The sequence below is a fragment of the Homarus americanus genome, unplaced genomic scaffold (genome assembly GCF_018991925.1).
Source record: "Homarus americanus isolate GMGI-L3 unplaced genomic scaffold, GMGI_Hamer_2.0 scaffold27231, whole genome shotgun sequence".
Taxonomy (NCBI): domain Eukaryota; kingdom Metazoa; phylum Arthropoda; class Malacostraca; order Decapoda; family Nephropidae; genus Homarus; species Homarus americanus.
Genome location: NW_024718545.1, coordinates 2,481,071 through 2,551,847, shown reverse-complemented (window position 1 = coordinate 2,551,847; position 70,777 = coordinate 2,481,071). Strand labels below are relative to the sequence as shown.

The 70,777-nt window shown below is 36.7% G+C and overlaps 2 protein-coding genes and 1 long non-coding RNA gene across 4 annotated transcripts in view; 1 reads left to right on the top strand and 2 right to left on the bottom strand.

The window, feature by feature from the left end:
* Positions 1-10,799: 10,799 nt before the first annotated feature.
* On the bottom strand, positions 10,800-39,088 carry LOC121859724 (tripeptidyl-peptidase 2-like). Of its 2 annotated transcripts, none has more exons than XM_042356661.1 (25): positions 38,959-39,088; positions 36,951-37,062; positions 36,000-36,128; positions 35,398-35,565; positions 33,655-33,845; positions 32,698-32,861; positions 32,233-32,337; positions 31,463-31,598; positions 29,749-29,945; positions 29,457-29,592; positions 28,452-28,611; positions 26,010-26,190; positions 25,651-25,760; positions 25,279-25,436; positions 23,640-23,817; positions 21,821-21,979; positions 20,414-20,515; positions 19,778-19,900; positions 18,009-18,254; positions 17,459-17,583; positions 16,385-16,508; positions 14,633-14,795; positions 14,226-14,455; positions 12,613-12,780; positions 10,800-11,426 (listed from the first exon to the last, which is right to left on the bottom strand). In XM_042356661.1, the coding sequence occupies exons 1-25, from the start codon at positions 39,012-39,014 to the stop codon at positions 11,217-11,219; spliced, it is 3,831 nt and encodes a 1,276-aa protein (XP_042212595.1). In that variant the 5' UTR covers positions 39,015-39,088; the 3' UTR covers positions 10,800-11,216. The 2 variants fall into 2 exon arrangements, with proteins under 2 accessions (XP_042212595.1, XP_042212596.1); XM_042356662.1 differs by having other exon boundaries at positions 16,424-16,508.
* A 3,306-nt stretch (positions 39,089-42,394) lies between these two features.
* Positions 42,395-64,951, top strand: LOC121859723 (synembryn-A-like). The gene is made up of 11 exons (XM_042356660.1): positions 42,395-42,598; positions 46,605-46,741; positions 47,084-47,208; positions 48,614-48,812; positions 50,544-50,676; positions 50,923-51,101; positions 53,375-53,651; positions 57,751-57,994; positions 61,618-61,768; positions 62,347-62,466; positions 63,100-64,951. Exons 1-11 carry the CDS (start codon positions 42,518-42,520, stop codon positions 63,227-63,229), a joined length of 1,776 nt encoding a protein of 591 aa, XP_042212594.1. The 5' UTR covers positions 42,395-42,517; the 3' UTR covers positions 63,230-64,951.
* A 5,814-nt stretch (positions 64,952-70,765) lies between these two features.
* The window catches only part of LOC121859721, a 340-nt gene continuing 328 nt past the window's right edge, over positions 70,766-70,777 (bottom strand). The window contains exon 2 of the long non-coding RNA XR_006087704.1: positions 70,766-70,777. This exon is cut by the window's right edge and continues 166 nt beyond it. This is a non-coding gene — a long non-coding RNA (uncharacterized LOC121859721).

Here is a 70,777-nt window from a genome sequence, read left to right as displayed (position 1 = left end):
AAATAACATGTATACAGAGAGCACATTGTGAATTTCCTTTCTCCAACCATCCTGAGTGTGAACCCAAACATAACGTACCCCACAAATGGTGACCCCCGGAGATTCGCACTCACACAGGATGGAGGAGAAACAGATCACGCTCCCAGTCTTCAAGCAACATGGAAGACTGACTTATCCACCCAGAAGCAGCTCTCATCGGCTCTACAGCTACTGTCTCTAAACCACAGGTTAGACACCCTAGAGCAGCACTGCTTCTCTAAGCAGACACCAGCTCCTCTTCCTGCCCCAAGCACCACGTCCTACCGACCCCAGCACACCCCTCCTGCCTCAGACGCCGCCCCCGGCCCAGCAGTACCCCCTGCCGCTCCTCCTGATGCAGGCCCTGCTCCCGACGCGGCTCATGCGCCTGAGTGCGGACCCACACACCCCTCTTTTCTCCCTCAGGTACTCCCTGCTACTGTCCTGCACCCTGCTGCTGTCGTGGACCCAGCTGCTGTCACGAGCCCTCATCCGCCTCTGCTGACGCAACCCCTGCTCCTGACTCAGGCCCACACATCCCAGCAGGCGCATCTGACGACTCTGTACCTGCCGTGAGGGAAGCACAACATTCATCGCCACCACACACCCTTTTTCTCCCTCTCTACTCCCACAGATATTGTGTATCTAGACAGATGTCTCCTCTAGCGGCCGGCTCATCCACGCCATCGCCGTTGTCTCACATGTGGCATGCACCCCTGCAGACAAGTCTCCTACACCCCTTGGAGGGAAGGAGGGAGTATTGTAGTGGTTTTCTCCCCTACAAACGCTGTTTGTCGCCGAGTAGATGTAAAGGCGAAGGCAACGGGAGGTGTCGATTGTTCTTAACCCTTAGGCCCCAGGTGACGTTCCAGAACGTCCGCCTATTCCCGCCAATTTTTTTTTTGGAAAAGTTGATCTTTTCTCAATTTATTCCCGCACGCAGGGTGGGGTTACTGCCAACAGCACCCTAACCCAGGGCTTAAGGTCGTAAGTGCTGGAGAGGGCAATGTCTTTGTGGCACCCAAACTCAACTGATATCATGGTACCATCAGTCAGGTTGGGGAAACAAGTTAAACCATATAATTTTTCCAAGGATAAAATCCCATCATAGGAAATCCTTTCACCAAAAGTTATACAGTACGGTATACCCTGTAAGTATATAGTAAACAAGACCCCATTAACTCAAGTCTTTCCATATCTTAAAAATAACACACAAATGCCCCTTATCTTTCTTGTTTGATTGAAGACAGAGGTAAAGGGTTCTTGGTCCAGCTGAATTGCAGTAGTCAGTAGCATTTTTCAAGGTGTTGTGTTTGGCTTCATTAATTGTTATACTGTACTCTCTAGTCAATGACTACTCAACTGTTCTATTCAATGTATACCTTTTTGCTGATGATAAAGATGTTAAATACTTACATCATATTCAGGCTTACCTGGACTACATGCAGGTTGAGGTGGTCATGCACATGGTTATTACCCAACATTTAGCCATCACAAACTGCACTCGACTTCATTTATTAACCATAATTAGTAGAACTGGGTTAAATACTGTCCAGTACAGTACTATGCTCTGCACATTCTTTGGTTACTGGTTCAGTAAGTACTACTCAGACTTTGGTACTGTAGCTGTATTGTAAAACCTAAACAATTGACACCATTCTTCAGTCTTAACTTTTCTCTAAATTAATTAAATTATTGAAACATGCTTGTTTATTTTCCTTTCATTCTTACTAAGCTGTGATATATCAGTGAACAACAGTTCCGAGAAACATTGATAAGGCGAGTGAATGGCCAGATGTCACAATCCAGTACAATTTTACCTTTATGTTTAACATTTTTCATCTTTGTATGCCTTTCCTCACTCAAGAGGAGAGTGACCATGAAGAAGCGCAACATATTCGCTGTCACTCGTTCTTTCTAGCTGTATATGAGATATACAGTATTTGCTTCGGTGTTCCCCTTTCATGGCAAGTTCAAGATCCCATGTTACATCACACACCAGCAATACCTCAATCCCCAAACCCATTTGACATTATAATTCTTTCTTCATACCATTTTCAGTTCACTTATCTTCAATTTGTCACTCACCATTCTATTTGCCGACGCATCCAATCCCAATAACTCCACTCAAACAAAACACATCTCTTTCTTTGCTTATTTTCATCACTAACTTGTGCCTTCACTCCATTAACTCGTCATTCATACTTCTCTCATCACTCTCGTCTTCATCTGTCATTTATGTGGCATTCATCCTAGTATGGGGTAAACTACAGTGACATGACAGATCCTACTTTCCAACAGGAAAGTTTCTCTTTTCTTAACATGTCATTTCTTTACACCTTTCCCTTTATAAAACATCCCAGGCAGGATAACTCCATCTCTTATATACTGCATTGCACTTCGCAGTTATTTAAAAAATTATTCCGACATTAATTTTTTTTTCTACATTGCTATTTGCATTTTGTTCCGCAGCTTTCTTACATTTTTAATGTAAATAATTAGCCAATAAAATTTTAAAATACTTGCCTCATATTGCTTAAGAATAAATGAGGAGAAATTGGACATATGAGGCAAGTGGTTGAATGACTGTGCTGGGGACGAGTCTACTTGTTTTCAGTGAGTTTGAGGAGTAAGTTATATGGCGATTGTGGGGGAATGATGACACAATGAAACCTTAATTTTAGACTTAATAACATAGGTATTGGAGAATAATGAAATAAGTTAGTGAAGTAAATAAGCATACTGTTAGTAAAAGAAACAGCATTATTATTTATATATATTTTTCTTTTTACGGGGAATAACCCATCCGGGCACAGGTCATCGACCCACAACGGGGCCTGGAGGGCGAAAAAATTAGAGTAAAAGAAATTAAAAATAGAAGAGAAAAAGATTATATTACTGTACTCTACACCACGGAGATGCTGGAAAACCAGCTTTTTGAAGTGACAGATTGTTTGAGCATGGAAACACAAAAGGCAGAGCATTCCACAGTTCAGCTGTGTGAGGAAAGAAGGATGTACAATACTATAATGGGTTATTCTAGTGTGACCAGCATCCACAGAGAAACGGTGGGCACCATGGGCAAGACGAGTGTTACGAGCCCACGGCCTTGCAGGCGGTACACAGGATGCAAAATCCACCGAACAATGCTGGTACAGTATTTTCATTATTACAGTACTGTACTTAAAAAAAGGGGGATAAAATTTGTGACTTCGGATTTTGTTCATAAATCAAATTAGTGGAAAACATTTCTTTGTAACTTAAAAGTTTTCATAAACCAAACCTTACCATATCAGGGAACGTCTGTACTGTACTCAGGGCCGGCCTTAGGAGGTGCGGGGCCCAATTGGGAAATATTTTGGTGGACCCCAGGTTCCCAGCCAAGGTCTGTAGAATCATAGAAATATAAATAAAGTCTATTATAGACTTTATATCTCTATGGTAGAATGGAAAGTAATCAAAATGTGTGCTTAAAAAGTGCATGCGAGTTAATGGACGAAACAGATCTAAGCTACATTTTAATATAAAATTGCATACATGTAAGCCTACAAGTAACAAACAAAATGTGTAGATCACATCTTAAAGGTACATAGTTACAATACCACTTGTTTTAATAACTGTGAAATGATTTATTAAAAATATTAATTTATTTTTTGTTCAGAAAAAAAAATCAGAATTTAAGTGCAGTATAAATAAACACTACCGACTTTGTAAAAATTCATAAAAAATTTTAATTATTGCTGTTCTCTGGAGAACTTGCAATGTGGTGTTACATATATATTGCAATGTGTTGTTGTGTGTACTTGACGAGCAATTGGCTTAAGGCCAGCCCTGCCTGTACTAACGAGAAACCTGATGAGATTGGAAACAAAGTGAATATGAAAAATAAGCCATAACCTATAATAATTAACCTACTAACACACGGACTCCCATACTACGCAGTAATTGGCGATACATTCTCTATGGGGAAAAAATAACCTACAGTATAACCTCCTCTACTCCATATGGGTTATTGTATCATCCTAAATTCTCAATGCTCTGTTTACATGGCCAGAACACTGTGGTCATAGATGCTTGAGGTATGATGCCACCAGTTTAAGTATCAGGCTTCTAGGAGTCTTGGTTCCTTGTTTAATATATATTTTACTTAGCTTTCACAATACAATACCTTCAAACGAACACAGGTGATAAACTTAGTTTAACAATGCTTAGAGGAAATGGAAAAAAAAAAAAAATATATACAGTATACTGTACATATACAGGTATATATATTTTCTTTAATAAAATTATAATTTTGTGAAAATTGACAAAGAGGGGTCAATGAGGTACTAAAATCTCCACAGCACTGTGATTTCACTGTGGACCAACTTTAAAGGTTAAAAAAGCAATCAAATAAGCCATTGGGGAACAAAATTTCAGCATAGAGAGGGGCACAAGATGTTCATGCCCCAATTGACCCACCCACCACCAGCCAGGCATATGATTCATTTCAACTGATGCCCCACTTGTTGCCAGCATTCTTCATGCCTCCAAACCTTTTTTCATTCTCAAATTCCAAACTTTCTCTTCCAACTTTACATCTTTATTGTACACAATTAGCATATGAAATTTATGAATACAGGAGGTCCCCGGATTATGTACGTCCGACTTATGAACATCTGCTGATACAAACTATGTCCTATGAAGTTACTTTTTTTCCCCTTGGATTAGCCCACCCAGGCACATTATGCTTCCAATATCTTCCCAGACAGTAGTACTTCCATGTTTGACAGCTGCCTACTACCTTTAATTTTTACTGTAATTTACTATACAGTACAGTGGTCCCTCGGTTAATGAACACAATTCGTTCCAGAAAGTCGTTCGTTAACCGTATCCATTGTTTCAATGGGATATTGGGTAATTGGTTCCAGCTCACCGAAAAGTACACACAAAGTAATAAAAAAAAAATAAATAAATAAAAAAATAAATAAAAAAAATGCAGTAAAGTACACTTACTTTGAGGTGTGTATGTAGAAGGTTCCTGGTTGATGGTGATGATGGGAATTAGAAGTGGGGGTGGAGGAGAAGGGAGAAGAGAAGGAAGTGGGAATGGAGGAAAAATCACCTTTCAGGGGACCCAAGCTTGATGCAGTAATTTCACCAATAAAATTTTAAGTTCACTAGGTGTAATTCAAGATTATTTTCTTTAAATCAACACTGCACTGCACTATATATTATCAATACAGTTAACTAAAGTTCAGAATGACCAATAATCTCAATGAAAAATGCAAAAAATATTCAAGACACCAACAAAATAGATGCTCTCTCCACTGATTTCAAAGCCCAACTGACGCCTTGTGACCAACTCACGCATCTGATGGGCACACAACAAACTAGTTCCCTGTACTGCATATAAAATCAATGTTAAATAAATGTTAAAATGGCTAATAATTTTAATATAAAACATGCAAAAATATTAAAGAGCACAATTTTCTTGATATTTACTCCACTGGAAACAAATGTAAACATAGAACAGATTACTGAATTGGCAGACTAGCCCAACAGCTGATCAGCTGATGCTCACAACAAAACGTGATTTTCGTAAGGATTTCGTTAATCGAATTTTTGTTCGTTAACCGAATTGAAGATTCTTATGGAAGGTAATTCGTTAACCAAGGGACCACTGTATTTTGTCATTCTATTTCGTTTTTTCTCTCTTAAATTAAGTGATTAGAGATGTATTTAAGGACTCAGGCTACGATATAGTGGAATTTTAAACATTGCTCTGTCAGTACAGTATGTATAAAGGGTATGTTTCAACTTAAGTAGATTTTTTGACTTGAGAATGTCCGTATGAATGGAACTCATACGTAACCTGGGGACTGTCTGTACAGAATAAAGTTATTTAATTGAATTTCCACATACATGTATAACATGAGAGTAATGAGGAGAAATGTGGAAAAAAAAGGCAACTGGCTGAGTGAGTGTGTGATGGTGGAGGCAGACCTACTTGTCTTCAGTTGGTTTGAGGAGTAAGTAAAATGGAGATTTTAGGAGAACGATGATACATTGTAAGCTTATTTATAGACTTAATATTATTGCGAGTGTTAGATAAAATGAGATTAGTCAGTGAAAAAAGTACCGTATACTGGTAGTAAAGAAATTGCATTATATTAGCATATTTTCATTATTTCTAGCAAGTACTGTACTAAGAAAATAATTATGAAAATAGTGAAAAAAATCTTAACTTAAAGGTTTTCATTTGTAAATCAAAGCAGTGGACAAATTTTTTTTTTGAACTTTAGAATTTTCATAAACTGATGCTTTATAAATCAAGGACTGCCATGGCGGTACACATGAATGGGTAAATTTTGGGGCTGCATAGAATTATGGTTTTGGTGGTGTGCAGTTGAATTAATTCATGTAAACACTGTACCCTGCTGTGTAACATATTAAGTTTGGAATTGCCTTCCTCATACAATATTATTACAGGTTTTACTATTTTCAAGACTTTCATGAAATTTCATAGATAATTAAAAAAGATCAAAGATAAAAGAATATTTTTGACAAGTTATACCATACCTCCACATCCTTCATTATGAAATAAAGTATCTTTCTATAAGTTAGTTTATCTTTGAACAAGCAAAATACTACATTTCACCTTGCAAAAGTCTGTCAAGCACACTCAAACTCACAACAACGTAAGCAAAATTTTGAGTCTGGACATATGATGCTGTACAGTCTTACACCTGTACTACAGATTCAAGAAAATCAAATAGAAAAATTCCAGTGTATTTACATTTAGCCATTACAGTACAAGAAATGCAAATATTGTACTGTATTGATTACCTGAAGAGTAGCATATTTCACCTGAGGATTAAACACCTGAATGCTGCATAGAGGTTAGTTTTGGTTGGTGTTAAGGTGTTTAATCAAGAGATGAAGTAAGCTGGGGTGCCTAACCTTTAGGTGATCTTATTAATTTAAAGACAAATAGTTTACACATTCACAACTCTCGGTACATTTAAGAGAGCTCCCAAGATTCCATCTTTATTCCAAAAACTTTTCAAGAGGGCCTTTGTTCCAAGATGAATTGAAGAAGAAAGTTTAGGAGCTTCCTATTGTCATCTTCCTGCAAGATGTGAAGATGCTAAGTTAATACCAATATGAAATTTGGGTAACAGTTTCTATTTATAAAAATCAAGGAAAAAAGTGTTTAGACAAGTTTTGTCCACAAAAAATATCACATATTGCAGTTTATTCTCTCATAAATTACAATATATTATTTTCATCACGACTATCATAAAAATTTATGCCAATGAAAGAAGTCTTACCAATTAAAGCACATTTCCATATATTTTTTTGTTAATAAGTAGCAATTATTCCAATACACAAGTACTTATGGGGTAATAACTTGGGGCTCACAGTTTGCATGACAATTTTGAAACATTTGTACTATATATATAAAGACTTTAGTAGTGTCTCTGAGCTGAAAATTGATGTCATGCTAACAATAAAAGCCTGAACTTTAACATGTACATTTATTGAAGAATTAATTCTTCTCAACATATCTGAATTTTTGTGCATGTATATAAGTTCTGGGATTAAAAAATAGCAAGATGTTGATATTCTGGCCCATAGACATGCTATACAGTAATGATCTTTAAACAGGCACATTCCCAAAACACTATCATGCCAACAATGAACCCCTGATAAAGACCCTTAAATGTTTCACCACAAAGAAATGTGAATCAGGCTCAAGACTACTTGTCTGTGCTAGGCCAACTACATTAAGAATAAATAAGCAAATGAAGTCATTATGTCTCAAAAGAAACTCCCTTATTTCCCAACATAAATCCTCTTCAACTACAACAAAATGGTTCCAAAAGACTGAAGAAATCAACAAGCTGCAAACTGTTGTACAAACATTATCTATGATCCCCTCTGTGGAAAAAAAAATATATATATATATACTGTATAAACAAAATAAAATCAACAAATAAATAAAATTAAAGCACAGACCCTTGCTGTCTTAGTACTGTAAGCACACAAAAATAGCACAGGTCCTTGTTTTCTCAGTATTGCAAGCTCAAAAAATTATAACCACGTTTAGTTTTGTCACAAAACAAATAGTAGTCCAACCTCAGCACAACAAACAAAAGATAAATTTTATTTTGTCCCCATTTGTAAAGAAGTTGTAGACATAAAGCATTTTTTCTATTTTAAGAATCCGTGAACCAAAGATAAATGTATTTTTCTATTTTTATTTTATTTTACAATTATGAAGTTATGAAATATTTTTTTAAGATAAGAATTAGAAGATGAATATATGTACGTATTAATGAATGATTGGACTGTTGGTGATATTCAACAACTCAAAAAATCCCAAAGCATCAAAATACAGGGTATTCCAAAATTGTATAAAGAACACGCTTGTTATAAAATCCAGTGCCATTTCGCAAGAGTAAGTCGGTATAATTGTCTTAAAATCATATGTAAAATTAATGCACTTGCATGTAAATTGAACATTAACAGTACTCTCAAACCTCCAAATTCTTTATCCATATATCCTATTATTCATTATAAAAAGGGGGCAGTTCTTGGTGGTCACAGAATATTAACAGGTGTACAGACACATCTCAGGAGTTCCCATTTACACGTGCTTTAAAGAATTCATAAGTTCTCTACATAAATATCTGATGAGTTCATAGGTAAATGCTTCTTCCACAGTTACCATTTAGGTGTTTATTTGTAATAAAAATAACCCATCCTCATTTAAAACAAAAGTAAAACAAAACTTCAAACTCAATACTATTTTTCGTGTTTTACATCCTTATACATATGCCATTAAATAAAAATAGTGAATAAAAGCATTACTATCCTTTAAAATAAAAAGGCTTCAATGAGCTACAAAAACATTTGAACAAGGCCTACAGTAATGTAAATAATAAAATTATTTCAACAATAAATAAACAGTTTAGAAGTTTGTGTTAATTAAAAAGTTCACACAAGCTCCTTCACTGTTACATACATAATGCTTCATTCTAAATAAGAATGAGCATGTAGAAACAAGAACTGCAATACATAGTATTAGAGATGTATCTCCTTCAGAGTCAACTACAACAACATCAAGTCTCCAACTCCTGTAAAGTTAATTGCAATGATATATTTCATGTTGTACTGCCATAGACACCAAGTCTACACATCATGAAGTAAACTGCAATGATGTACTGTAATATCAATTGTAACTTCAGTGATACCTAGTCTACAACTTCTGAACAGTTGGTTGAAACATTGATGTATTTCCAGTTGTAACTCCAAAGACTATAGTGCTCACGATATATTTAATACACAAGATATTGCATGAACACCAGCAGAGTTTTCATCAGTCCTCAGGATGGACTAAAACTTTCCCATTAACCCCCCACACACCTCGAAGATACTGGTGACACAGTAGAATTGTAGCAGTGGCACAATGGATATGGGTGGTACAATGATTTTCCTATAAAACTTATTACTGTACTGTATTTCAAATGAACTCTTTTTAATATTATATTCAAATACAAATCACGTTTGCAAGCAAATTCATGCCTTACCCAAACTTAAGCAAAAAAGTGATTTTCACACATTTTTAATAAAGTATTGTACATTAAAGGGCATATGGCAAAACAATTTACTCTCTCCACATCGCTACAAAAGCAGAAAAAATTAAAAAAATTGGTTAAATAGCTTCAGAGATATGCTCTGGAGAGAGGGAAAGAAATACCTGTGTATAAACAGTACTCTACACAGCAGAAAGTCTGAGAAAGATTGAACTTTTATTTACTTTTGCTATCAAGTCAATTTTTATATAAATATCAAATGATAAGGGAGAAAGCCTGATCACCCAGGAGAAAACCTGATCACCCAGGCATTAACTGGCACTTTTAAAAAAGCAAAATATTCATCAAATTCAAACAAATACGTTGTCATTAAACTTTTCTCTACAACAGCCTAATATTAACTTGCCATTGCTAAGTTGAGATAGATTATGCTAGCAATACTGACTACAGGGGGGGCCCCCCCAAAATTCGCGGATTTTAATTTCGCGGTTCTCTATTATTCGCGGATGACACCCTGGATGTACCCAAGAATGTCTGCAGGTAATTTTGAAGTTACCGCCATTTTCACGGCTGGGACAAGGAGCCATTCGCTCTAGAGACAGTAATTTCCTTTACCTGTATTGTAAATGTGTGTGTGTGCACGTGTGTAGACACACACACATATATTTACATTACAGGTAAAATAAATAATTGTCCTAAGGGCAAACACATAAAGGGCATATACATTTCTTTGTACACAAGAAAAAATGTACCCCCCCCCCTGGTCAGCAAATGTTATTTGTGGATTTGGCGATTCGCGGCCACTTTGAGAACCTAATCCCCGCGAATTTGGAGGGCCTACTGTATTAATTTTCGTGAAATTTCAAATATGTGTAATCATAAATTTTAAAATTAAATGTGGTCACTACTCATAATTATGTGCGTATTTGCTCTGCATAATGTTACCAATATGTACTAATCTTACCATATTCCACCCCACTTCAGAGACAATGGTCCCTTAAGCACTGCAAGCACTAAAAAAAAAAAAAAAAAATATATATATATATATATATATATATATATATATATATATATATATATATATATATATATATATATATATATATATATATATATATATATATATATATATATATATATATATATATATATATATATATATATATATATATATATATATATATATATATAATAATAACTCTCAAAGATGTTACTAACCAGAAATTGGCTGGCTGGCTGCAATTCATTCATGAAATATGGTGGGAGGAGTTATTTTGTGGTGATCCTGCCTGACATCTCTTTAGAAAAAATCGCCATTCTGAGATGCATCCGAAGAGCTCCTCTTATAAGAGGAGGGACACTAAAGTATGCAGAGACATCACAAAACGACAATTGGTGCTATAATTAGACCTTCACAGGCGTGTGGGCATATGCCAGCAGAGTCTAAGGGGTTAATGTATAAAGTTCCATATACCATTGGTGGTATAGACTTCAGATAATTCAAAGAACAGTGGATGCAAAATAATCGATTTATAAAAGCTTTCATGTATCAACCTTATGGCAGCAGAGTAATCAAAGTAGCTAAAGATATATTCTCTGAAAACTTGCTTTATACACTTAGAAAGGTGTATAGCTGGTGGGAAACCGGAGTGGATGGGAACTAGCAATAATTGTAGAAATGTGGGTCCAGCCCAGTCGATTGTAAGCATCTGTTAACTTTGCATCATTCTCCCTAGTCCATTTTTCATCACACTGGCGGGTAATTAACCGCACGGCAAGTCCATCAAATCCACGAACTTGGTAGTAACTGGCAAAGAAGGCATTCACCTGTAAACAAGAGATGTGTCATTCTCTAAATTTTTATTCTATATAGTTACAATCATCAACTACAGCTTCTATTTACTAAGTTAGCCTGTAAAACACTTTAACCACCTAGCGAGCACATGAAAATACTTAAAACCAAAACTAAGTGATTGCATTTCAGCACCTAAGCAAAAATAGTGAATAAAATGTAACACCTGAGCAAACAATGAATATATTTTCAACAGATTTAGAGCAATAAACTTTTGGACACACAGTAAGTCCTCACTTAACGTCAGGGTTACGTTCCTAAAAATGCGACGTTATATGAAACAACGTTAAGCGGATCAATTTTCCCCATAAGAAATAGATAAAATACGGGAGTTACGTTCCTGAGCCATCCTTTGCCCCATGAAATACATTACACATACAGAAAATCATTGCCATTTCTATAAAAAATAATGCATACATATACAACTACAGTACTAAGTTTGTATTGGCACTCACCGATGGGCGGAGGTGGTAAAGTGAGTGTGTGGTGGGTAGTTTAGCAGAGGAGAAGGATGGCGGGAGGGGAGGAGTATGGCGAGAGCGGAGGAGAGCGGAAGAGAGTGGCAGAGGAGGAGGTTGGCGAGTCACCGAGACTCTGCGCCGAGCCGAGAGAGAATAGCGCGGCCAGACGAGAGAGGGTGATGCACCGTAAAATGTAGTCTGTGAAGACGCAAAATGACGTAGTATCAGATCACCGGGACGTTAATCGAATTTTTGGTCTCTAAAGTTTAGCGACATAGTACCAAAACAGCGTTAAGCGGGACGACGTTAAGCACGGACTTACTGTACTGTATTTAAATTTTTAATTTGCTCTTTCTTTTCTTCTTTGCGCACTCTGAAAATTCCTACAGGAAGTAAAGGCTATTACAGGTATATATAACCTGCATACTAAAACCAGAAATATTCTTTAACTCAACATGATTGACTTTTTTCATGTTTTGGCTACTCTAAGAAGGCCAAATAACGTCCCTGCACCAAGAACATTCCTACCAAGGTTTGTCCAAAATAAATATAAACCAGAATTGTTTTTGTTCTTACAAAACCTGGTAACAGGCACAGATTCACAGACATCAGGATAAAACCACACAGTCTCAAATATTTATTTTGTATTCATGTTTAGACAAACCAAATGACCCATAAATATCAGCATTACAAAACTTACCTTTGAATCTGATGGTTCTACAAACTTCATAATGTCAACAGCAAGGTTGTCCACCTGTTCTATGGCTTCTGGGGTACGCTCCGTTGCTGGTAGAGCAAGAATGTCCGCACAAAGGGCTGATCCTTGCCGGGAGAAAGCTTCAAGCAGAGTATTACGCTGTTTGTCCATCTGAAATAAATATCATGTTACTTTATCTACACTCACAACACATAAAAAGAAATCAGGTTATTGATAAAAATTTGAGCGACAGTTTTTCAAATAAAGTAATAGTATAGCAGCCAAGCTGTACACCAAATTATGGTCAGAACCAAACAAGCTGCTGCATTTTTTCATGACATTATTCAGACCAGAAATTGAAATTCAATGGTCCTAGGACACTCAATCCCTTCTCTACTGAAAAATCATGTCATAATATTACCACTAAGTTGGGTGTGGTATGTACATAAGAGTACCATGGTTCTGGTTTGTTGTATTGTGCAGAAGGGGTTATGAACACAGTTACTGGAGACACTTTCAAATAAGGAGCTAAACTCCTACACATATTTTTTTTATTAATAATATTTATGATCAATGCAAAGAAACAGGTTTGTGTAAAACCACATTATTAAGCTTGAAGGTGATACCGGGATAATTATATTTGTACATACAGAGACATACAGTTCTGTACTGTAATAACAAAATATGTTCCACGAAGTGATAACCATGGTAACATTCTCATATGTTCTTACTATCACCATGTTATGTGTACTATTCCAGATGATACTAAATGTTACATAATACTGTACTTCCTTGAGATAAGTGTACAGTATATATCAGGTGCCACTCAAAGAGCTCAGACTCTCAATTGGCTCAGCCATGTCAATATTTTTTATTATTATCCACTTGGTATCTTTATTTTTCTGGCTAAATAAACTGTTTCAATATCAATAAGAACAAGCTGTGGCTGTACAAAAAGATTAAATCCTGTACAGTTACATTTCAATTTGAATTATGATTTTTACTTAGCTCTTACTCTTATAATGAACCTACCAGTCATGTTCACCTTGTAAAAAAGTATCGCGCAGGGGGGAGGGGGGTCTGCTGAATTCCGCAATGATTCATACATCATCTGATGTGCCGGGAGGGTTGGTATGCGTACCTGTATGGCAAAGGTTTCCACCTACCTATGGTAGCAACAGATATGTGAGGACACCCTCAGGCAAGGAAAGCAGGGCTACCACCAAAATACAGGACTAACATGCATATTCCACTATCCCTCGTCCATGGTGTCATATTGTTTCACACATTATCTGTGCAGAACTTTTTTTTTACTGTGTGTGCTAAGAAAAAATTTATGTAAAACTGAATATTCATTGCGGTGAATTCTACATTATTCAACTCAATCCCATAACTAAATTTTATTTCACAATATCAAATAAACAGTAGACAACTTCATAACACATGAAATTTCACAGCGGTTACTGTTACTTTATTATATAAATTAATGACAGCACACAATCTACCATGATGCAAGGTAGCAAGAATACACGATACAAAATTACTCGGGGAAATCATAAGAATACTTAGAGATCTTAAAGCTTCTTAAAGAACACGGTAACTGATTAAACACTGACCTGTGTTTTGATCTTTGCAGCATCTGACCTAGTGTCTGTCTTGGTACCATAGAAGGCTAGCAGAGGAGCTGTATCCACTGCTGATATGATCCGAGCAGCCTGCACTATTACTGCTGCTCTGTTCTGTGCTCCTGCAGCATCTAAAGATTGCAGTCGGGCTAACTGGGCAGCAAGATGGTCTGGGTGAGTAGCCATAACCTCTTTATGTAGTTGTTCCCCACTTTCACAATCTGTATCACAAAGAGAGGTTGCTATAGTGTATTATAATTGTTACAAAGGGACCATCTCTGTATCTCCATTAATAATATATTTACACAATGTGACTCACACAAAGAAAGCAGTGCTCTAGGACAGTTAAAAAGGAACCACTTAGTAGCTGCAGTACCTAGTTTGGCTATTACGTGTACCTAGTTTAGCTATCCAAGCAGTTTGTAGATCCCGCAAGGCTTCAAGATAATCAGCCTGTGTCTTAGTCTCTTTCTTCTCTTCTGAGTTGCTGCTGTTGCTACTACCAGCACTGCGTTTCTTACAAGGCAGTTCTGTAACGACCACCCGTAGTGGATATTGATCCTGCAAATGAAATGGAATACCAGGTGATCATAATTACAAAACCTTTGGGTGTCTTATGTTTACAAAAGAGGCCATTTACATCGATTGAATAATTAGTTTTCTCCTATGTAGGAATTCCTTAACACATACTATAAACCCACATCTGAATTTCAGTCTTCCTCACTATCAGTCTTACTCAAAATTATTTTAACATGAGTATGACCTCAAAGCTATTAATTTTTCAAGTAAAATGTACCAACCACAATTATACTTAAAAAAGTTAAACTCCTCTTCATGTTATTTTTCTAAAAATGGCCAGTAAGCCTAACGTAAATGAATATTCTACTTGCTTATTTCAAATTGGTACAACGAATCATTATGAAAATCCTTCTCAAAAGAAGACATTGTTGAGTGAACTGTAGAAGTAAATTTTTTTTTCAACTAAGGACATGATAAACACTACACAGGATCCTATGTCATGGGCAAACAGAGGAAAAATCAGGTAGTCTTCCACCAGCCATCTTGAAATGTGCTTTCCTGCCACCTAGAAGGCAGGAGCTGTGTAAGTGGCCACACATTTCTCACTGTGGTAGGATTGTATCACCATGCTCCTGTAACAAATTTCCTTAATTGTTTCTACAATCTGTGTTACATGTGTGCATCATCATGGCTCCCATGCACCTTATGTGGCCTTCTGGTATCTAGCAAGAAAATAAGAAATACATCCACCACATTGACTACCACGACTCACAACTATCTCTTAAGTATTTACAAGCTGAACTTATTTATTTTTAATTTAAAGCATTTTATTTTATTTTGAATATGAAAGTTTATTTATCTTAAAAGCATATACAAGATCTTTGTTTAAAAGCTCATATTCTGGGAGGGATCTTACATCCTTTCAAACCTAAACCTAAACTCCAATTTCTCATAAGAAGTTAACCTTGCTAGTGTAAAGTGTTGCTCTTTTACAACCCTATTTTGTAATGAACCTCCAACAATTACAGAGGGATCACTATACTATTATCAAAGTCTCCTGAACTTCCAAACAAACTTCTTACTGTCCTAGAATCTTGTACACTGTTGTACCATGTCCTTACCAGCAAAAAATTATTTTTTCACACTTCACTTAATGTCCTTCCTTAAGCTGGCATCTGAGGTATACAGATCCAAGACTTGAAGCTTACAAATTTTACAATATAATTTTTGCAATCATGCCTTGTAACATAAACCATCTCACGAGTCTAACCAAATGCTAAAAACACTTCAAAATTTTAAACAATTGAGTGGTATAGTGGAATTACGCCTTAGTAATAAATGAGCTAACAATAAGGTAGAATAAAGATGGATCAATTTTAACTACATTTATGTCTAGGGATACCGGTATACACCCATACATATGTATATATACCTAATATGACAACTCTACTTACAGACTTCACAGCTCCAGAGGTAAGCACAGGTAGAAAAACTACCAAGGGGTAAAGACTACATACTCATGTAAAATCTTCAGAACGAGTCTACAGATTAAAAAGGAAAAGAAAAGGGGAATGAGAGAGAGAGAGAAAAAAAAGAAAAATATTGAAGGTAGGGCAAGCTTGTGCTCTTACCGGCATAGTACGTATGGGCCCAAACTTGTGGCTACTTACAGCTTTCCGAACTTGCTCATCCTTAGCAAACGACAGGCTACCTAATAAAGCTTGACCAGGGGTCAGCCCAAGGCCCTTCAGAGTCCTGCAAAAGTAAATAATAGTGAAACATTGCTCCAATATTTTTCTCAAATATTACATAAACACGAACTACAAAGGATGATTCAAACTATAGTTTTTGTTCTTGTTTTAAAAAATAAACAATATCAATTAAGACAGTGTTTGAATATATATATATATATATATATATATATATATATATATATATATATATATATATATATATATATATATATATATATATATATATATATATATATATATATATAATATATATATATATATATAATAACACAAAAAATAAACCAAACAAATAATGACATATCAGTGAATTACAGGTACATGGATACCCTGACTTTGTGTAAAACAACAATGGAGAGCAAGAGAGATAATTTTGAAGGATGTGTTTCACATGAAAGATGCCAAGTGTATGAAGTGTCACAGGAAGACCAGATGGAAGTCTTGGAGCCACGTTGTAAAAGAACACCAAACCAGAACACATCTGTTATAGCGGTTATAGAAAATGAATGACGGAAAAATCTGCGCTGTTCTTGATTCCGGCCACCCTGCATCATGTGAGAAAAGGCTTGCAAGTGTGGGAAACAAATATAAAGTGAACTGACCAGAATTTGCTAAGGTAGCAAGTTTTTCTCATTCATCCTTTAGGCCACTTTTGTAGAGCAGGACTAAATAAAATAACAGAATTATAAGATAATATTTTCATTACATACTGTGTCCTTTATTAATGTTAGTAACTCCTGTTTATTCCTCCATCATCAGTGTTAACCTTCAAACATAAGCATACCAAGCTACCAATCCCATCAACCTATACTGTACTACAAATATTAACCACTCCTCTCTCACTATCCCAAAAGTAAATGAACTAAACATCAATGCACAGATTATCTGTTCAGAAGTCTTTACTGGTACAAAATGTTGAAGGTTCATACAGCATCATACCAGGATGGTACATACTTATCAGATAGGCTGGGAGCTGTGAGGTAGATGGGTTGGTTGGTGCCAGTGCTCAAAGTCATAGGCTGAGCCTTCTTGCCTGAAGTCACTGCTGCATTGAAAGATGTGTATATATCCAATTTTACCTGTCAAAGGATATCATATCTTAAGATGAATCATTGACAATCAATCAGAACCTAAAAAAAGCCCAAACATTAAATACTGAAATAAATGCATTATGGATATCCATGGTTGGTCCTGTAGTGAAATACCCTATTACTGAAGAAAAAAATATATGACTCTTAATACATCCAGGTGCTGTACAGTATAACCATCTACAGTCACTACAACTCCAGTGCATTTTTATCTATGGTACATCAGTCAACCCCATGACAACAAATCACTTTTTTCAAATCACTGACTAACACACTAAAGAAATTTTAAATTTGTCTGTGTTGACAAAACCTATTTCCTATTTCTGGTCAAGCTTATAAGAAAAGATGAAATTTTAATAATTCATAAATGAGCTGATACACTATTAGCTAAATTCTGTTCAAAACTTTGTTCTCACCTCTTGAGCCAACTTGGTGAGCACTGTAAGAGGAAGGTCAGAGAGTTTTTCTAGTAAGTCTGGTCGTTCATGTCGCACATGAAGCCTGACTGTATAGTCACCTTTGTCTAATTTGATGGAATATTTATTACTATAAGCATCTCCAGAACCTAGAAGCTGTTTATTATGATCAAACAGCATCCATAACTGAGACTCATAAGCAGACTCGTACAAGACATCATTTAGCAGTGCACACTTCGGAGTAACCTGTAAGAGACAAATGAAGTTATCAATAAGAGTATCAATTGGCACTCTACATCATAATGCCTCCAGTGTATAGCTACATAGCCTCTACAGCAGAACACATAAATATAACGGTAATCTCTTAATATTAGGAACCCTAGGATAGAAGTTATGCCAATCTCAAAAAGTGCTGGTTTGTTAACAGCATTACTTAGTTGACCAGCTCTGATACCGTTAATAATATGAAATGTCACTTTTCTCTAAAATTAATATTAATATACTCTATATACAGTATACAGTAATATACAGTTACTTTTCCGATCTTTACAGATTAAAATGCTAAATGAAATACTTTGGTTACTTATTTTGAAATTTTGACAGTTATCTGCATGAAAGTGTTACCAGATACGTACTGTAATTTGATCCACATTGTAGAAAATGGTGTATACCAATACCTGTGGTTAATTGTATCAAACGTTACTAAACTAGTGGACTAACATTGCTCAAAAAACCACGAACCATATCTACCCCATGGACAAGATACTTTTTTATGGAACTGTACCTTGATTTATGATAACTATTTACAATAGTAAATAATTTACATCTTTATTTCTAGTTACCATGCTGTTTTTCATTTTAATGATATCTTATATATATGTTCTAAGCAGTCTGACTGGCTACAACAAGCTGTAGCAATCAATCCTATCTTATGAATCCAGCTCCAGACTTTAACAGAACTCCCAGCATATTCTTTAATTTTTCAAGTGATTTTACCCAATTTAGAGTTGTCAAGAAAGTTACCAGCACATGATATGAGCAGCAGCAATAACCCTGGAATGAGCCATCACTTCTAATGTACTGTACTGTATACAGTAGTTGGAAGTGATAAGGTGTATCGAGGTTCATGAAAAGATAACATCATATTCAATGTATAATGGTAATCACTGGATAAATAAGATTCAGGGTTTAATTTCCACAATATTATTCAAAATTAACATTTTAATTGATCATAAAATAACTAACCAAATCTGGAGAAAGAATGCAGCTCCATTTACCAATGGAATAAACAATTATGCTAAGCAAGAGCATTCTGTCACATGTTGCTACAGTTTGTTTAGATTACAATTTCTTAAAAATGAATTTGCATTGGAAGTCCTTGAAAATTAAAGATTCTTCATAATTTAGGGTGTTCAGTGTTGGATATTAAAGAGCTTACTGTGTAATGGCAATTCATGTACTCTGTGCAAATGTAGAAAGGTTAAAAGTAAGAAACAAGTAATTAATATAAATTGAAAATAGGAAGGCAGAGCCAATAAAAAAAAAAAACCCTGAAATTCTATGAAGTGGGAGAGAGTATCAAGAAGTGTTACACAGTTAATATTAGGAAAAAAAGGATATCAGGTGTATAAAGTGTAAACAAAACGATTACTTTTTATGGTCAATTGCATCCATGAGTGATAAAAGTAAAGTGAGTACAATTAGTTTTAATCTTTTACTGTACAATTAACAATAAAAATGGTGCAAATGTATGCAAAATATTAACTCACTTCAGCAGACTTTGATAGAGAGAGGTTGTATGACAACAGCAGCTGATAAATTGGTCGACACCCAGGGATGGTATCACGAGGTCCTCCCAGCACCTCAACTTTACTTTCCGTTGGCGTCACCACCTGCAGTGAATAATAAGTCATATCACCTGTAGTGTGAACATTATATACATACCAAGATGTAGCATCATCCTCATCTGCTAAATGAAAGACTCGTCACAATGAAACTATAATACACCTCTACAGGAGATGTTCTCGTCCACCTTCCATCACACTTCAAACAGGAGTTATAAATGAAAGCTTGATGAAAAGATGGATGAGAGGGCACAACATTTTAATAATACGACAGATATTAAAGTAAATGGTTTGTGTGACCTTGTTGTAGCAAACTGATGGCCAAAGGAGGCCCACCATTGTCCTGTATTTATTGTTTAGGTTCCAAGAGCCACAAAGGGAAGTGTCAAAAAAATTTTGCCAAATTTTAGGATTCATTTTTTCTAAGTTAGAGGCTATAATACCAAGCTATAATATAACTATACCACTGTATATCTATTCAATATATATTCAGTGTCAATTAATTCTGTGCTACAATCTTTAAAAACTTCCAAATCACATAAGGACATATTAATAAAAGACCTGTGTATGATGCTTGAGGGTAGCCTGTGGAGACATCTCCTCTGGCCGTAATCCTGCTCGAACATCCACTCTCTGCACCCCATCACTACAGAATAACGTAACCTGTAGGAAATAAAATACAGTATGCAGTCAATCAACAAACTGGAAATATAGTGTTTATTTCTGCATAATTTTTTTAAAAGAAAAGCTTTCATGTATAAGGCCGAAGATGCAATGATTAATTAAAAAAAGGGGCAGTGGATAATGCTCCAAAAATTATCTCAAATCACAGAAAATGAAATCCATAGAAAAGATCCATACAGTATATTCAATTTGTCAAAAATGGATGCAATAGCTGAACTAATTACAAGTACTGTACAGGATTAGAAACGACTGCTTTGTAAAAAAATCTAATAGAGTGTAATCAATGTAAGTCTTCATAATGGCCTGATTTGTACCAAATTGTTAATCTCCAACAAGACGAACCATTCTAAGTTCCTTTAGCTGTCTGACTAGATGAACTAATTGGCTATGGACATGGCTTAGAATGTGGGAAGAAAAATTACTGAAGATATCACAGTTTACATATAAATTTACAAACAGCACCAGCAGCGAGTACAGCAGTTAACTGACAGTTTTTCAGATCACACTGTCCAGCCACAGTTATGCCAACACTTCCTCTGTTGCTAGTGTTTCCATCTGCCACCCCTACTTTGTTTTCTGTGGTTAGTGATGACTTAAAGATCCTTCCTCACCTCCAACACCCTGTAGTGCCATCTTTGCCAGACTTGTCACCCACCCCTTGAACATATCATTTGACTCATGTGTATCATCATCAGTTCTTCACTAAAAAGAATGGATTTACAGTCAGTATATTTGTTTCTGTATTTACACAAATTTGTCTGGTGTACAATGTCTTAAAACATTTTGTTTGTGGGCAGAGGAGGTCTGATGGAGAGGGTTAGAAAATAATCCCATATTTTCCATTGTAATAGTTGTTCCAAGCTGCTGTAATTCTTCAAGAATGCACCCATCTGCATTTTACAAGACACATTTGTGCTTCAGCTGCCTTACTGAGTGCCAACCCTGGTTAACAGCCTAACAGGGCCTGAAAATATGTTTTTCCTCCTGTTATTTAAAATTTGTTATATCTTTTTTTATATTTTCTTCTTCCCTCTTTCCTTTCCCTGTTTCTCTCCTTTCTCTTACTTTTCCCTTTCTTCATTTCTCCTCTGCCTTCCTCATCAAGCCCTATCTTCCTGTTATGGTCCCTATTTCTGGTCACCTTCCAGGTGTCAGAAATACCAGAGAAAAAGAAGAACAAAATCTTTCTCTTAATGAGGTAATCACAATGGGTATTTCAGACTGAGTGCAGAAAAATGTGGTGAACTTTACATTTAACAAGCAAACATGACAGTATTGGTCTACCTCTTCTTGTGATGGGCGAAGACTGTGAAAATCAACGGAGATCTCAACTTGTCCATCAACTAGACTTGACCACCAGCGGGCGAGACAGAGCTCCATTGTGTAGCCACCTCGTACTCCAAATATTTGTGTACTAACTTCATTGCAACCTAAATTAATTACCTGAAAAAAAGTTATAGTTGACAGACAAAAGTTCTTTCACCATTTAGAGTTTAAAGGATTCTTTCCTATCCAATTATTATCCTTACTCCAAACAAACCCAACTAGATGGGATAAAATCATTAATAAACAAAAATACTGTCTAGAGCACACAATACAGTTGCTGACATGTGAATTGTGAAGGAATAAATAGAATGGACCTGGCTAGGAAGGTACATCAGGATAGGGAGTCTGAGGCCCGAATTCAGAATAGTGGTTTGAGTCTGGGATTTGAGCTCGGCTCAGGCATGCGAATCAAGATTCCTCGATCCGAGATTTCCTGCAGTGGGTTACCCATATTCAGAACATTGGCTTGAACCCCGAATTGGATAATCTGTTGCATTTTCTTCAGCTATGAGCAAGGATTCGAACACTGAAATTCCAGCCAATCACGTTTCATGTGCACCATTACGACAGCCAATCATCATTGAGAATAATGTTTACGAGATCATGGTGGCACCTATGCCTTGACGAGTTTTTACGGAGGAGGAGAAATCTCTCCTTGCACGGCATAAGTTATTTTTCTTATTATATTTACAATCAAATTATGATTAAATTATGGTGATTTATGGTACTGTGTTACAACTTGGCTGTGCTGTTATATGATAAAAAAAAAATTCATAAAGGAAGAACAATAACCTGTACATACAAATGATAGATATAATCCGGGACAGGTGGCAAGATAAAGCGTAGTGACCTGGCTAGGTTTCGTTGGGTTCTTTTAACCCCACATTCCCTTGATTAGTAATGTTAGGAAAAGATTTTCCTTTATTAATACATTAAAATCAAAATGCACTCAACATAGATTCAATTATATTTTAAATAAATCAAAATAGCTCCCCCCCCCCAAAAAAAAAGCGTCGGCGTTCTTTACACTTATCCGCTTGATCTTCATGGACCCTAAACAGGAAAGGGTTGTCACACATTACCACAACTCATTCAGTAACCAGAACCTTTCTTACCTGGAAACTATTCGTTGCAAAGAATCTCAAAGCAATCATCAGCTAATGAATGGAAAGTAGAGGTGAACCATAGCCAACAGGTCTGTCAAGTAGATGCCCCATATCACGGAAATTATCAAGGAAATCTCCCCAGTCGAACCAATATCGTTGTCTGAATTGCATGTCATCATAAAAAAATTATAGGATTCTGCCTATTTATCATCAGCATTCTCTCTACAAAATTTCCAAAAAGTGCGCTCTGTCAAAATTCATGTTAACTTGCTATCTTGAATGTTGGATCGATCGCTATATCTGCCTCCAGGCTGGATTAACGTGAGGATTGACAAATCTGATCTCAAACCCAGTTTGAATCTTTGTGTTGGCTCAAGCCAGTGTTCTGAATACCAACAATCTTCAATCTTCACTCAATCCTTGGTTTAAACTTTCACAAGCTTTCAAACCAGCGTTCTGAATTCGGGCCTAAGAGGCTATTCTACCATGGTTACATGCCGAGGGAAGTTGCTAGGGTGGAAATAAAGTAACAGCTAAACATACATTGATATAAAGATACTCAGATTGACAGGTTGACAAAATAATGAGGAACTTTATTTAAACAATTCCACATTTCTAGAATAGTAAACACACAAAGGGCAAAGTCAAAGGGAAAAGACAGAATTCTTTACCTTGTAATACTCGAGAGTTTTGACGCTACACTTGGGTTTAAGTTGAACAGCATGTAGCGTGAATCTTTGGCACTTGTCTGAATGAGATGCCTTAAGAGTCACAGTTGCCCACGTAGACTCAATTGGCACGTACAGAAAGTGACGCCGAATAAACCCTGCCCGAAACACCTCAGCTGGACTATGATGCAAAACCATACAAGATCAGAAAAAGTTTACATGTACCCTAAGTAATAATTAAACTCTTACAGCATGAAAAACTATCGCTAAATTTTCTTAGAAATGAAAACAGAAAATACATTGGTAATAAACATAATCTCATGAATGTGTTATACACGAGTAGGCAGTAATAACCAACAATATCCTATAAAAGCACTGTGGGCTACTCAATTTTGAAAGCTCTGTACTCTGGAATGGAAACTTAACACTGGTTGGACTATTTGGAAGAGTTTTGACGGTATTCACTTCTATTATCCCTTAAACTAAGATGTGCATCATATGAGGTTAAAATTTTTCATGCCAGTTTTAAAATTGCACACCAAAATTAGAATTCACAAAGCACATCACATGTCCTAGTAGACCTTCTTATGCTACCCAAACATCAACAGGCCCTCAGCTGCCTCTCAAGTTTTCAACCAATATGAAAGACACATATGAATTTGTTGTTGTTGGTACTTGGTAGTATTCTGGCCTCCGTCAGCCCCCACCTCTTACTCACTGACCCCAATGCTTAATTAAACACCCCATCACAGCAATACAAAAGGATTTATAATTTTTCATACTTCTGCTGCGTCTTAAAAAAAATGGTTTCAAGTTTTTCTATTTTCCGTACACAGCAGCAGCCAGGGTTTTCCACAATCACAGGTTAAGGGTTATAGATTTCCCATTTATGTTAAGTGCAATATACAGGTATGTAGAAATGATATTATTATTTTTTTAAATCTACACAATTTTTCTTTATATAAATCCATTTGAATTTAGTAAACACAAACTTGCGGGGGAAGTTGATCATTTACTGTACAAGGATTTCAACAAGTGGGTGAACAGTCTCAGCTTCTCAATGCTGTCTTAGTTCTTTCCAATAAGTTCTACATTTAACATCTACCTTCCTCCCCTAATCCCTGATGTCCTTGAGATTTATGTAACTCTTGGTACACATCACACAAATATGGAAAAGGCGTTAAAATAACACATTAGCAGAACAGAAAAAAGATAATTATGAGATTTGGTTCAAGACCAAAGGGAAATGGTGTGAAAGAGAAATGATAAAGGTGGTGGAACCAAAGAGATAAGGCTTAAAATTAGATATTAGGTATGAAAACAGAAAGATAAAGTTCAAAATCAGAGAGCTAAGGTACAAAGGCAAAGATAAGTGTGAAGACTGATAGAAGAGTTTTTGAAAAGAAAAGTAGACTAGTTAAGTGGTTCTCAACCATAACACGTCACAACTTAAGAAACCTTTATAATTAACACACACACAGCACACAATGTATGTATGCATGCTATTTATAATAGATAAAATAACTGTCAGACTATAAATTAGCTGTAAAATACTGAAGGAAATTAATTAATTAGAAGATTTAAAGTGATCACACACATAAGAATACCAAATTTTTCTTATGGGAAAAAAATGACATCTCACCAGGCATAATGGTAGCCATGAAGGAGATCTACAGTAGGGACAACAACCGTGATAGGGACCTCAAACATGACACCCTTTTCTACATTGCTTGAGTTATATGCCTTCACTTCAGTGAAGTACACTCGTCCTCTCTCAAGGCCACGTGGATCTATGCTTAACTGAAATAAAACAGTTACTATTACTACACATTACAACCTAAAATAAGAAAAGAAAAATTTTAATTTTTACTGAGAGGTAAGGTGTAGAACATTTGGTATTCGTTTTTGCTGAGCTGACAGCTCTATTAATACACAGAGTCCAATTATGAATTATTTATATAGGGCAATCAAAGACTATCCATAAATTTTCTGTGATACAAATAAATTAATTTACCTGGAATGACCTGACTGTATACGACATTTGCAGGCAACTTGGTGCCTTGACCCAGGGAGCATCACAAGTCAATACCAACTCCATGCAGAATGCTAATTTATCATTCGGATCTGAAAAAAGATAAATTCTTGTCAAATGAAATTAATACTCATTAGCATATAGAGCATCTACTCTAAAAAATATATTAGCTCTGCAGTAAGAACTACAATACAGTATAACAATCATACATAGTTACCAGTACCAATGTATGATACTATCCCCCACCCAATTTAATTCTCTTTAGACTGTCTCAAAACTAATACAAACAAAAGAAATTGTCATTTTAAGAAATCTCTTTTAAACACAAAAAGTGAACTTACCTGCTTGGGTGTCATTTAGCATTATAGGTTCTACCACTACTGACATGTCTATAGGTTTGTCGGCCTTCCAGTTACGTAAGTGGATCCCCTTTCTCCTGTCACTGCCACATTCTACCATAAATCGTACAGTGTCTTCTACTCCATTTGAATGCTCCAATAAATGGTCCACAGCACGGTCTACCTTCAAAAGAAGTAGACATTATTAATTGGGTCCATCATCAAAAGAGAAAAAATCATATATTCAATTTACATTTTATGCCTTTTGGAACTTGCAATACCTCTTAAAGAGTCAGATCACCATAAATTGCTGCACAAAGAATTAGGCTTACCGGTACATTTATCTGTTTAGAAATTCTTTCACTCTGAGCTGCCTGTTTTTAACTACATTTCACAGTTCTGCACGAGGGACTGACTGATCAGCAGGGTATTTTACTGATATTTGAAAGGGGAAATATTGTGACTGATTAAAGAAAGTTTTTTCCTGTGTCTTTTTCACTTACTGCAGAGGCCTGAAACACACATTTTCACTTCATCTGTTGTCATCCAGTCTTTCTTGTTGCTGTAAGTGCCATTTTATGCTTTGGTACTTTCCTTCCACTAGGACCCTAAATCTGCTTTACCCCCATTTCATTCCTCAAACTTGCATCACTCACCAGAAGTACATTCTTCCACTTAAAGCTTTGCTCTCCTCTTCATCCACATTGCTGCTCCTTGGATGTCCATCTTCCTCACTTTTAGTGCATCTTTCACCCATCCTTCCATATTTTTCATCTTTCCTTCTCCCTCCACCTCCGAATTAAATATTCTTTTTAACTCATGTTTTACTTCAAATCATCAAAATATGTTCGTATCACCTAGCAAACCTAGATTATTCTAAGTCAAACACTTTTTCATTCCTACATTACCTTATTTCTCTATTTCCTCTTGTTTTTCTATTTAACCCATTTATGTACTACAGGTGCTCCTCTACTTAAGAACATTCAACTTACAAACTTTCAGAGATACAAACATCATCACTGAAGGGGTTACCTGCCAGAACAGGTGTTTAATGTGGATGAGACTGGATTATTTTGAAGAAAATTCCAGATACAACAAACATTACCTACGAGGAGAAGAGTGAGCCAGGTTTTAAGGCTGTATTAAAGGGTATAGCTGTACTAGATATCCATAATCTTTTCATTTTTTACAATGTTTGGTATCTACAAGAGTAAAGTTGGACTTACAAACAAGCCTCAGGAACGTAACTCGTTTGTAAGTAGAGGAGCACCTGTACTCTTAAACTCAATATTTTCCTGCATCCATTTAATCCTTTCTCTTGCACCCCGAGTCCATGCTTCAAACTTACCAGTAAGTAAATAATAATGGTGATACAGAGAAGTCTGCAATTGTGTGTAAATGAGGCAGAAAGTCAGATCAGCAACCTGGAACTTGGTCACAATGTTTTTGATGACATATGGCAGCAGGGTCTACCATTAGACAATACAGTATGCTTCCAATATTTTCCCAGGCGGTTGTATCTCAGTTTAATAGCTGCCTACTACCTACACTTACTGAATGTACAGCAATTGTAATCACTTTTTACAACTTAACAATGCTTTAATGGTATTCTTGGCTGATTATATGGTGGTACAGTACTACACAACACAGATCGTACACAAAAACAACTGTGAGCGAGCAAATAGTGGTCAATAGTAGCTCATGAGCACCCTGACACCCTGAGCCTACCAACCCAGGCACGCGTCCCCACGGCGGAAACATGATGCAATGTCTAGGAATTTTGTTCCCATGCCTGGAATGGAGAGATTTTTCCCAAAACTTCTGGGAAAAAAAAATCCAGTTATTGGAGAGTTCTGGAAATCAAAGAAGTCTGCTAACAGAGAGATTACATGTATATTATGTTTTCTTAATTTCTATGTCACATAAGAGCATTGAAATATTTCCACGACTTTTATGGTTTCCTATGTAAATAAATACTGGGGCAGCCAATGCTCAGCCAATAATTACGATTTTTTTTTACTGCAAAATATAAATGAGGCAGTAATAAAGGTACCCGAGAACTTAATAATTGAAATTTTTATTTTATGAATTATCGTGAATCCACTGTACAAAGATGACCCTGTAGTACTCTTCATCTTAACACTGTCTTTCCTTTCAGTACTGTGGTTCAAGCTAGTCTCACCTCCTCCTCTCTTATTACATTTTTTTTCTGTCCCCATTCAATCCAATGTGTCTTAAAATGGGTAAGTCTTCTCCTCTTATCCCTTACATAAAGCAGTTTTTCAAAATAACCACCCATCCCATCTCCCTTTACCTCCCTGCAACATATTCCCTCTTTCATTCTTCACTGCCATCTCCACTCGTTCTCTTGGTTTTCTCACCCCTATATAGGAAAATTAATTAAGAATAAAAAATAAAATAAATATAAATAAGTACATTACTCACCTGGATTATTCCATGACCTTGGGCAAAGACATCAACATCTAAATTGAGAGCGGTATTTTGTATTGAGCGACGGACGGAGTATGGGGAATATGGAATGGACTTGAGCTTCAGCGCAGATATTATCAAGGCAACACAACCAGCTGTGTGTGGAGATGCCATGCTGCAAAAAATACACATCTTGGCTAAAGTGCACAGGTAGTATTAATTAGTGTAATTCTAAATTTTTTGGACCCTTAAGTCCCGGGTTAGGGTGCTGCTGGCAGTACCCCCCGCTGCGGGGGACAAATCGAGAAAAAATCACCCCCCCCCAAAAAAAATGACTGTCACCCAGGGCCTAAGGGTTAATCCTAAAACTTCTTGTCATCAATAAATATAAGGAAAACCCAACATAACCACTAACATGAACAGGAAATGGAGATGATTATGAAAGGTTCAACACAGTTTTTCAGACTTAAAGGGTCATAACACCTAAGTGCTATACTCAACCATCCCAAATTTGGAAACTCAATAATGCATATAGTAAAAACATCTTGTGAATGGATGCAAACACTGCCTGTGAACTGTAATCATGAGGTAAATATCAAATAAGTGACACTGTTACAGTAAAGTAATGCAGCTGCTAATGGAAACTGTCCCATGTCAAAATTTTCTTTAACTAGCAAAAAAACCCATTACTATGGGAACACTCGGTCAATTTGAGCAAAAATTTTCCCCAAAAGAAGGACCATGTCACATGTTGATCAAAACAACCAAGTTTAGAGAAAATATGTAAACCCATTCTCAAGTTATTTTGAGTAGAACAGATGCAGACAGACAGACAGGGCAAAAAAAATCCCTGCCCTACAGTTATGGGCAGGATAAAGAAGATGGAGAGTAAATTTCATACTTCAACTATTCATACTTACAAAAATATATTTGCAATGCCCCTCACTCTTTGTAATGCAGGGATTAAATCACATGCAAGGATTAGTAATATGGTTTACAGAGACGGACCCACACCCCTACCTTGTTCCATTCATCAGCTGGTTGCTTCTCAGTGTGAATGTTGGCACAGAGGTGATTGCTCCACCGGGTGCACACACAGTCACGCCTCTTGCTCCATCAGCTGTGGGTCCTCTAGACGACCATGTGTATGGACAACCTGTGTGATGAAAAATCTTCTGAAACAAACTGTTTCAACAACAAAAATAAAAATAAAAAACTATGATAAAACTCAACAAAATCAAGAACAAATGTGAAAAATAGATAAAGTTTAATTGTCAGGGTAAACTAAAGAGAAACCACACGTACAACATACCAGGAAGTTTTTCTATCATGGAGTATTCAGCCATCATCATGTCTGGTGACACATAGGCACCAACACCGATGATGGAGTCACTCTGAAAGTCTGGAGGAACTCCCACTGTAGCAAGAGCTGGGCCGTGGTTGCCAGCTGATGCTACCCATAAAACCCCATATTTGTTGACTACTTCATGTGCCAACTCTCCTAATCGACTGGAATAATATAAGTCATTATTAGAGATTTGCCTAGTATCTGAAATTTTTGTACCGTACTCAACTTTTACATAAAAATTCATAGCCACTGTTTATTATTTCTTAAGCCAGAAGCAATTCAGGATGTTATCTGATACATACATACAAGAACACCCAAGAATTTTTAAATACTGTACAGTACAGCTGGGCCTTACCGTTTGTGAAATTTCCTGTTAAGAGCATATTATAAAACTTATTTTCCTTAAAATGTGTTATTACAAATGGGTTGCATTATAAAAAAATCATTAGCAAGGTGTTTGTTCTGAACTTAGAACTGAATTTCTCACAAATACAATGCTATAAATGGTGATTAGGCTCCCAAGCCAATTAAAAAAAGGCATCATCAAGCCAATTTCTTAAATTTTCACTTCTGCCAGGCCACAAATAGTTGAGCACTTTGACTTAAGTAATCCATAAATCCAGTCTCTATAAATTCATCACAAAAGAGCAAATCCAAGATGGAAAAATGCACAGATGGCAAGGCCCTACTTACATCATTGCACAGTATGCATGCATACTGTGCAATGATGTAATTTTAAGATTCCCTTAACCTCAGGTTACAATTTTTTTGATTTTCAGTGAAGTGTTTACAGAGTACACTGAACTTTAAATGTAAAAACCACTTACTGTAAAACTTTAAGCAAGCACAGAGGTCCCACATTTATAATTCTGTCTGAAACAGGTGGTCATTAAAATGCAAAGCTGTACATCAGAGATGGTAACTCCTAATGGGAAATAAGGGTTAAGTTTGGATACCTAGATAACATATAAAATACCATGCACAAAATGAGCTTTCAAACAGATACACAACAAACCTTTAAAAGTAAGTAAGCATTCATTTTCCATATAAAATATGTCATACTCCAAACTAATAAATTTACCCCCAAAACACTTTGAAGATTGTGGAGGTCATACATGTTTATTGAGATACCAAGAGAGAGGATTTTTATCCTAGTTTTTACTTTGGAAATCTTTTTTTCTCTTTCTTGCTTGCTACAGCATCACCAGATGGCTACAAAGGATGCTTCCGAACCATAATAATACACACACAATTCATACACAGAAGTACAAACATGTCACGGTATTTATAACATACGTTGCAAGAGGTGCAGAGATAGTCTTAGAATTGTGAGATATGTGTGGTGGCTGACACTGCTCCTGCCACCACTACATCCCAGGTGGCAAATGGTAGACTCTTATCTAAGCTGAGTGACTAGTGAGCAAACCTTACAAACTGCATTTTACAAGGCTTTATTGTATTCAATATTTCTACTTTTCTTGTCTATAAAAATGACTTGAACATATATGAAACCCATTCATTCAAAATTGTGGTTTGATTAACTCATCATTTATGATTACATGAACTATCAAGTCACACACCTGTGGAGCACAGCATAACTGATACCATATGGTTTAAGTTTCATAATATACACTATGAGATAAAAAAATAAAAAAATAAAAAATAATCATATTCTTACCCAGAATCAGACCAATGTGCATGTTCACCATAACTCATATTGATAACATCAACTTTGTAGTAAGGGTTCTTCATTACCCTCAACATTGCTCGTGCTAATGCAGTTCCTGTCTCCATGCTGTTAATACGATTGTCACCTGAAATTGCAGTTACAATACAATGAAAACATTACTTATGAGACACTTTTCTTAATTATCCTATTTCTCCACCAAGCTTCCAACATATTCTGTCAAATGTGACATCAGCACAATACTGTATTGAATAAACCCAAGAATTTGGAATTACTGTTTCTGGCTTTTCCCCTGAAGGGGAACGTCTGGCTTAAAATACAGCCCCCCCCCCTCCCCTAAGTTCGCGGATGACACCCTGGATGTACCCCAGAATGTCTGTGGGTAGTTTTAAAGTTGCCAAAATTTTCGCGGCTGGGACAGGGAGCCATTCGCTCTAGAGACAGTAATTTCCTTTACCTGTATTATAAATTACATTATGTGTGTGTGTGTGTGTGTGTGTAGACACACACACACCCACATACATTTTCACACCATTCAGTGTTATTTAATCATTCTTAATGTTGCAAAAGGTGTATTCTATTATGGTACTCCCTTCCCAACCAAGGTCCCAATCTAGTTTACTCCTATCACTTCACACAAACCAGCAATACCCATCATTAGCATATCACTTTTCCACAAAAATAACTTGATGCTGTACTATGTCAATACACACGCTTCTACTTCCCAAATAAAGTATAAACAAACCAAAAGAGTACTCTACCTATAGTAATGGAGACTATCTGAGCACCTGGTGCAACACCATTTCTTTCTGGATTGTCAGGAAAGTTCGCCGAAGCAATGGATGCTACATGAGTACCATGGCTGGCTGAAAAGACACACATAAGAACAACAAATTATAGAGAAGTTATAGATACAGCAGTACCTAATTCCACATTTTTTCAAGACTCATACAGTACATACTACATATACTGTACATACTACTATGAAAAGTGGTTCAAAAAGTTCTCAAGAAACTACATCAAATAAATAAATATGCTTTCAAAAAAGGAATAATTCCATTCACAACAGCAGTAACAAAACTGGCTATGAAGGGATGCCTTTCATCAATTCTGGAGGTTACTGGACAGCTTGTCTTCAAAGCTACAGATATCTTTTAGCCTCCAGTACATAATCCCACTTTCCCTGTGATTACTACATGAAAAAAAAGTCTGCCAGTTAAACTTACAGCACATGCCAACTATTTCGAGAATATTTCCATTATTATGTACGTTGATAGAAATGTTGTACTGGTCGGTGGAGGTGAGGGATGCCCACTGGTGAGTGACCCTGTACTCCCCCAGGTGGATCCCATTCTCCAGGTCCCCACGCTCAGATGTGTCAATACATGCCCTGAAAGAAATGCATTTCAGGTCATTTATAATTTTTACCTTTAATACAGGAATTTACATGGATTTATTCCCTAGTATAGAAAGAACAAATAATTTACTGAACAGGAGATCCCCTCTAGTTTGCAGACTGGTGTAACAGAAAGGTTCACATTGATACCATTCACAATACAACATGTAATATATTGCCACATCTTGCTTTTAACATCAATCTTGAATTGATATTTGTATTTAAATACAAGTCACTAACATTTAAAATTCAAACACAGAAGAAAAAACTAGCTATAACTATCCGAACCTAGCTATTTCTTAAATAAACTAAGCCACCTATAGTTTCCAACTCTTTCTAAGAATTACAAATAAGGTGTCACATTTCAAGTGTCAGCTAACTTGAGTGACCTCAGTAGCTACTTTCACATCAATTACTGTACTGGTATGTATATTATAATAAACATAATATTGATCCCTGTACAGTAGTTACTAAATGATAAATCAATGAATAATTTGACTTTTTATTCCCTGGTATGACATATTCCATTACAGCATATATTTTTACAGGGAGCCGTGGTTTTACATTTACGATGCCAAATTATTGCTGAACTATATGTAACAATCACCGCCGTACGAGGAATAATATCCGCTATACCACTGCACATCCCCAACCCCCATACAGTGCATTTCCTTCTATCTGAACTCCTCGGGACCAATGGTGGTTCAGATACCTGGAGAGGTTACAGTTTTAGGTTGGTCACTATCTATACAGTTAACAAAATTCTCCCTTCATAGACGTTACTCACCTCCACACATCTCCATCATAATAAACGACACAATCATAGGCCGGTCCCAGATCGCTGAACTTCTTCTCTAGAGCGTTGAGCTGTGAGACCCTGGCCTCTGCATCCTCCTTGGTTAGCTTCTCAATCAGACTACTACTGCCATTATTGCCATTTGTGCTGGTACTTCCATTACTCTTACTACTTTCTAAGGACTGGAATGAAAGACACTTCTAAGTGCATAATGATAACCTCAATTTTATATGAGAGATTTAACAAACAAATTATTAATCTAAGAGAAAAATTTAATAACACCACCTTTATACAGAGATACAGGTTGCCCTCATTTATATCAGCCTTGTAAAATTCACACACACGTCATGCTGTCCTACATAACATTTATTAATGACACGGTCTACAGTTATGTACCATATTTCAAGCAGTGAAACCTGTGTCTAGACTTTGTGATTGAGAGGAAGACCCCGGAGGAACTTCCGAAGGGCGTAGGTCACACCATCAGGTGGAAGTAAAATGAACTATAAATGAACATGAACACTTAATGAACTCTGGAATATTCTGCTTTATTTGTTTGCTGACTTTAGCTAGATACGGTATGATGATCCTTTAATAATGTTCATTTTTATAGTTATGTTAATATAGTTTGTGCTCCTATATAATAGTTATAAATTTATAATGTCATTGTAAAATAATTTACATGTGTTGGGGGGTTTTGTCCAACACTCACTCAAAACTTGCCTTAAGAACAATCAGCTTAAATTAATGTCAGCTTATCTCATAGCCTTGTTGCAACTTAATATACAGTATCATATGTATTCCCATTAAGAGGTAAGGTAATACAGTATGGTATATTATGCTGTATTAAGTTAGGGTGTTACTGTTTTGTGTTGCCTTAAAAAGCATTTGCTTCGGCTTCAGCTTAATGATTCTTTAGATGGCTTCATAACGTTTTAAATGGCGGGCTTCGGCTTTGTGACTTTCCAATGTCTGGTAATGTGTACAATCATAAATGTATTAATATCACAGCATGATGCAATACCTCCCCCCTAAGCAGGTCTCCTTCCCCTTGACTCGAGTTACATGATATACACAAGATCATTCTTGGTCCCCTATACATATTGCTAATTTGATTTATAAAGTTATTCCTGGATAGAGTGGTTTGACAAGAAGAAATTATACTGCTCAGTAATAAGGACTTCCAATTCATAAAGGTAATTTGGGTGAAATCTGTCATTTCCATGATCACAAAAATCAGGCAGGTAATTGAAGGAATAACAAGTCTCCTTTGCTAGCTAAGAGGGTGATTGTAAGTCCAATACTCTACGTACTGTACAGTATATAATATCCAGTTCCCACTCTGTAAAATTGGAATGGTGAGAGGAAAGACATCCAGATATAAATCTTGTTTCAAATGCACCTGATGGCAACTGGGACACCATGCCATCAGGTACACCCACACAAGTGAAGATAATGGCTGTAAAACAATGATGATGGTGCTGATGAGTAGCTCTAGTAATACTGAGCTACACACACACACTTTCTTGTACCCTCAACTTGTATACAAAGTGAGTCCCCCAATTTAGATGATACAGTACTGTACTGTATTAAGTTCAAGAGATAGGGCCATGATAATATGAAATTAATTTTTCAAGAAAAAGTTACATAAAAAAGATCCATATCACACATCTTCAGCACTGTACTATTATCCATATTCATATTAACTAGAAGAAACACCTGACTCTACTGTACCTGTACTTTCCTCTGAGCTTCAGCTAACAACTCTTTGTGGATGGGATCCCAATTTTTTTCTTTTCTTTCTTTTAACACTCTCTCTTGTAACCGATGAGGGTAAAGTGAATATGCGCTCTTTAACCCAATGTGAAACTTCCCTGAAGGATTCACCCAAGACTCAGGAACCTGGAAATGTGTACATATTAAAATTTTAACATAACACTTTTTCACCAAACCGTTTATAAACAACTCTTAACTTTCTTGCGAGATAAGTATAAGCTTTATAAATATATACTATAATGTAGATACTGTACAGTACAGTAATACTATACTGTACATGAGGGTTATGCTTCAGGAAAAGTCAGCTAATGTGGATATCTTGGTTCAATGGAAAAAAGGTGTTAGCTTCCCATGGCAAACAGAATATAAGGGTGTAGAGCACACATCACAATCCATGGACAACAGAAATTCATGATGATGAGTCAGTGGAGTGGGCGGGAAGTGTCATAGTGGTGGGGAGATGAGCTCGTAAACAACCAATCCAAAGAAAATTTAAACGACTATTTCAACCAACTCTCACAGCACTGTACAGACAACCGGGACCACCACTTTTAACTTACCGTAAGTTTATGTCCACTAATACCAGTGATAATACCATCTGTTGGCTGCACCACTGTCGAGGTGTCCACATCTCCCGCTCCTGATGCATCGATCCGATCTATAACTTTTACATTTCCTTCTGTTGTTACCTAAAAGAATATTAACAATCACAATCAATATTGCCTAGCCATCCCACTCACAAAACTGTACACTAATATAATTAGTAATCAAGGTACAGTCCTGTATACTGTACATGCAACCTGAATTCCTCTGTAAACAGAAAACTAGAGCAAAGACAAGCGGTAACATGATATTTATAATTAAGTAAATCCATCTTCTGGTGTATTCTTATATTCTTATTTGGGAATTTGAAGAACACGTTATGTTAATATCCATGTTCAGTATGTTTTAATGGACTATTTCCTAATATTTTACAGTCACTTATTTCAATATATGTTACACAAGTAACCTTTTTATTCTTTCAAACATGAACCATTAAACCCCATGCATCAATTAGTTTCAATACACCATAGTAGTGACTATTTAGTGACATTTAGTAGTGTACAGGGTGGTCCAAGTAAAGTGAACCAGTTTTAGGTTGGCAACACTGGGTAAGGGTTTGAGTGGGAGGAGGAAGCGGGGATGGCAGTTGGTGGCGCGTGGCCTTGGATTCAGTGCACAATGGATCGTTGGCCGGTGCAGCAGCCAGCATTTGCCAGGAGGTTGATGCCATTTCTCCAGATGTGCTTCGTAGTCATACACAACTTTCGCCAACAAGTGCAGAAGTGTATTGCGAAGAGGGGTGCACATTTGGATGACATAACTTTCAAACATTAATAACTATTGTTTCCAAAGGTTTTCAGAAACTTGTTAACTGCTTAAATACAGATTTTGTCCATTTCCTGAATTTTTATTTAATTTTCAACATGATTCACTTAAACTGGACCACCCTGTATTAGTGTTGGCCTTACCTGAAGTCCAGGAGCACCCGGATCTACGCCTGAATCAAAGATAGCGATGACAACACCTCGGCCATCAAATGTTGGGTTCTTTGTGATTAAACTTACAACCCCAGTTTCTTTTCTGTAAGAGATGAAGGAACCAATTTATTTGTGGCATCAAGTGTTCATGATAGTCTTGTGGAATCTTTACTAAACAGCAAGGTATGTTTGTTTTAATGTACAGAAAGCTTATCCAGTGGGGAATAAGGAAAGAATGATTATAAGCCTATGAAAAAAGGCTTTGCAATCTTAAACTAAGCATTACTGCATTACTGTCTTGTCAACAAAAACAAGTTAATGAGACTACAGTTCTAGGCATTTACTGCATGATAAAATATGAACCGAACAATCCAAATTTTATATAAAGTAACGACCTTAGGTTATTTTTGGTTGGTTTTTCAATGTTAAGGAAAGGGGTTATCCTAGAGTTCTGCACCTAGGATTTTCTTAACTGTTTTTATTTATAATCTGCTGGTATAGTCAGATGGGGTTAAAAATATTAAACATTAACTTAGACCTACAACTGTTATTACAGTACTGTGTTTGGCATAAACACAAACTCAGTACTTCAATTCCCAGAGGCCAAGTGTGGGAATAAAATGACATTTAGTTTAATTTGCCAAATAACAAATTTATGAAGAAAAAATATTATTACCCCCATGAAACAAGTCCAAAAGTGAATCTTGCTTGGGGTGAGGAAAAACACACAAAAAACAGCAGCAATATCTCTGGTATATGGCCCCCAAAAGATACAAGAATGGTCTCAATGATTCTACAAAAGTACAATAAACACAGAAATAAATATCATTTAAAACTTAATTTAAAACACTCATACAGCATTATGCGTTTAACTTAAGATAAACTTGTATGAAAATGTGTTATGACAGCAACGTAAACACTTTACCTTGTCATGGCAGTATGAATAAAGCAACATATAGGTACAATCAGTTGGTAACACACCATGTTCCTGGAGAAATTTCAACGCCTCACCATCCTTAACGTAATACTCAATGTGAAATCTTGCGAGTGCTTGGAAGTAATTTACATCACAGCCATTGCACAAGGAAATAAATTCAAATTCAAAGGGGTCGCAGTGGGGGCACCTATACCAAGCTGTGATTGGTTGATCCAAAATCATACCCACCAATGAACATGTCAGACTCTAGCCCATGCGTAATCCAGCGTAATTACGAACAAACACACGAGAGCTCTCAGGGACGGTGTTAACATCAACCATAACTCGGAAAAATTTAATAAATTTTCCAAAAATGCAGCGAGATTATCTCTTTAACTATCAATGAGCGGGCAAAATGCCAGAGAAGAATAATCTCTTAGAATTGTCTATAAACTACCGATTAAAAAATATATAAAAATCGCCGGATACCCGAAACGATAACAATAACCTGAGTAATTCTGTATGTAGGAGTTGCATTCTTAATTCTCTAGTAAAAGTGCATTACTCTGGCAGCTGGACCAAGGTCAGCTGCTACAGGCTCCTTATTAATTGATGAATAATTATGACAAAACCCAAAACGTCTCAATAACCACCGTGTATTTGGGAAGAAAACTAAGTAGTTGTTGTATAATAAAAAATACATAACATACAACAGATATGAATACATAGGGAGTAATCAATACTTAGCCTCATAAACCTTGATCCTTGATGTACCAAAATGTCAATAAAGTACAGTACTTATATATTTCTCACTGTCACCCTATTGCAAATACAATGCTAGGATTGGCGTGAAAGAACAAAATAGTCAAAGATAATCAGTGGTAGACATAGTACTGGCCTTCTGACATAACAACTACTAGTCTGATATATATTCAACAAGGGTTCGAGGCTAACACTGTTGATTTGAATCCCTCATATACACACTATTAGCTACATTTACACTCTATAGAATCCTTAAACTTATTACTCTATGTTTCCTGGTCATTTAGAAATAAAGTACAGGTAATAGTGTAGCATAATTACCTCGGCAGAAGACCCCAACATGGAAACTCCCCAAGCGTACTTGCCGTCGACGCCATCTTTGTTATTGTTCTAAATTTTCCCAGTCGAGGGAGAAGTCTTTTGTCACATTTCCTACCAGCCTTTGCTAATTGTAACCTACTAAATATTTCTATCAATAGCTGACGAGTCATTAGATATTATATTAATAAACCTAGAAAAAGAGCAGTAAAGAATTATTAAATAGCTTTTCTACAGGCTACTAGTTATGTGTATAAATGTACATTCGAGTTTCATTCATTTGTTTTAAGTTGATGTTTAATAACGAGAATAAATTGTTCTTGTGTTTAGTCAGTGGGGATTTATTAAGTTAAAATTAAAGGATAGATCAATTATACCTAAATGTGATTATATCGATGCAGATATTATGTTAAAATGTCCACGTAATCATCAGCAGGCCATTGTACTGTATACCCACAAGTGACACACACAAAAACTTAACACACCTTTGGTCATAAATAAACCTTCACACAAAAGCCACACACACAGACACACACACACGTGCTCAGAAATCAACACACAGAAAAGTCACACACACAGACACACACACACACACACATTCTACCTAACCTGGCTATCCATATACAGGTACACTTGTTTTATTTAACTTCATTCCTTAGTTAAGTTCTCCTCAAATGGATTTTTTTTTATTTTGATTCAATTAACATCTTCCTTGTAGGGCCAAACGTAGATATAAACAAGTAACTCCAAAAACCGGTCCACCGTTGTGTTGTTTGTGGGGAAAAACAAAGGAAATGATGGAGACTTAAGGTTTCATTTCTTCTCAAAGACAGGGAAAGGTGAGATTATAATTGCAATTTAATTTATCATTTCACCACTTAATCGCCATTCGAGCGGCAGGTCTCTTATTTGCTACTTTGTTGTGAACTTGGTTGTCCAGTAGCACCCATTTAGTACCCCCTCCTTTTAAAGTTGTTTCTAATATAAATTTATCTTCAGATTTACAATTAGAAATGTCGGAAACCAATGGAAGAAAAGTAAGAATGTGGTTTGTTTACATTTCCAGACAAATTGCCCGAATGTATAATAAGGTGATAAGTGGTGAATAGTAAATGGTAAAAAATACAAATAGATAATTAAATGAATGCCAATGATAGAGTAAAATCAGCGAGAAATACTAGTTACCGTTAAAAATAACATTTCAAGGACAATCACCATTTTCTATGATATCTGGCTTGTCCAATAGATGGTGCTAGTGTCAGACGTAACTAATATATAAGGAAATTTTAGTTCCTTATGATATTCCTCGTACAAGGCAAAAGAGGGAGAGGTAAGTGTGTGTGTGACGAGGACGTAAGGAAGATAGGTATAGTGAGCGATTAATAGCGAAAGGTTGAGAGATAAATTATATAATTTAATAATTTGGTCTTTATATCAGGCAGGAACAAGAGAGAGGAGGGGAGGAAGGAATGGCAATGGAGAAATACCTAGGGACAATAAGTTCAATCAATCTATAAGCTAAAGTACTCATACCTCCAGAAAATTGCAAGATTTGTTTTCGCTGATTAGTAATTGAATACAAACCCTCACCGTTAATATAAATGATTAGATCAGTGTTGATAAAGACTGTTCCTTAATAACCACTGCTAATAAAATGCTTCAGACCATTTCTTTTCTTTTACTTTTATCCTCTTCACCACTGATCGGCTCGCTAGCAGCCCGGGCGATCGGTCACGTCTCTGTCACGCACTGTTGGCAAGTACTGGGCATGCACCGGCTCCTGAATGTACCTGAACCCGCTCCAGTGTTGGTCAAGTCTTGTCTTGAAAGAGCTCACACTCGGTGCCGTTACAACACTCTCTGGTAGATTGTTCCAAGAGTTTACAACCCTCACTCCGAAAAAGTTTGCCCTCACAGTTTTCTGGACTTGTGGCTTCTTCAATCTTTAGCTGTGACCCCTTGTGGGGCGAGCGTCCACCAGCTCCAAGTAAGGACACTCGACTGAGTAGTGCCCTCTGAGATGCTTATACACCTCAACTAGGTCCCCCCCTTGCCCGTCTGTAGTATAAGCTAGGCAAGTTCAGGTACTCCAATCTTTCAGGGTAGCTGAGGTGCCGAAAGGCAGGCACCAGTCTGGTGGCCCTCCTTTGAACATTTTCAACCAACTGACAGTCCCTAGCATATCTCGGGGACCAGACGGGGTGACAGTACTCCAGATGGGGAACCACTTCACTCTTGAAGATCGTTACGAGGGACGGACCATCTAGATATCTGAACGACCTTCTAATAAGACCCAATAATTTATTTGCTTGATTTACCTTCTTCTCGCAATGGCCCGAGAACTTCAGCTCATTGTCAGCATACACACCTAGGTCCTTCTCACATTTAGTCTCAAATAGTGCAGTTTCTTCATCCCGTTGGGACATATGATACGCCTCCTTACCGTTGGTACGCCCCAGGTGCATCCTCTTACACTTCGTGACATTGAATCTCAGCAGCCATTTCTTCGACCATTCCTGGAGCCCACAGAGGTCCTTCTGCAGCTCTTCACAGTCCGCTTGGTTCTTGATTTCCCGAAATAACTTAGCGTCATCGGCAAACATTTTATGGAGGAGTGTACAACGTCAGGCATGTCATTTATGAAACAAACAAACAACAGCGGGAGGGATAAACAGTAACATTGTTGAAGGATAAAAAACTTTCTGCTCTCAATATCACATATGTTATAATGTATGAACTAGACTGTCTACATTCATACAATATGTGTAGATTGCCGGACAATATGTAGAATATTAATATTACAGTAGGTACCTAATATATATATATATATATATATATATATATATATATATATATATATATATATATATATATATATATATTTATATATATTATCAAAATAACTGCAGCTCTTGTTAGGATAGTCTCCCATCCCTGAACTAATTATCACTGCAATTGGTCCGCCGATGGCCGAGCTGATGTATTAAAGAGCTTTTTTAAGTGCACAGACAGAGGCACACAGATTCACTTTTTTCTTTCTCTATAAAGGCCCCTAGCTATATGACTGGGCGGGTCATGGTAAGCCAATAGGAGGATTTTTCAGATAAAAGAGAACTTGCATGAAAGTGAATGGGGGTGGGGGGAATATCTGAATTATTTAAGCATAATGGTAAAAGGCCCCTCCCTTTTAATGACGTAAACAAGGGAAAGGGGTACTTCATCAAATAGATTCAACCGAGTACGTTCAATTATGACATTACAAATAACATAAATATACAACCACAAAAAGCAATATATATATATTGCATTATTTTATGTAAAATATTATATATATAGCTACACTAATAAAACTAAGATACAGTTATCACTCATCTTGCCTTTTAAACAGAATAATATTTAAAAAAATTGTTTGTAAGTGAAGGCACAATGTTTACAAGCTGTCTGCTGGTGCTGGGAGTGTCAGGGAGGAGGACGAGGAAGCCCTAACAGTGTTTACTTAAAGGGGCAGTTAGAGTGAAAACCACTGCGTAACACAAGGAAGGGTAATTGAAGGTGGTCTATCATGGAGGAGTCTGTTATAAAGCTGTTAGAAACCGGTAATGACCAAGATGTGGTGCGGCTGTTGAAGGAGTTTATAAGGAAGGTGGGTACTGGTGACTGTTGGTATGGAGACACAATTTTACGTTGATTACCATCTTCTCTTGTACCGCTCTCGTGTGTACATCACAATGTCTCTTAAAGCTTCTCCGGTTTCTGAGTTCCTAACAGTATGGAAGGTAGTTCCGCTAAAGACCCATAGCACAGTATATGAGTGTTAAGTAAGTGAACTACTAGCACATACACAGGTTCATAAATTAGCCTGCCTGCCATCATTTAAAGTCGCCTTATTTGATTGCAAGATGAAGTGCCCGTTTTCAAAATTCAGTCAGAAACATTTGACATATGTTACTACCTGTACGTATGCTTACAGGACTATCCTTGGTCAATTTATAGTACAAGACTCTTTACCACTTGTCAACATTCTAGCTGGTCAGTTAGTTCTCTGTGACACACTCTTGGCATGTACTGGGTATGCACGGGTTCTTGACTTTACCTGAATATGCCCCAGTGTTTTTGGTAAATTTGCAGTTTCAGCCCCAACTACAGCTCGACCATAAATTTTGGGGTAAATTTTTACTTTAGGACATGAGTCCCTAGGGGTTGACCAATATGTTTTACCAGTGTATTTTGGTGTGTTTTAAACGAATTTGACTAACATTTTGGGGAAGTTTATAGTTCCCCCCACCCCCTTCCCCCAACAATAATAGGGTAGAGCCTGAGAAATCGGGGTTTTTGGGTGCGAGAGAAAACGAAAATGAGTTATCTAACGAAACAAAACCTAACCTAACCCCTAGCTGGGAGCTCTGCCCCCAGAGCCTAGCTTAAACTAACCTAACCTAACCTAAATGTTTCAGAAGTTTAAAATTTTGGGTTGTGCCATGTCCAAAATTACAATACCTTAGTTAGAAGTGGAAGGACCAGGGATAGGTTCAGGGTCATTGCCCTCCTCCTCGTCGGACCCTTCTTCGAGTGGCACAGGTGCAGCACGTTCCTTTGCCTGGGTGGTTTCTTGGTCCTTGAGGTGGGTAGAGTCGCGCTATATTTACAAGGCAATTTACAGTGAGGGCACTCAACAGACGTAGGGAGAGCACCGTGATTGCATAGGAATTGCATAGAATGATCGTCTTTCTTGTAAAACTCAGCATAAACTTAAAATAATCGTTGGAGCATAATTGACACCCAAGCTCGACCATGGCCATTGTCAAACTGGTCATTGAATTTAAATCCGTAGATTTTGAAATCCGTACCCAGGCCGCTTTGAAAAATTCAAATGTGATTGGTAAAAAAAAAAAAATCGTGGGATGATATCTATACATCATTGGTCACAATTTTTTGATGTCAGTCAATATTGCGCATGCGTGATCCATATTTAACTCGGTTTCACGCCGATAACATCTCTTCACAGACGAAGATTGAAAAGTTCGTAAGATCAATTAAATTCAATTGTCACTATTTTCCATTTCCAAATGGTATAAATGGGGTTCAAAATGCTCAGAATAAGGAGATCTAAATGTTTCAGTAGTTTATAACTTTCGGACACACTATGTCCTAAAGTAAAATAATACCAATTTTTGTTTTTCACATGGCATTTGGTGTGATTCATTCGAATTTGATCTTCATTTCCATCGGAAATTAGTCGTTTTGGGGTTATCACCCCCTCCCCCCCCATAGAACCTGACCTAACCAACCAAAGAGACCTACCTAACCTTACTTAACTTCATAGCCATCCCCGTTATATTAAACAGAAAGTACTTATTTTGATATCTGGTACCAATGAAAGTAACTTTGTTGAAGCATCATCGTGTAATTTTACATTTTTTGTGGATGTGAGAGTACACTCAGACCGAGCAGGTCAGTTTTAAACAAACAGACGACAGGCGATGACTGCAGATTTGCGTTAATTTCCTACGTGAATTTACTATCTCGGTTAGTATCCTTTTGCGACAGAAGTGGTACTGTATTAGGAAATGTTTTTCCTATTGATGAGATATAACTAATGACAAACACCAAATTGCTGTAACCGAGTTGGGGCTGAAATTGCAATAATACCGTGTTTTTAAGCCTGGACTTAAAGGATTCCACACTTGATGTCACAACATTTGCTTGAAGGTTATTTATAAATTTGCCGAGATAGTTATGATAATTAATCAGTATTTTAACTTAAAGCTATGCCATTGAATAGGTGACCTTTTGTTAACTCCAATTGTGTACCTTTGACATTGGTAATGCTCTTTGTGGTGCTTATGAACTCATATTTTATCAGTTATTTTCCATAAGGAGAACAAACTAAGCATTTATTAATGTATAAAGCTCTCTTTGTGAGTGAGGAGTCTGAGTATTGGCAGCAGTTTGGTAGCCCTCCTGAGTTTCTCTTTATCATTCGGTATTACGGTACCTGTAGTTGGTATATGTCAGAGACTAAGCAGAATTTTAATACTCCAAGTGAGGTTTCATTTCGCAGAATTCAGCTGCTTCTCAAAATGATCTAAAAACTTAAGTTCATTGTCAACATAAATATCCAGATCTTTCTTGCATCGAGTTTCAATTCAGGGATTGTCTTCTTCAGGTCAGGACTTGTGTTTGGCTTCCTTTCTTTTACGCATTACTATGTAGATGTTTGGGTAATTATTCGTTTTAGCACACCCTCAAATTTTTTCACGAGATGTTTGATTTCTGATGTATTTTGATGTGTATTGTTCAGATCTGACCTTCGTTTCCATGGGAAATAAGTCATTTAAAAAAATGCAAGTGACCCCATGATCAAAAATTGCTATTTTTCATCAAAAACGAAGGTGATATCTCAACAAACTATATCCAAATACATCAGAAACCAAACACCTAGACCCCTAACTTTCACTAAATTAACCTACCTTAACCTAACCTAACCCCTGTGGGGAGCCCTAACCCCAACAGCTCGCGGTGGGACAAGAAATGGTGGGTGGAGATTTATTGATCTAATTTCTTAGGCGTTCCTCACTTGTGCGATTTTTCTGAAAGAAACATGTTTCCAAGAGGCTTCAAGGGTTGAGGAATGTATATATGAGGTAGAAATTGCCTTAAAGTATTTGCTTCTATGCGATTTGAAGATGTGCTAAACCGAATAATAACCGGTGTGTATTTTTTCTCTTTATTCCATCCATCCTGTGTCATACTGAAGGCCTTTGCAAGTGCATATGTCATAAAATGCAAATCAGAAGGAACAAGGGAAAAATGTAAACATACAAAATTAAAATTAAGTTTTCAATGCAAAGATATGTAGTTATGTAGCTGTGGTGTAAATGATACATAACTGCTGTACAGTACTTACAACACAAACAAATTGAAACTAACCTCCTTAGATTCATTCTGTGTATAGTACTAAAACATACCGGTAAAGATCCCATAAAAAGTAACCCAAGTGGTGGATTTAAGCTAATTCATACTGTACCCATATTTTCAGCTTGTGAAGAAAATAATTCATGGTATCTATTTGCATGTTGTCTTGCTTGTATTGGTACCAGGTGTCATGATTCTTTGTGAGATTTCTATGGACTCTGGTTAAGGTAGGTAAACATATTTAGTAATACTGTATACATACGCAGTACTGTATATACCCGGTACAGTACCTGTATATAACAGTGGATGTGGCATAGTGTATAAAGTACACAGCGTAATGTATAATATTCAGTAGTATTCATGGTATACCATGTAATTAACTTTTACAAGTGAGATTTTAGCATTCTTCCTCTAATTAGTGATCTGTTGCTTTTACAGTTGTATAAAGAAACATTTTACCCCAGTTTCAATATTTGTCATAGAATAAGAGTTTTATTGTTTTCATTATTAGTATGTGTACAAATAATGCCACACTTTTGTTGTTGCTCCATAATAAGGGTGTGTTTGTCTTTATATTTATCAGGTACAGTAGTACTGTATAAGGGCCCGTTCTTATCTCTTGGTGACTGTTCTTGTCTTGGTGACTGCTACTGTTATTTTTCCTTGTAATGAATATAATAATCATCACTTCACTCTTTTACCTGTAGTAATGTTATTCCTGTCTCTGAAAATAGTATGAGAAACAGTTCACTCCTGTGGGGCTGGAACCACACTGCTGTGACCGTCTATGGGATGTCATCATGGGGCGCTTAAGTGACACTGGGGCCAGCACCACTCACCAGACTTGTCTCTCGGCCATAAGAATTCTGAGGTGAGATGGTTTGACCAGTTTTGTTTTCTTCTTCATTATTTATAGAGAAGATAAACTGTTTTCCCATAAAAGGTGAAGAAAATGAACCAATTCCCAAGTTACCAAAGAAAAAACCAAGTTCCTTCCCATTTACTGATAAAGAAAATTAATTTACCCCTCATTTAAAAGTGAAGAAAATGAGCTAAGCTACCATCACCTGGTGAAGAAAATGAACCAGTCCTTTCTTTTTGGAAATATTATGTATGAAATATATTTCAAGAAGAGCTTTAAGAACTTTTCTCAAAAGAAGTTTAAGGTGCACTCAGTAATAATACAGTATAAATTTTTTATTTTTTTTTGCAGTCGAGACAAGTCATCTCTACATAGGGTTATTGACAGTGACAGATTGGCTGTCATTGTTCGCCTGGCCGGCCTTGTCCCAGAAGAGGAGGCCCTAGAGCGTCTGAACCAGCAAATCAATTATGACGGTACAGTGGCATCACATTTTATTGGGATATTGTCAGGTTGGGGTTGGTTTCACAATGGAAAATTTTTCATTTGTTATTTTATAGCCTAGGTGGTTTGTGAGTGACCTGTGAGATACAGTACATTATATAAAACATGCATGCCAGAGCCTGCCATCTGGCATAGGGGCTTGGTATGGTCCAGTGGTAGGCTACACTGTCCAATAGATCAATAAAAGGACTTTAACACTACTCCTTATCCAGTGAACAATGGTGAAACAGAACTCAAACCTCCTGGTCCAGTGTTTATTTTGAGAGCTAGAAAAGATTTAGGTTCACTGGACCAAAGCCTTAGATGAGTTGATCCCCTCCTCCTTAGTCATTTCACTATATTGTACTGCATTGTACTGTACACCATACTGTAAGTCAACTGTCCACACCTTTTTTTTGTCAGACACTGTACACGGCTCTCTTGGCAGATCTGTATTGGGGAGATGACTGTTCCACATTTTATTCTTTATTTAATTTGACTGTTAGTGATATTTCCCACTGTCATTTTTCAATTATCGATATTTATTTAAGTGGGTGATGTCCAACACCATTTTTGCTTGGTTTGCTGTACAGTACAATACAAGATCTCTTATGTAGGGCTAATGGATGTTGCTGCAGGTCAGTCAGGTACCCCAACACATTACCATAGAATTCAGTATTACAGGTACCATAAATGAAAGTTGAAATAGACAGACTCAGTCATCCTGCATACACATAGTAGACATACATGTACTAAAGATGATAATGATGCTACCTTATTGATTGATTTAAAATAACAATATTATTTTCCCATTTAAGGACTTTGAGACTTTTTGTATGTTACTTGATAATTTAAGATATTCGTATAAGCGAATTTTTATGTCTCGAACGTTCATATACTGTATCAAGGGATACCTGTCCAGTACAGTACGGTATCTATATTAACAACCTTCTTAAATAGTTAGCCAATATTATTGATGACATTTTATATTCCTGCAGCAGGACTGCAATTATACATTATAAAGTTTTCAATTTAAGTTGATTACTGTATTATAATACAGTACTGTACAGTACAGTGCCTGTACTTACATTTCCATGTGCATATTTTAGAAAGAAGTCTTTTTTGACAGCCACCTGTAAACAAGGCCCAAAAATTGTATTAAAACAGAACCAAAGACCTTGACCCAATGATCCTAAAAATAAAATATCCAAACCTGTGTACAGTATAGTATACAATACAGCTGTTTGTATATGGAAAGTCAGTAACACTGTTTATTTTGACATTTAATTTCATGAGTTTCCTTCTTTTTTATGGATGCTGGTCTAATAGAGAGGTTTTTCCATTGTTGTGTTTAGAATATCCTACTTTAGGCTCACACAGTTTTCTTGGTTTTTGTAGTTGTGATAGAAGCCCAGAAGTGCTTAAGTAACCTGGTGTACAACAGCAGCTCCATTCAGAGGATGTGCTGCATCAATAGCTGTGTCCCGGGACTGATGTGCCGCCTGAAGACGTTTAGGGACCCAGAATTGCCACACATTGTCAAGTACTTTGACATGCGACTTCTGTTCCTGTTGACTGCGTTCTGTGGAGATATCAGGTAAATAAAATTTTTGGGGACCAGTAATGTATTTTACCAGTCAGTAGAAAAGTTTTGTGAAACACCTGTAGTAAGAGCTTGTGTGCAGATTATTATTAAAAAAAAGTGGGTGTTACTGGGTTCCTGTTTTTGGAAATTTTTGTTTCACTGCTTCCTACATATTACAGTGCCGTATACTGCACTGTGAAACAGTGAAACAAATAATTTCCAGAGACAGGAACCCAGTAAATCCTTTATTAAAAAAAAAAAAACAGCCAAAGTGGATCTCACCGTACTTAACAGGCTCTAAGAAGATAAACATTGACATGTAAAATTCATTTATCTATGTAGGTGTGTAGATGTTGTACCCTTCTTTGTTACTGTTGTACAGTATAGGGTTGTGAACACCACAATGAGAACCCGAGTGTGAGAGGGTATCACATCATTCTCCAAATGTTTTGGTTGCTTGGTAGATTGTCTTTATATAAATAACATCAGGATCATAAATTAGTATTATAATGAGTTCTTTAATCTGTTTGAGAACCCATAAAATGCAGGACCTGTATACACAAAACTTTATGCTAATGGCATAATAGTACTGTTAGCTAGAAATAAAATTTAAAAGTTATACACAAAGCTTAACTAGCAAACTTATACCGCACAAATAGTTTTGTTAAGTACCGCTAATCAGCGCTAAAGATAGCAGGAGTTCATCATATAAAATGGTATTATGGCTGAATAACCTCAATAATATTATGAAGAGTAATATCAATATTTACATTTATATACATTTTGATCATTAAAATAAACAAAATCTAATCTTAGCAGTTTGAAGGAGGATTTATTAACCAAGGATAGTGTTCCTTGCTGTGCTGTTTGTAAACAAACATGTTATTGAGGAAATGGAAGTCTCAACCCCATGAAAGAAAAGGAAGCCCAGCTGGACAGCAGACCAGACTTTATTATTGGTGGATGCCATTGAAGAGAAAAAGTTAATATTGAATGGCCACTTGATGGCTTTCCTGAATAATAAAGCCAAAAAGAGAGGGGTATTTTTCATGATCAACCCATCACCTGATTGCGATATTTTTTCTTATCATTTAGCAGATCTCATCGAGTAACGAAAGAATATACTTGAATTAAGCGGCGCATTCCAAAAATAAATGCGATATTCGCGATTTAATAGTTGTAAAATCACAAATTTTTTGAAGTCCCAATTTGATGTTATGGTGACACGCAGCGTCGCTCTCGTTTCGTTAACCGCCCATCACCTTTTTTCACATGAAAAATATATTTTTTTGTTAGTTTTCTTGCTGTTTTAGATGATTCTGACATTTGTCTTTGGGGCAAATCACTTTTTATATTAGGTTAGAAGGTTAGGACATGGCCTGTTAGGTCATAAGACAAAACCTAACTAAAATAACCTAACTTGCTCCCCATTACTCATGTACAGTACAGTATATGTTTTCTCTGAGCCAGCCTCAAAGACATTGAGCAGTTTTGGTACTGTAGTTGAGTACAGTACTACATCATTCTCTTAAACTTTTTTTTTTTTTTTACTGTAAACTAATAATTTGATCTTCAAGTGTATGTCGCACAAACCATACTCAATTCATGAAATTTCTTCATTTTCTCTCCCCTTTGAGTTATAAAATATTTCCTAATCTTTCCCCATTAAATATTTTTTTCCATTCCATAAAATAATATAAATATTGTACAGTATTTTTTTTTTTATTTAATTTCTCTCCACAGACCACAGTTGAGATCTGAATACCATGGCCTCACCTACTTAATTGAGATCCTGGACTTGTCGCTGAAAACTGCCCAGGAAGAAAGTGAAATACATTCAATCAATGGATACATACCGTGCCCAGTACTTTTTAATGTAGGTTGAAGAAACCTCGGCTTTAACACTGTATCCTCATTCTCTAACTTATTTTTATATGAAAATCAAAGTAAAATCTTATATGAAAGTGGATGTTTGCCAGACATAATTTAGATTTAATTAATAATGTAATTATGTTAGAAAATTAGTTTGTGAGCGAGTTATTATTCATTTATTTATTTGCACAAGTCTTTGATTGCTACCTGTTGTGATGGAAGTGCAATAATATAAATAATTTCACTTCAGGAGGAGCAAGCAGAGTTAGTGAATGAAGTTTTAAAGGTTCTTTACAACCTGGTCCTCCACATTGATAAGAACAGTCCAGATGAGGAAGAGGACAGTCACTGCCTGCGTTTGATCAGCATTCTACGCTCCCTACTGCTGGCTTCTTGCCGCTGTCCAGAGAAAACTGATTCTCTGCACAGGTCAGTAAAAATATTTCTTTCCTTTCTTGTATTCACAACATGTTTTGTGGGATACATTAGGTAACCATTGTAGGTTCTCATTTACAGTTTTTCATCTCTGCATATCTGTACAACCATCATCTTCATGTCTCATTTGGTTAAACTTGAATCATGGGTATAATGAAGCAGGGGTTAACAAAGGAGGCCATCATCTCTCCCTTGAGTTATACGATGTTCTCTCTCTTCACCACCCTAAAATGTCTCCGTGATAGTACTGTACTTACTACTGTATTAGAATTTGTTGGTGCATGATATTTCTATAAGATGTTTTAATTTATGCATTAAGCTTATAGATTTGCAAGATGTTGGAGAATACAGTAAAGTATATTAAAAGGTACTCAACAAATTTTTTTTCAAACAATGTATGAGGCGCTCTGCTTTAGAAAGGGGTGAAGCGCCAAATTTAAAAAGCGGAGAAAACACGTTTAAAGTTTTTCGAAGTTTAAACAACCATAACTTTGTTGTTTTTTAAGCTAGAGGGTTCATTTTTTTATTGTGCAGCTCAACCCCTCTCCCAGCGAACTGTGAAAACTGGAAGTTAGTACTGTGAATAGTTATTATTTTATCGCGAGTTGAATGAGAATATCTACCCGTCATGTGTAGTTGTTTGATCTTCAAACCAACAATAATAGCATTTTTCTCCTAAATTTTCTTATTATTATGGACTAATACTGTAGAACAAGTTAATGATCACCAAAAAACAACACTCATCTTACACCCACCCACCCATAAACCCTCCCAAATGCCCCCTAAAAGATGAAATAATGATAAAAAACTCATTTGCCGATCAGTATTTATTTTTCCCTCCCTATTTTTAGCCAAAGATTTATAATATTGTTAAGTTTAATAGTGTGTAATAATAAGGAAACACCACTACACTCATCCCCCCACCATTAACCTCCCCCCCCCCTCCCCAACGTAATTAACATAGGAATACAAGGCGGAGAAAGTTTGCATAATCTTTGGTAAAAACAGTATTAAGTTAATAATATTACAGTCTTACTTTGTTTAGTTCCTTCGTTTTATTATCCTTGAAGTTACGTAAATCCTGAGGAGTGTGTAAACTTTAATGGCCTCGTCATAATCAATCACGTACTGATCAAAGTCTTTCTCTATCCTCTCTAAAAATTGCCACACAGATTCTTCATCAACTAAATTATTGATTATTGATGCCGGCAACAGTTCAGGTTCATTATAAGACTGAGTTAAGGTCTTACCTTCATTAGCATTCGTTGGGTTAGGCTCACTTTCTTGTCTCTGTCCACTTCTACCTCCTCACAGTCTGTATGTTCTTGTTGTGATAAATTAGTGTTACTATTTGTGTTACCATTAGACTCACTTTCATCATTTTCATCTTCACTTTCATCGTCATCATTGCCGTCAGTGCATGTCACGTAACTCTGTACCAGAACACAGTCTGCAAAAAGGTCTTGTGATGCATAGCAGTCACTTTTTGTATAATGAGTATACCAAAATCATTATCACCAAGCATTCCTGGGGTGTCCACGTGAGCACTGTCGTCATTAAACACACGCTCGGGAATAATGGGCTCCTGAATCCACACCAGAAGGCCTGGCCTCACTCGAGTCTTGCGCTAATATCGGGCAGATATTGCACAGCACTTCTCACACCCGTGGACCACGAATAATGTCAATGTTACGCCGAAAAGTTATCAAAAATAGCAGTAGAAAGTACACTGAACCTCCTTATGCTGTACAATGCGCCAAAATTAACAAGGAGGTAGCATCTGGGCGCGTGGATTGGCCGAGGAGCTGTGACGTAGCAAGGGGAAATCCATTGTGATTGGCTGCCTCGGGGTATGGTCCGAGGGAGGCACGCTGACATTGGCTCGCGCTCCTCCCACTCTGAACGGGATGTAACCACCTTCATTGACTGAGCATACAACCAGATACTTAGCTCCCGGTCTGAGGCAAAATCATACCTTATTTTTGAAGGACTTTCTACTCTATTTCTATTCTAGCTAGAGGGTTACATCCAATGCCAACATGTAGAGGAATGGTGAAAATAGTGATATCCATAAAAAAGCGCATTTTTCCCGGGGTGGCACTTCACCCCCTTCTAATGCTGAGCGCTTCATATGAGGAAGATGATGTGTTCATCCATATTGCTCTGTTTTGGAGTGCTGATAATTCCTCCCTTCTATCATGTTAGAGGGAATTAGTTGTTGTTATTACTGTTCTTGTTTAATTTTTAATTTTGAGTTGTATTTCCAGCAACACGGTTAATTTGCTACTGCTAATGCCACCGAATATGTATGAAGAGCTGCTGTTGAGTATGCCCCAGGCAAGCAGCGGTGGTCCCACATCACCACCTATCCCAGCTGTGGTCACTACACAGCCAACTGCCGGAGCCACAGCTATGGTTGAGGCTGCCTGCTTCACTAATGTGCATGATCACATACAGCTACATGAGCGCTCCTGCGAGTATGATGGGAAGGACATGACAGCTGTTATCAAACTCTTAGATTTTCTAGATTCGAGATTAAAAGCTGTGAGTGCTGTTATTTCTGTTTAGTTGTTAGTTAATATAATAAATGAATCCTTTGATGATGGATGCATAATATTTAGCACTTAATAAGGCTAATAACATGGATAACATCTTTAATGCTTTTATAACTGTAAATTTATTTCATTACTTGGAGGGTTTCAGGAGTGATTCCATAAGACTAGTACAATATATGTTTACACCTTATCATGTAATACTACTGGCTCAAAATTATCAAATGTCTTGTTTTCTGTTCTTGTAGCCGGAAAATCAGTTTTTGACATGGGCAACATATAAGGTAGTTGGTATATGGTGTTGTATTTATTATCTTCTATACCATAATGTAAATTTTTCTTGCAAGCTGTACATAAAATGTATCTTTTGATTTAGGCTTGACATAATTACATTAACAAATTTTAATGTTGAAGTGGTATAGGCTACATTTATTTATTTATTTTTTTTTGTATGATTTTGGTATGATCAGAATAAATCTTGCTGGTAACTAACTGCTATATGCATCTTGTATGTATACTACATAATGTATATACTGTACTGTAATATGTTCTGGCTAGAATAGATAGCTGAAAAAGACTTGTATAGAATAAAGATAGTGGTGTATTCTTTCTGTATCTGCAGTATTATCACACAAGTTGATAAGCTGGTTAACAGTGTCTCTGATCCAACTAGGTAACCACACAGAAATTAAAGCATCATGTAGGAAAGACAGAAAAAGATAGAATGGCCATAGATAAAAGTACAGTAGGATCTCATGTTTCGCGACTAATTTGTACCGGTTTTAGAATCGCAAAAGTTAAAATCACGAAACGAGTGACATTGAAATACATATAAATAAGCCTAATCAGTTTTGCAGTGTCACCCAAACCCCCCTATAATGACCTACAACTCACCAAGAAAATGACATTACAATATATTGTACATATTGTTGATAACAATATTTGTATACACTCATACTGTAGAATAACTTGCCCTGATGGAATCAGTGAAGTGCTTGATGGGGCTGGTTGATGGGTTCTGAGGCAGGGAGGGCTGGTAACTGCTTCCTCCCTGCTCCCTCCTCTACCTCCTTTAACCTCAGCATCAAATCCCTCAGTCTTGAGGCAGCTCTTCCACAGTAAGTCTCCCAACAATTCAATATCATCATCTGTGGTGCCATCATCATCTCCTAAAGTGATATTTGCCAAGGCATTAACAGGCTGGGCCTTGCACAAGTACAGAGTAATAAGGGACTGCTGACAAGCATTAACACAGGACATGTACAAGGCATTATATTCCTCCTTACCCTTATCAAGGGCAGAGCACCTAAGGTTCCGAGGATGAGGCCTGTTATCGTATTCTTCTAGCTGTTCACTGAGACGTGCGATGTTTGTGAGCAACTTGGTCAGCTGGCGTGTTGCACAGTAGGTTCACCAGGCTTAACGTCATCCTCTTGTGTTGGTTGCTGTTCTTCCTGTTCTTCATCCTCCTCCAACATTTCTTCAATTGTCAGTTGCTGCTGATGTTGACCAACGACTTCTTGCAAATCTTCAACCTGAACATCTGAAAATCCCGGTGCTGGGACTGAGCGCGCTGCCTCCACTGTGTCCATTAGTGTTGCCGCCACGGACTGCCCCTCTCTGCTTGCCTCGGTCTGTTCTGCCCCACTTATCTCGGAGTTAGCGAACAAAGGCGTCCATGCGTGTAGCACTGTTGCAACATTAATCTTAAGCCATGCTTCAAATATTCTGTCCACTGCATTTTTAATATTATATTTCTTCCAAAATTCACAAACCGATAACCCTTCACGGTTCCGGGGTTGTGAGGTGCTAGGAGTCAGGTCATCTGCCATCTCCTCCTCCTGGTTAGCTGGTAGAGCCTGGTCACTGTCAGAGAGTTCTGCCTCGAATTGTTGTAACTCAACCAATGAGTCTGTCTGCTGATGAAAGTCTTTATAGAGTGACTGATAGTAGAACAGTTTAATTACTGATGAATTCGTGGCCAAGTGGCTGCAGAAGCGATGTGGTGTTAGGAGGAAGGAAGATAACTTGTACATTAGGGTGGCGTCCAATTAGAAACTTAGAGTGTCCAGGAGCATTATCCATCACCAGGATCACTTTGAAGTCAATGTTCTTCCTCCAGCAGTACTGTTGGGCTTCAGGAACAAAGTGCTTGTCAAACCAATCGGTGCATAAAGACGTAACCCAAGCTTTCTTATTAGACCTCCAATAAACATTGAGCTGCGACATATTGGCATGCCTGTAGGCTCTAGAACGGGCAGCATGGTTAACAACCAGAGGTTTCATCAAGAAATCTCCACTTGCATTAGCTGTGAATAAAACTGTAATCCTGTCTTTTGAAGTCTTTACACCCCTCGCCCATTTTTCATCCTTGGCAATGTAAGTGGTCTTAGGTGAGCGCTTCCAGAAAATGCCAGTTTCGTCACAATTGAAGATCTGGTCTCGGTAATAACCACCCTCTTTCACAAGAGCTTGAAAGACAGGTGGATATTTTACTGCAGCTATGACATCAGCTGATGCACTCTCCCCATGGTAGTGGGCAAACTTGACTTCATAATGCTTCTTAAAGAGAGCCAACCAACCAACAGAAGCATTGAACGGTAGTGGAAAGTCAACATATTTCTTCTGTGCAACTGTAGCATAATAAACACGTGCCTGATGCCTTATCTGTGGCCCAAACAGGTCACGTTGCTCACGGTTTCTTCTTTCCACCCACTTGTGAAGGTAATGTTCTGTGATAACTCACAGTAGATTTCATTGTGAAGTATATCAGAGAACATCCTGCTACTATATAATCTGAGAATATATTCACAGAAGCAGTAAAGGCTTCCTTGTTCTTCTTAAGGGAATGTATGGTTGATTCGGGGCAGTTGAACCTCCGCATGATTTCACAGGTATGAACACCACTTTTGATCATTTCAAACATCTCTCGTTTCATTTCAAGGGTGTATTTCCTCTTCTTGACCCCCTTATGGTAGTCACGCTTGGCTTGGGGCTTTCCTTGTTGACCTTCTCTACGGCCATCTTTACCACCAGAACTGCTCCCGACATTTACATTACGCACTTCACTCATTGTTAATGCACAAGAATCGTTAATAGTTAAAGAGGAATCGTGAAACTTAAGCACAATGGGTTATATAATCCAAGGTCACTGCACCGCTCGCTCATTCAAACTAACTGCCGTTTTGCCGTAAACAAAAAAACACTCGGCGGGTCGATGGATAGCAAAAGACCGTGACGATGCGCGCTGTCCACTCAACAATGACTCGCGAAACTGGTAATGAAAATCGCTATTCTTGAGAGGCTGGAAATTTTAAAAGTGACACGAAACATAGGAATTGCGAATCTAAAATTCGCTAAACTTGAGATCCTACTGTAACTGTTCCTGCAGTGTATGTGGTGTAGGCCTGTACCGGAGGCGAGACAAGTTGATTTACCCCTCACGTGTAGGCATTGTAGGCTTCATTATAGACTAACAATGTACATCATTTATGTTAATCTTCATCTGTTTTTTGTAATACTGCTATTCTGTACATATATAATTGGGCTGTGTGGGACGCACTTACCTTTCTCACTACTGTACCCGAATGCGATATCTACCTTACACATACACATCTGTCATCAACAGATTAGTGTCTTGATAGCTTTAAATTTGAAAAAGTACTGTACTGTATGTATCTCTTGTGTGTAGGTCTCATGATTTTCAGTGTGATTTGAAATATGGTGACTCGTGCAGTAGGGTGACTCGTGTGGGAGTGTGACTAGTGCAGTAGGGTGACTGGTGCAGTAGGGTGATTCATGCGGGAGCGTGACTCGTGCAGTAGGGTGACTGGTGCAGTAGGGTGATTCATGCGGGAGCGTGACTCGTGCAGTAGGGTGACTGGTGCAGTCGGGTGATTCATGCGGGAGCGTGACGCGTGCAGTAGGGTGACTCGTGCAGTAGGGTGACTCGTGCAGTAGGGTGACTCGTGCAGTAGGGTGACTCATGAAGTAGGGTGACTCATGAAGTAGGGTGACTCATACTTTGATATATAATTGCCATGCTATGCAAATGACTTAACTAATAGATAATAGATGCTCTTTCTCCATAGCCTGGTCAGTCATCCAACAAGTCTCTCATGCCAATCTTGACCCTCATGGTGGAGGTGGTGCAGGCCAACCGCACTATCCGTAAATTTGTCCGTCTGCGTGTCTTACCCCCGCTGAGGGATGTGAGCAAAAGACCTGAGGAAGGGCACACAGTAAGGAACAAACTATGCACCCTCATGACCTCGCCTCTTCATGATCTGAAGCACTTGTCGGCCAACTTTCTCTTCATACTCTGCAAGGAAAGTGGTAGGTTTTAATTTCATCCAGAAAGAATTGCGAGTTAAATTTAGTACTTTCATGATGAACAGAATATATCTGAGAATGGGAATCTTTCTTATTGTATGATGTTTGTTTACTGATGTTAAGCATCAGCAAAAAGAGAAATTATTGAAGGACCAGGCAGAATCAAGCAGTTGAATGTGTACGGTACTATAGATGTTTTCATATACAGTTATACCTTTTCTATAATTTTTATTTTTAATTTTTGGTAGCAATAGACTGTCCACTCTTTAGAGTTAGGGTATACACATGTAATAAAAAAAAAGTATATTTTTGGTATCCATGTGAGTACTCAGTAAGTTTGTCTTAATTCTCCCCAGGCTTATTGTCAACAATGTCTATATTTATTGACTGTATGATAGTGAAACCCATTTTAAGACAGCCGACATTAAAACAAATCTTAGATTTACAGGCTGACTTAACTGTGCCAATTCCTTTTCAGGGTTTCCTCACCTTTTTAGTGGCTTTGCACTATAAATGATGCATTATTGATCCTTGTCAAGATGCCAGATTCTGTGGCCTTGTTTTACTTCATCCTGTCTCTTTTACAATGTTCAATCTAAATTGGTGAAAGTGGACCCTGTTCCAACTCATCTGATTGGTGGATGCCTAAGGGGTGGCAGCAGCTGGACATTAGTCATCATTTTGGTCACCAGTTGAAACCAGCTAACGTTATGCCTGTTGATCAGCCGCTCTTCTTAGCTTCACTTCCCTCCCTTCTTTCATCCTGCCCCTGTCTTCTCATTATATTTATCTTATTTCTATTTTTTCCTTCTCTCTCTTTCTTTTATCTCATTTGCTTTATTAATGGTAGGGGGATGTAGAATTAAGGGGCTGTTCTCATTATCCCCCTCCCTTCCTGTGCAGGCTTTAACCAACATCATGTGGTGACATTGACTTATGCTGTAGATACTCGTTTTAAGCACTTCACATGGCTAACATTTTTACTGAAACCTTTTTCCTGTGCCATTAACTTTTGAAGTTGATAGTTTTCTTTATTTATGTACACCTTTAAATATGGAATAAAATTTATCATGTGGATTATATCATTCTGGATAGTCTACACTCAAATCATAGAGTCGAGCCTTGAGTCACAGTGATGACACAGGGACCACCAGGTGACTGATTTAACCATTTTTTCATGCACTTTTTTATAACCGTTTTTTTGCAAATTCTTTTCATCATCAACAAGTTTAACTATCCATTTATTGGTTCCCATGGTTACATATTTATTCTAGATGGGGACTAAATGTCTCCAATGAAATAAATTCCTGAATCTGAAGAAATAATATTGAAATAAACAGGTGTTGTAATTTTCTCATATTTGCTTTGAAAATGACCATAAAATAATGATGATGATGAATCAGCTAGAAGAGAATCCAGAGAAATGCAACATAATGAAATGTTTTATAATGAGGAATTTTTTGCCATAGGAATTAATGTACAGTATAGTATACTGTAATTAAGGGTATATGCTTCCTAATATGTACAGTAATACCCCTTGGAAGCTCAGGGTGTGTTTCTAAAGAGAGAGCTTTCAGTAAATCAACTTACAATGGAGTCATTATAACATACTGTACTGTGTAGCACAGTATTTAATATGGAGATACTGTACATTCCTAACATCATTATTTGTTATCTTTGAGTGATTAATGAGGGCTTGATTTGGCTACTTGTACAATAAGACAACTGATTAATGAATATTGTACTGTAAATAAGGGTATATGCAGGTGCATAATACACTACAATATAATTTATTAAGTACTGATAAATGCACTAATATGTTGAAATGACTTTTCTGCAAATTCTGTGGTTACTTACATATAACAATGGCATAGTACACAGTCATGTGAGAGGTGACCGACATATTTTGGAATTATAGAAACTTGAAACTTGAAGGGCACTTTTATTACTTATTATACAGTAAAACCTTGATTAACCGACCCTCGATTAACCGACTTTCGGATTAACCGTCAATCCCAAACTCCTTTTTTTTTTTTTTACAGGGATTAGCCCACCTGGGCACAGGTCACTGACCCACATCGGGGCCTGGGGGTGATAATATAATAATATTAATAATGATAATAATAATAATAGTAATTAAGAACCATAAATAAATGCAAAAATTAAAAAAAAAAAAATCAAGAGAGAGAAACATTATATGTATGTTGTGTTGTCAATATTAAGAGAAGCAATTGAGACCCTGCAATTGTGTGTAAATGTGGTAGAAAGTTAGATGAGCAACCTGGGACTTGGTCACAATTTTTGTGATGACATGTTCTTTTCCATTTTTTATTCACGGTTTCTGTGCTGGTTCATATTTATTTACTAAAGTGGTTAATGTTTTAAAGCAAATTCTATTGAAATATGAATGGCAAATGAACAAAAATGAATAGAGGGAATTAAATGAGGTAGGTTAGGGAAAGGTACTTTGAAAATGTTTGTTTTATTTCCGTAGACTTTACTTAGTATAAAACAGTGGGTGATGCAGATGACGTACCGGTACTGTACTGTATAAAGAAAATATCTTAATATTTGTTAGCGACGTATATACTGTATGTGAAATGACGTAGATCAGTACTGTATAACATATAACAAGGATCCCCTGTATCATTTCGAGAAACACAAAAGCATCTATGAACTGTCATTGGGACTTTTATATATGGTTTCTTGGTAATGTTTCTTGATTTCTTTTTTTGTCAACTATTGATGACAAGTTTGCACATGTTTTCACTTGTGGTACCACAGTTGTATAGTGACAGTCATACAAACTATATTTGGTTACACATGTCACCCTTTTGGTTTCACCAGCTTCACAAGAAATGGATTTACATGTACAGTACATGTACAGTATTTGGTTTATTTTTAATATCCAAATTTCATTTAAAACAAGCCAAGGTTTCCATGGGCAGTACTGTATTTCTAGCTGCCAGAATGCACCTGGCGCTTGTTGTATGTAAACATTTGTTCTCTTTGCTGATTTAGTTTGATCTTTTTGCCACTCATAGGAGCTCCCCAAAACATCTTTCAAGTTCTCCCACATGTAATGAATCTAAAGAAGAAGTCTAAGGTATTAACATGAGATACTAAGTTGAAGATATTGAGAAGTTTTAAAAATGGTGAGAAGCTGCAGCACTTGGCTGGTCACACCAAGTAAATGAGTCGAGAATATCGGAATTTCATGTACGGTATGCTCTAAGATGGGCCAGAACAACAATTCTGGGAACTGACTATGAAGTCATTGCCAGCCTTTTAATTTAGTTAAGACATTATGCCCTAAATGTATACTTAAAACCATGACCCTGGGTACAGCAGTTAAGTTTCTGGGGTAAAGATCTCTTTCCTGTGCATCGACTGGGTGAGTTGGCTTCTGTGTTATTAGTGGTTGAAGGAGGGATTGTGGCCACTGTGCAGTATCAATAGGTGAACTGCAGTAGTAGGTGTTTATTGCAAGCCATGCAGCTTGAGCTGTATCATATTGGCTGGATAAAAACTTCTTTCAGTGAATGAGTTAAGCTGTCATTGCATCATGATTTAATATACAGTATTCTTAAACCTGACTGATAAAGCATAAAAATTTTCTCTCGCAGTTGACCGTCTAATTAAGTACACTGGATATGGGAATGCTGCTGGACTCCTCGCCTCCCGAGGACTGATGCTCGGTGGAAATAAACCATCGGGTTCTTACTCTCCTGACTCTGAGGATTCGGACACTGAGGAGTATGAGAGAGTGAGGGAAATGTGAGTATTTTTGATACAGTATTGGCTCTTTTCTTGCTTTATCTCAGAGGTACTACTTAATACTTATGAACCATTTGTAAATAAATTTTTAATTAGTATTTTACCCATTTTCTTACAGGAAGAGGGAACAATTAATTGTCTCACAAGACCCCTTTGATACCCTTGATATACAGTAATCATTATCATTGTAAGTTCATAGATTGACTCTGGGTATTAAGGAAAGGTAAATACTGTACTGTTGAGAACATTTGTGTATCTCATCAGTTCATCTAGGATCTCCTCATCTGTCCTGGTTGTTCTGATTCAAACCCAAGTGTTTGAGTGGCTGTTTTGTGGCCTGTGTTTTGTCTCACTTGGTATGAGAGAAAATGCTGTCTCATAGTTGGTCACATGTTATCATGAGATTACAGATTATGTGAGTAAGTTTTATGCAGGAGTGAGAAGCTTGCATGTTTCGTGAATAAAGTTTTATGCAGGAGTGAGAAGCTTGCATGTTTCATGAATAAAGTTTTATGCAGGAGTATGTAGTATGCATGTTTGATGAATTAAATTTTACAAATAGGATTTTTTTTTATAAGGGTCAACCCAGTAACTGGTCGGTACGAGCCACCTCGGCCTTCACCACTGGAGGGGATGACTGAAGAACAAAAGGAACATGAAGCCATGAAGTTAGTGAATGTGCTGGACAAACTCACCAGGTATTTACTTAGTCATATACAACTACAGTATATACAATACAGGGTATATGTTTTATATACAGTACAGTATAATAATTCTGTAATTTATTTCACTCTTGCACGTTCTTTCCCACCACAGTGCAAGGTGGTTGGAATTAAGAGCAACACACTTCTCCCTCACTCAGTGTCTTTCATTCTCTCTAACTGTTGTTTTAGAAACTTTGTTTTAATAATACCATTAAGTGAAGTTGTTTTAGAAACTTTGTTTTAATAATAACATTAAGTGAAGTGATTAGTCAACAGAATCATTATGCATGTTAAGTTGTCAGACACATGAGACTTTTATAAGAACTCTGAAATACTGTACACTGTACTCGAAATTAGATAATTTCTTCTTGTGATTTATTGAAGTGACACATTTGTAGTGGTAGACTAGCAGGGAGGATGGAAGTGGTGGAGTTGGATTATTTAAGATTAGTGTTAAGTGAGATTAGAATAGGTTAACATACAGTACACTGTACAGTATAGTAATGGTAACAATACTACTGGAACGCCTTAGAGTTGGATTAATTCTAGAAAGTTGTTTAATGATATTGCTGGAAAGTCTTATTAAGTTACACAAATTCCTACCTAATAACATTGATGATATTACAGAAACAATATAATCCAGCCATGCCGTATTGGTGATGATGGGAAACCACACCCAGTGGAGAGCGTCATGGAGCTTCAAGAAGGTATGGGTATTATGCACCCCCCGGACCACAACAATGATGACTCTGACTAGTCACGCTGCCTTCACACTCCTTGATAGAACAGTGACGTTAGTCTATAATTTTATATGCGTCGATTCAAGTCAGTACTGTGTTCATTATTTTGCAGTTTTCATGACAAAACTCCTGACGGGATGTGTATCTGTGAGCCAATGATGAGATCAGTGATGTCTGTTTCTTTCAATACCTATAAGAATTAAGGCATTGTTTGAGTATGCTTTTGTTTCCAATAGGAGAGTTATAATGGCTAGGTTATATAAATGAGCTGTCAGCATTCTTTTATTTATGATAATTATGTTCAGTGAGCACACTTTCTGACATTGGGAGACAAGATAATAATCATCATCAAATACAGTATATATTTTGTTTCTCCTAAATCCATTTTCACATTTTACTTAAAAGTTATAATTTCAAGAGTAGAGGATAGCACTCAAATAACTCTCAAATTCATATTTCATACTGTTGTCTTATTCTCGTGTAATACAGTGTGTCAGTGACATTGACAAAAGATAAAAACTCATGTGCTTTACAATCTCATCTTGGTTATGTGAAGATCTTTAAGCATATGTTTGTATTGAGTTCATATATTATTTTGTTTGCTTTTTGAAAAAATTGTGTTTGTTCTGCCAATCACTATTGTCTGCTGTAAGGACTGAGTGGGTTCTATTGGTATTTGGTATAGTATTGAGCTAGTTACAATTATTCCAGAACCAGAACAATTAGAGTTTGGTAAGACTTAAATGAGAAACAGTTAGTTGATTATACTAGTGATATTTGGTATAATATTGAACATGTTAGACACTGTACAGATTATATGAGAACAAGAGGTTAGAGGATTATGTGATACTTGGTACAATAATGAGTTGATTAAGGTTATACTGTATAAGAATAAGAAAAGTTTATACATCTTAAGTAAGAAATACAGATTATAGAGACAAGCTAAAGGTTGGTTGTGGTTGAGAGAAAGGCACATTAACCCTCTCGGCCTCCGAGCCTGAGATACATACGTGCATGAAAACTTACGCTCAGCCTCGGAGGTTTATGCTAAAAAATCGTTGAAAAAAAATTGGGGAGGGGGGGGGGAGGGCTCATTTCACTGCCATGGAATTGTTTTATTAATTGTAATGGGGTCTTTTCTAGCTTAAAATTGTCTGAAAATTTGTATGAAACCACAACAAAATTGAAAATTCTTGAAATTTAAGCCACCTTTTTCGAGTATAAGTTGAAAAGGGAGGAAATGTTTAGTAACATCTCGATTTCTATTCACATTTTGCTTGTACAGTGGTCCCTCCACTAACGAGCAGTTCAATTTATCAGATTTCGGTTAATGAATTAGCTCCCATAAGGATTTTCATTTCTATTAACGAGTACAGTACAACTTCTTTTAACGACAGCCTTACGAGAAACACACTTTGGTGTGTGCATCAGCTGATCTGCTAGTCCGCCAATACAGTAATTGGGTCTTTATTTGCATTTGTTTCCAGTGGTGTAAATATCGAGAAAGTTGTGCTCTTGAATATGTTTGCATTTTTTATATTAAAATTATTGGTCATTCTGAAATTTAGTTAACATATTGATAATATATACAATACTGGGTCCAGCTTTTGTGCGCCCATTAGCTGATCGAATCACCCACCAACGCTTCTCAGTTTAACTTTGTTTACAGTGAAGTGAACATCGAGTTTGTTGGTCTCTTGAATATTTTTGCAATTTTACTTTAAAATTATTGGTCATTCTGAAATTTAGTTAACATATTGATAATATGCAGTGCAGAAATTATTAAGAAATATGAGGAAGGCATTAGAACCAATGCACTCTGTAAAGAAAATGGCATGTCATCATCGACTGCCTGTACAATCAGCTGTTTGCTATGTAAACAAAGCCGCTGGGAATACGACATACACACCTCAAAGTAAGTTAAAATACAGTATTCTACTGTTTTTTATTTATTATTGTACAGTTTACTGGACAGTACAGTACTGTATTTTGTTTATATTTAATGTTTTGTTAATTCTATTACCGGTATACAGTACAGTACTTTGTATGTACTTTTTCTGTGAGTTGGAACCAATTACCCAATATCCCATTGAAATAATAGATTCAGTTAACGACTGAGTCTGTGGAACCAATTGTGCTCGTTAATCAAGGGACTACTGTATTATGGTTTTCATTGATATGTGCTATATAACAAAATAAAGAACAAAGCATGTAGAATATCATGGTATAAGGAAAAATAATATAACGCCAAATCTTATGGAATAATTAAAGGGCCGAGCAGTGCACCCTCCTCTCGCTCTAATGGCCAGAGTGACACAGGCTTTATACAAGGGGCTGCCACACACATGATGACCAAGACTGTCTCGGGGAAGGTGATAAGGGCCACACAAAGAAAACGACATCTGTCAAATGGCCTCCAAAGTTCAGTCAGTTTCACTGAATAGTTTTTGAGTTATTTGAAAATATAGCTCATTGGACGCCACGTTGGTGTCGCGAGGCTGAGCATAAGTTTTTTCGCCTTTTTATGTTCGACGTGCGAGGCCGTGAGAGTTAGGTAGCAGTTTAAGAAATGCAGTGAATCAGTAGCAGTTGAATATACATTAAACCCTTGCACGTCAGGACAATTAGGGGGGATAAGGCGTCCAGATGTGACAAATATCTGGATGAACCGGGTGATGATGGTGCAGTAATGATAAACATAATATTGTACATGGACTGTATTGGTAACAATAATAATACAGTATTAATAATAATAGTAATAATGTTATTAAATAATAATACAATAATGATAATAAAGTACTGTACTAATAACAACAATAATAATTATATAAGTGTATTGCTCTATAAATGGCCCGCAGTGAGTAGTGGCGGGAGATGCGGGACAGGGTCCATTTTAACAGTGGGGCAGTAAACGTGGCATTCAGACCGAGAGAGACCAGATATGAATTTGCCACATCCAGGCGTCATCCGGATCAACCTAAATCCGGATCTGAGAGGTCTGGAAGTGTGAGGGTGCACTGTATTTCACGTAAAAAATTTAGTTTTAGTGAGCATTTATTTAATGGATTTTTTGGAAATGGGGTGCGAGGTCAAAACTGTTGCAGAAGAAGAGATTTGGACACTGTTGTTTTTAGGAGTACAGTACACTACTGTACAGTATATGAAAGATGTTGCTGATGTTGGCAGTAGGAAGCAAGTTGTGATCATATGGTACCCCAAAGTTTTATAAACAATAAGAGTGAATGATGGAAATGGATAATGTTTTAGAAATACGTTTATGATGTTGTAATTGGCTATAAGATAGCTATTTTCACTTAGAACAGAGGATTAATATATGTTTTATATCAAGCCCTTGCTATTAATCAAGTTCTGCAGCATGCATAGCACTTAATAAAGAATTTGATGAATGGAAGTTTATTAGTGTTAGTCAGTGTTAGTATTTAAAAATATTTAATATCACATTGGAAAATAATAATATTGATATCACATGGAGGGTGTTCCTATACAAGTTTTATTATATTTAAAATCTTGACAACTTGAGACTGACCCATCTAAACTTGGTGACGCAGCTTCATCATATAGTACAGTAACCATTTGTGCATTAGGTGCATTGACGTGTTGCCATTTATTTAATATTTTAGGAATAACCAAGAGTTACCTTCTTACCTTTTATCAATTATATTTATTTTTACTGCCGCTATATTTCTCTACTCATTTTCAAGTACTGTAGGTACACGACTTGGAGTTAGTATAGTTGTGCTGTGTAAGAAAATTGAGTTCTCTTTGTCACAATGCTATACCCTTTACCATGTACTGTACAGTTTCAAACAAAATTCCCTTGACACTTTTGGCAGTATACCTGTATCTGGCATGTACTTGAGGGTCATGTAAGCACCAGATGAGAATTTTGTCTGCAGCTGTGTGTATGGTGGTTCAGGTGCACACACTTGCAAATTGACAGTAGCAGGCACACAATCCATGTCTGATTTCTAAGTGTAAATCCACCTAAATTGGTAAGCATCATCTTCCAATTTGACTTTAATTATTGATGAAAACGGATTTCTGCTCCCAAATCCAATCATTTTTGTTGCCTTGTATGACCCACAGGAATATGGTGGATATATTATTCAACCCACTGAGATAAAGAGGATATGTTCTTCAAGGTATTATATGCAAGACCTCACAATATACTCAGTAATGATAATTTAATGGCATCAGGATAGTAAATTATATCAGACATAAAAGGAATACTGTTTAACTGTACTACCTTAATTAACTAGACATTGAGTTATATATTTTCCTTCATTTGTTATAACCAGATACTGTAATTTATTGTATCATAGTTTGCTAGTTACTTGCAGGTGGTGACATTGTTGGTTGGGCCTCTACACATTGTTGTAATACTCATTCCGCTAAAATTACAATAAGAGTAAATAATATTGGTTTGCTATGATATGTAACACTACAATGTTGGTGTGAAGGCATAGAAAATTGGTTTGGAGCCTGACTTGTGTTTTGCTTGATCTCATCAGTAGTTTGGGATAAACACTACTTGTGTTCATATAATTATAGATTAGTGTATTAGCCCTTGTCATGTAATCTCATTTAATGATGTTTATTTTGGCATTATTTGGTTATATTAGATATAACCTGTTCATTTAATTGTGCTTATGTGTATTTATGTACCTACTGTATGTACACCGTGTGCTAGTGTTTGCAATTACAGGTATTTATGTTTGTTTGCATGTAAGTGTGTGCGAGGTTTTAATTTGTTGATTTATTTATTAACATTAATGATAGGGTAACATGTATTTTTTTTACCTACTGTATATGCAATTGACATATGGACTATTATTCACTTCATTGAAATTTCTGATGTAAAGACTCGTGAATGTTCTCGTGTTCTGCTCACTGGAGAATATCTTGGGTTTTAGTTCATTGTTTCACTAACTTCTGTGTCTAATGTTACTCTCATTGCATTACTCTCCATTTTATAAGAAGTTTCCAAAAACGATATTGTATGCTATGGAGACTCCTCAGTAATCATGACAACTAGTGAACAGTACATATTACAGAACAGATTGTTGGACACAGGATCTACTTTCACTATTAAGGAAGAATGTCCAGTGAGGATTTGAAGAGGTTGAGGGTAGAGGTTAAGAGTTTTTATGCCAGTAAATAAAAATGAAGATTTTGTTGCAGGAACAATTCAAGTTGGCTAAGAAAATCAGTTTAACCATTTATATTAGCTAGCAGCCAGTTCATACTGAAAACCTGAGGAACAATTCTTGAGGGTATTTGACTTAGGAATCATACCGGGAGTCAAAATTAGAACAATATAATACTGCTTTTGGAACCTAAAATATGTTTGTGAGGGTGTGTGTTGGGGGCAGGTGCGAGCATTTATGCATTTTGTGTAGAGGTATGCAGATGATATCTACTACATTTTTGCTTTAGAGGTCATATTAAGAGTTTATAGTTGGCAGATACTGTTTTGTGGACCTCTGTGTGTGTTTGTGTGTGTGCACTGTTGATAGGCGACCTGTGGTGTAATGGTCAGAATGCTCGCCTTGTAAGCGAGCGGACCCGGGCTCGATTCCCGGGCAGGGTAAAACTATGGACAAGTGTCTTTATGCCATTTGCCTGTCTACCCAACAGTAATTGGAAACTTGGATGTTAATCGATGTGTGGATCATGTTCCGGGGTAATGGTTCGCCAGTGCAGTTGGCAAGTTGTCCGGTCTTCTTGCACTATTCCTTGACACTGGGTATTGAAGCTCGTTAACTCAGGGTGTGATTGTTGTTTTCGCGACAGCTTCTATACCTTAAACAAATTCATGCCTAGGTGGCCCTAGGGCTGACCATCCTCATACATGAGGGGCAACCATTGTTATTAAACTGTTTATAGTATATGTGAGTGCTTAGAAAATGTGGTATACCACTTTAAACATGAATCTAAATTCATATGCATATTTTATGTTGTGTTACACTAATAATATTGTAGTTTGGGGGTTAAGGGTTGACAAAACATTGAATTTTAACCAAATGGACACAATAAAAACATTCTTCATTCACAACAAACATGAAACACACACTCACAGGTTCACAGCATAGTATAGTACCTACCAACTTTCAACCCCTAAAGCATACACAAAAGGAATGGAAAGTACTGAAGTGTATGTAAGGATGAAAGTATAGTACTCTCAATAATGGCAGATAAACAGGAGATGGGTCATAAAAATAAATTAGCTGGAGAACAGACATGGTTGTAAGAAAGTGGTGAACCTGAGAATGTTGTAAAGGGTCTTCTGTGTACAGGTAGGATGTAGAATTGCTTTTAATGGTAGTAACCATCATTGGGTAACTTAAATTATGTATTGTACTGTGTTGTTCTTTTTAACAATTTAGTTATCTTTCATGAAGAGTTGAAATCTGTTTTTTTATGTAATTAACCATTTTAGATTCCTGCCTACATGTGAAGGAACCACTACATCCTCAAACAGAATTAGATTCATCATCATCATTGTATTCTGTTATATCATTTAGTATCATCTCAGTAGATTTTAACAAGAAGGACTTACAGGACTTACAACTGTAGGATTGCTCTGTATAAATGTAATTTTATTTAAAAGTTTGTAACCTTTCTGTTTTTTAAGAAAGCAGAGTTATCACTACACTGACATTAGTGTTATTGTCAGCCATTATTTTTGTTTTTCTCCGGCTCTATAGCCTCAAAGGGTGAGTGTTTGCATCCATGCAAAGTGCTGTTGTTTGTACTTAATATTTAGGGGAGATGCACAAGAGAGCAATGACTCACTTGTTTCAGCTGATACTGTAGCCTACCCTAAAACAAAGCTTGCTCTGTACTTTACAAGATAAAACTCTTGATTAACGGATTCTGAAAGAAGCCTTTTTGCTGTGTCTTTGAAGAGGCCTAGGCTATGTGTACAGAGAATGACTTGTTCTGGCAAGGGGTTCTACCATGTGAGGCATGAGGAGTAAACTGTGAGGGGTGAGGTTATTTTTTACATGCGGTATAGTGTTTTGACAGTGTGTTTGTTGATTCATCTTTAAGAATCCTGTTGCAGTTTACTGTCCACTATAGAGTATATATATAAATGACTTCTAGGGTAAAGGGTCTTTAGTCATTTATCTCTTTATTATCTTGTGATGTTGTTTTAAGACTTTAACAATTCAGTATCTGACTCTTGTGTGTTTGTGTGTCATCATCTCTGACTTCACTTGACTCTTCTCATTGTTATTGTACCTACACCTGGTTCTTCCATTTTTTCAGCATTTATTATGGGTTTTAGTTTTCCTTATCAAGTTGACTACACTGTGTGGCACTGTATTCATAGAGCTTGTTAAGACATCTTCATAAAAACTATCTTTTTTATTTATTTTTTTTCGTGCTGGTTTAACAGTGTATTATGGAGTTAAGTTTTGGCAGTTACAGTCACAGAGTTATGTCACTTAGTATCAAGTGCCTGATCCTTGGTTTGAGACTTTTATTTTCACATAGTCAATTACTCGTGTTGAGTGGTGAATTTTTTCGATGTCTACATT

Bases quoted from the DNA above. Each gene is read 5' to 3' on its own strand.
- LOC121859723 (XM_042356660.1), top strand. From the start codon at position 42,518: ATGGAGGAGTCTGTTATAAAGCTGTTAGAAACCGGTAATGACCAAGAT. The intron at 42,599-46,604 runs GTGGGTACTGGT...CTCTGAAAATAG, and splicing joins TGAAGGAGTTTATAAGGAAG to TATGAGAAACAGTTCACTCC. The intron at 50,677-50,922 runs GTAGGTTGAAGA...ATTTCACTTCAG, and splicing joins CGTGCCCAGTACTTTTTAAT to GAGGAGCAAGCAGAGTTAGT.
- LOC121859724 (XM_042356661.1), bottom strand. From the start codon at position 39,014: ATGGCGTCGACGGCAAGTACGCTTGGGGAGTTTCCATGTTGGGGTCTT. The intron at 36,129-36,950 runs GTAAGGCCAACA...ATATTCTTTTAG, and splicing joins CGGGTGCTCCTGGACTTCAG to GTAACAACAGAAGGAAATGT. The intron at 14,796-16,384 runs GTAAGAGCACAA...TTTCATTTGCAG, and splicing joins GGCCCATACGTACTATGCCG to GATCAATATCCACTACGGGT.